This window comes from Miscanthus floridulus, chromosome 12 (assembly GCF_019320115.1).
Source record: "Miscanthus floridulus cultivar M001 chromosome 12, ASM1932011v1, whole genome shotgun sequence".
Lineage (NCBI taxonomy): Eukaryota > Viridiplantae > Streptophyta > Magnoliopsida > Poales > Poaceae > Miscanthus > Miscanthus floridulus.
In genome coordinates this window covers 54544159-54616247 of record NC_089591.1, presented here as the reverse complement: position 1 = coordinate 54616247, position 72089 = coordinate 54544159, and the positions used below count along the sequence as shown (strand labels likewise).

The following is a 72089-nucleotide window of genomic DNA, read 5'->3' as shown; positions in this document are numbered from 1 at the left end:
TGGAAAATTATGATGAAGAGCAAGCCGCAGCTGTTCGGACAGAGGACATTGACAGGGCCAAGGAAGAATGCCTCATCACTTGTGTCCACATAGCCAAGTATCTAGAAGGCTTGTGGAGGTACTACAACCGCAACATCAAAGGTCATTCATTTGCTAGTCGATGACCTCAGTTCTTCGTAGGAAATAAAAAACCAAAGGGATGCACAAGCTCTCCTCCCCTTGGAAGGCCCCTACATCGTCAAAGAGGTAACCCGACTAGGGTCTAATCGCCTATGTGACTTAGACAGAATCGATGTTCCCAACTCTTGGCACATCGAGCACCTCATATGTTTCTATCCTTGAAACACCCCAGATATGTACTCTCCACTTTATGATGAATAAAGTTTTAGTCTCCATAATTTGTCTCCATTTTTTTCTCCATTACAGTTTAAATCTCCACTTACGATCGCCAAGCTCTATGCCACTCCATGACGAACTCCAAAACTGAAATCACCATAACTACGCTGACCTAGTTTTCTCCGAATCGCCAATGTATTTTGCCACAAGTTTCTCCAAACCGCCAAACACGTTTTCTCTAAATCGTCGAGCATGTTTTCTCCAAACTGCCGAACATGTTTTCTCCAAATTGCCGCGTATGTTTTCTCCTAATCGCCAATGTATTTCACCATATTTCTCTCCAAAAACACTGAAGATTTTTCTGTAAATCTCCAAGATATTTCATCGATCAGCAAGCAGCATATGTTCAGTTCTGTTCTCTATGGAAATGACCTAGTCTCCGATCTCTCCCTACACGTGCTACAGGCTCCTGCGCTCTATGTTATGGGTGGTCGGCTATGGTTCCTTGGTCATGCCTGTTCCTCCTACACGTGCATAGGTTCTGTGCTCGACGTTATGGACTATGGGCTAGCCAAGTCCGAGAACCTAGTAAAGAACTAACTGCTCGGACGCCACTTATACTACGTCTATTTCCAAGTTATTTCAGCTAGCCGCTGAGCAGCACAAGTTCTGCACTATGCTCTATGGAGAAGACCCAGTCTCTGAATCTCTCCCTACACGCGCTACGGGCTCCGCACTCTACGTTATGGGTAGTCGGCTATGGTTCCTTGATCACTGCCTGTTCCACCTACACGTCCACGGGCTCTATTCTCGACATTATGGACTATGGGCTGGCCAAGGCCATATGGCTTAGTAACGAACTAACCGCTTGGATGTTACTTATGTTACATATAATTTCATTAGGGCTATTACTACAATGATTTTTTGACACAAATACAGTCAAGCTGCATCACATGCACTTTATAACATTTATACACATACATAAATGTTTTTTGCGCTCTCGCACATCCTAACTACCTTCTAAAGATGTTATAGACAATACTCTCTAAGCAGATCATTGTGCTTCGCCATCACTGTCCGTCTCACCAAAGAAGTCTATATCGCCGGCCTAGCTTCTTCGCTGCGTCCTCCACCTCATCCTCTAGCTACTGGGTTTCCACTTTGCTTAGTCCTTCGGCTAATCTGCCCCCTATCGCATGAAGGTCGATGGCTAGGTAGTGGGACAGAACCACCGCAAGGACATGAGTAGCGATGGTCACAATGGCAGTCATGGTTGAAGATCTTGAAGTTCTCCCATGCTACCTTGCACCTCTAAAAGATGGTGTCCGAACGTTGTCGCCTACCGTCGGGCTGAGGAGCTGGTTTTAGGTCAACTGTAGTCGAGCACTAGTTTAATTATGATGACTATAGCACTAAAGTTATCCCTTTGGGTCCTAGCCTCCTGCACCAGCACATCGAACTGTGCCTTGGCTTTATGACGGTAGCCTACAAGCGTCACAATGTTCCATCATACAAGGAAATTACTTCAACAGTAACTCCGACCAGGAGGTATTCACCTTTCAGCTCCTTGGCTAGCTTGTCTGCTCGTTCTGAACACCTTTGCCTTCTCCTGACGGAGTTGTTCAATGCCCCGATGTAGTTGGCCAAGCTCCACATCTTGCTCTACAAGCACAACAGTTGTCACAAAAAATATGGTTGTTCAGCAATACAAAGTACATTCGCCGATATACCATACCTGCTTTTTGCTCGGATACACTTCTGAGCTATTTGGATTTCTTTTCCAACTGCTCGAAGGTGCCCCTTAGTTGTTCAGGAGACAGTGACCAGCTATTTGGATTTGCTCCATAGCTGCTCGAACGTAGCCACCAGCTGCTTGGATAGGACCACCCTCTGATATTCCAGGTCCCTGCATGTTGGACTCTACAAGGTCTTGCTCGCACCGGGCCCACTGACTGTTTCTCTCCAAGAGGTTCATCGCCTAAAAGGTCCTAATGGCTAGAGGGGGCTGAATAGCCTAATAAAATTTATACAACAATACTTAACAAAATAGTTAGACAATTATGAGGCGAAGCAAGAGTTGCGCTAGCCTACTCAAAATGCAAGTCACCTACCACAATTCTAGTTTAGATAGTGTCAATTCACACAAGAGCTATGACACTACCCTATGTTAGTGTGCTCTCAAAGGCTAACTAAAGAGCCACACCAACCAAGCAAGCAAGCTCTCACAACTAGCTACACTAAAGAGCTTGTCAACTAGTTTGCGATAAAGTAAAGAGAGTGATCAAGAGGGTTATACCACCATGTAGATAAAAGAACCAATCAATCACAAGGATGAACAACAATGAAGACCAATCACCTTGGAATCAATGATGAACACAATGATTTTTACCGAGGTTTACTTGCTTGCTGGCAAGCTAGTCCTCGTTGTAGCGATTCACTCACTTGGAGGTTCACACACTAATTGGCTTCACACTGCCAAACCCTCAATAGGGTGCCGCACAACCAACACAAGATGAGGAATCACACAAGCCACGAGCAATCCACTAGAGTATCTTTTGGCTCTCCACCTGAGAAAAGGTCAAGAACCCCTCACAATCACCACGATCGGAGCCAGAGACAATCACCACCCTCCGTTCAATGATCCTCAGCTGCTCCAAGCCATCTAGGTGGCGGCAACCACCAAGAGTAACAAGCGAAATTCCATAGTGAAAACACGAACACCAAGTGCCTCTAGATGCAAACACTCAAGCAATACACTTGGATTCACTCCCAATCTCACAAAGATGATGGATCAATGATGGAGATGAGTGGGAGGGCTTTGGCTAAGCTCACAAGGTTGCTATGTCAATATAAATGGCCAAGAGAGAGAGCTTGAGCCAGCCATAGGGCTTAAATAGAAGCCCCCATGAAATAGAGCCGTTGTACCCCTTCACTGAGTACTGATCGGGGTGACTGGACGCTCCGGTCCTACTGACCGAATGCTGCTCCTCAGCAGTTCGGTCACCCGATGGTGGCCACATGTCTCCTACGTTCAACAGTGATCGTTTGATCTCAACGGTCGAAATGTTGACCGGACGCTCCAACAGAGCTGATCGGACGCTGGACCCTCAGCGTCCGATCGTTTACAGTAAGGGTCCAAAACGTGTTTTTTGTCGATCAGACGCGTTTGGTCATGCTTGACCAGACCCTGCTAGCATCCGGTCACACTGTGACTTCTTACAGTGCTAACCTACAACACGATCGGACGTAGCCCATCAGCGTCCGGTCACTGAGCGACCCAGCGTCCGATCTTTTAACCGACGCCAGCATCTTTGTGACCAACTCCATTTCACCTCTAACTTCTTCACCCTTGCTCAAATGTGCCAACCACCAAGTGTATCACCTTGCGCACATGTGTTAGCATATTTTTCACAAACATTTTCAAGGGAGTTAGTTCTCCACTAGATCCTAAATGCATATGCAATGAGTTAGAGCATCTAGTGGCACTTTGACAACCGCATTCCGATATGAGTTTCACCCCTCTTAATAGTACGGCTATCAATCCTAAATATGATCACACTCTCTAAGTGTCTTGATCACCAAAACAAAATAGCTCCTATGGTTTATACCTTTGCCTTGAGCTTTTTGTTTTTCTCTTTCTTCTTTCCAAGTCCAAGCACTTGATCATCACCATAGCATCATCTTCATCATGCTATGATCTTTGTTTGCTTCGCAACTTGGAGTGTGCTACCTATATCATGATTACTTGATAAACTAGGTTAGCACTTAGGGTTTCATCAATTCACCAAAACCAAACTAGAGCTTTCAATCTCCTCCTTTTGGTAATTAATGACAACCCTTATACAAAGATATGAATTAAAATTCAATTGAATCCATGTTGCTTGTCCAAGCACCAAATGGTAGCAATTGCTCCCCCTACATATGTGCTAAGAGTTTGGATTGTAGCTTGCACATATGCTTAGATAGGAAATATAGGAGTCAATGTCTACCACATGATGCTAAGGTATAAAAGATGGACCTTTGAAGCATGATACCAATTGGAGTGCACCATTATACCTTCCTTAGCACCATGATTAGCTTGATACCACTTGGAAACAACACTTTGAAAATGAAATCACTATATAACCTATGCATGCTAGTTTTTCATTTCATCATTCAATCCTATAACTATCATACACCACACAAGCATGGATATCGAAATTTAAAACTTGTGCTATGCAAGCAAAACATATGAAATGCACAATACAAGTTCATGAGCTTTCTCCCCCTACTTGTGTGCTCAAAATTTTAGTTGATCCCTTTCCTTTGTCATATCTCTCCCCCTATGTCATATATCAAGATATCTTTATGTCTCTCTCCCTTTATGATATTTCTCCCCTTTTTCACTATTTTTTACTACTATCTTTGTTTCTCTCCCCCTTTGTCATCAATGACCATAAAGGTTCAAAATATAGATAGTATTACATGTAGGGTTGAGATTATCAATGTCAATTAATGGGGTGAGGATTAAAGTTCCAAATTTGGTTCAAACTAGAATATATGCCAAAGATATTTAACTCGGTTTGATCCAAGGATAAGCTTCTTCACACCTCCAAATAAGGGTTATCTTGTACCATGTTGAGTTAAACACTTATAGCTCATTTTCTAGATTAAACACTAGGTTTATAAGCCCACAAACATGTCATATGCTACCACTAGATCAAGTCAAGCATAGAAGCAATAGTGATACCATATAAACATCAAATTAATTTGATTTTCATGAATGAGCCTAATAAAGTAGAACCACTTGAAAGGTCCTAATAAAATTGAAAATGTGACTAGATGCACTAATCATGTCCTTAGCAAAGATATATGTCATGCCAATCAACTTTTACCTTGGATTGCTTGAAGGAGAGGCATATCATATAAGTGAGGGGTGCATCAACACATATTTGAGAAATTCAATATGTTCAACTCATTCCTTAGCTTGCAAAACCTTTTCTCATCCAATGGCTTGGTGAATATATCGGCAAGTTGATCTTCGGTGCCTACACTCTCAATGTAAATGTCCCCTTTTTGTTGGTGATCTCTTATGAAATGGTATCGGACATCAATGTGCTTTGTTCTTGCATATTGAACCAGATTGTTGATCAACTTGATTGCACTCTCATTGTCACATAGCAATGGCACTTTCTTGAACTTGATTCCAAAGTCACTCAAAGTGGCCTTCATCCAAAGTATTTGTGCACAACAACTACCGGAGGATATGTATTTGGCTTTGGCGGTTGATAATGCAGTACTATTTTGCTTCTTTGATGACTATGAAACAAGTGATCTTCCCAACAATTGACATGTGCCTGAGGTGCTCTTCCTTTCAAGTTTGCATCCCGCATAATACGAGTCGGAGTAACCAACTAGCTCAAACTTTGCTCCTTTGGGATACCACAAACCAACATTTGGTGTATGCTTTAAGTACCTCAATATTCTCTTTGTAGCCTTCAAATGACTTTCTCTTGGTGAGAATTGAAATCTTGCACACATGCATACACTAAACATGACATCCGGCCTTGATGCGGTCACATAGAGTAGGCTTCCAATCATAGATCGATAAAACTTTTGATCCACCATATTTTCCACTTGCATCACTATCCAAGTTCCCATTTATTTCCATTGGTGTGCTAATGACTTTGCTATCACTCATGCCAAACTTCTTGACCATGTCCTTGATGTACTTGTCTTGACTTACAAATGTATCATTCTTCAATTACTTGATTTGAAGACCAAGGAAGTAACTCAACTCTGCCAATCATGGACATCTCAAACTCATTAGCCATCATCTTTCCAAATTCATTACAAAAGTCTTGATTGGTTGATCCAAATATGATATCATCAACATAGATTTGTAATACAAATAGATCTTTTTCAATCTTCTTGATGAAAACAGTGGTGTCAACCTTGCCCATTGTGAACCCTTTAGAGAGTCGGAAATCCCTCAATCTCTCATACCATGCTCTAGGTGCTTGCTTTAAGCCATACAATGCTTTCCTCAACTTGTACACATGGTTGGGCTTCTTGTCATCTTCAAAACTAGGGAGGTTGCTCAACATATACTTCTTCATTGATGTAGCCATTGAGAAATACACTCTTAATATCTATTTGATAGAGCTTGATGTTGTGGGACACAAGCATAGGCTAGCAAGATTCTTATTGCTTCCAATCTAGCAACCAGGGCATATGTTTCTCCAAAGTCAAGACCTTCAACTTGTGTATAGCCTTGTGCTACTAATCTTGCTTTGTTCCTTACTACTATCCCATCTTGATCTTGCCTGTTTCTAAAGATCCATTTGGTTCTAATCACATTGTGTCCCTTTGGTCTCTCTACTAATTCCCATACTTGATTTCTTGTGAAGTTATTCAATTCTTCATGCATAGCATTCACCCAATCAACATCATTCAATGCTTCATCTTTCTTCTTTGGTTCAATGGATGACACAAATGAGAAGTGTTCACAAAATGATGCCAATCTTGATCTAGTTTGCGCACCTCTTGAAATATCACCAATGATAGTGTCCAATGGATGATCTCTTGAAATATTGGTTAGTTGGAGGATTGGAACTTGATTGCTTGCACTTGCTTGATCATTGGGTTGAGATGATGTACTAGTCACTTGATCCTATTCATTATCATCAGGGCCACTTGCATTAACTTGATTTGTATCATCTTGCACATTTGAGTTGGAGAGCACTTGTACTTGATCATCTTCATCATCATTCACTTGCTTAGGCCTCAATTCACCAATATCCATGTTCTTCATTGCATTTGAAAGTTGAATGCCTCTAACATCTTCCAAGTTCTCATTCTCTACTTGTGAACCCTTGGTTTCATCAAATTCTACATCATGAACTTCCTCAAGAGTACCACTATCCAAATTCCAAACTCTATATGCTTTGCTTGTAGTGGAATAACCAAGTAGGAATCCTTCATCACATTTCTTATCAAACTTGCCCAATCTTGTGCCTTTCTTCAAGATATAACATTTGCAACCAAAGACCCGAAAATATGCAATGTTGGGCTTTCTACCATTCAAGAGCTCATATGGTGTCTTCTCTTTCAATCAGTGATAATAGAGGCGGTTGCTACAATAGCAAGCCGTGTTGATAGCTTCAGCCCAAAAAGATTGACTCACATTGTACTCACTAAGCATAGACCTTGCTATATCAATGAGTGTTCTATTCTTTCTCTCAACAAGGCCATTTGATTGAGATGTGTACTTGGTCGAGAATTGATGTCTAATTCCAAATTCATCACATAACTCATCAATTCTAGTGTTCTTGAACTCACTACCATTATCACTTCTAACTCTCTTGATGGTTGTTTCAAACTCATTGTGAATGCCCTTGACAAATGATTTGAATGTTGCAAATACATCACTTTTGTCCACTAGAAAGAATACCCATGTGTATCTTGTGTAGTCATCCACTATTACAAAGCTATATTTGTTACCACCAATGCTAGTGTATTATGTTGGCCCAAACAAGTCCATGTGCAATAACTCAAATGCTTTACTAGTGCTCATCATGCTTTTCTTAGGATGGGTGTTTCCAACTTGTTTGCCGGCTTGACAAGAGCTACAAAGTTTATCCTTCTCAAACACAACATCTTTCAAGCATCTAACCAAGTCATGCTTAACCAATCTATTCAATTGTTTCATTCCAACATGACCAAGCCTTCTATGCCATAACCAACCCATGCTAGACTTAGTGAACAAGCATATAGATAATCTAGCTTCACTAGCATTGAAATCAACCAAGTACAGATTCTCATATCAAAAGCCTTTGAAGATCAAGTTAGAGCCATCTACACTTATGATCTCTACATCATCTACCCCAAATATGCATTTGAATCCAAGATCACACAATTGAGCCACGGATAGCAAGTTGAAATTCAAGCTCTCTACTAGCAACACATTAGATATGCTCATGTCATTGGATATTGCAATCTTACCAAGCCCTTTGACCTTGCCTTTGCCGTTATCACCAAATGTGATACTATCATAACCATCATTGTCATTGGTGTTGATTGAGTTGAACATTCTTACATCACTGGTCATGTGTTGAGTGCACCCACTATCAAGAACCCAATACCTTCCTCTGGCTTTGTAATTGACCTACAAAAGAAGATCAATTCTTTTTAGGTACCCAAACTTGCTTGGGTCCTTGAAGGTTAGTCACTAAGCTCTTTGGTACCCAAATGACTTTCTTTTTTGAGCCCATCCATGGTTTACCAATGAACTTAGCCTTCACACCATTTGTGCCCTTAGTAAGCATATAGCATGAATCAAGCTTAATGAAGGATACATTAGCATTTTTGCTCTTGTTTTTGCATTCTTGCTCTTTGTGACCCACTTGCTTGCAACTAGTGCAAAACCGACCGTTATTTTTCATAAAACTAGTCTTATGAGGAGCAAAGGCCACTTTGCCTTTCTTGGGGGTATAGCCCAATCCCTCTTTGTAGAGAGAAGCTCTTTGGCTATCCAAACACATAAGCAAGCGGTCCTCACCACCATAAGCTTTAGCTAAGGTGTGAGTGAGCTTATTGACCTCCTTCTTGAGGTTCTCATTCTCAACCACTTGTGAGGTGTCACAAGTGAGACCATCACTACTAGATGAGGAGGAAGTGAAAAGTACTACAAGAAGGGTTAGTAGGAGCAACAATGATAGGCATAGATAGTGATTCGTCAATTATATCACAAGTTAAACCTATATTGCAAGTTTCAACATGCTTCTTTTTATTTTGCTCTTTAAGCGAAGAAGAATGAGCTTTTTCAAGCTTTTTGTGAGCTTTGCCAAGCTTCTCATGGGCTTCCTCTAGCTTCTCATGAGTTGCTTTGAGCTCATCAAGGGCTTGCTTAAGGACTTTTATCTCCTTATTCAAGCTCTTGCATTCCCTTCTCTTAATGTCAAAGTGTTCTTTAGCATCTTCTAGCATGTCAAATAATTTGTCCTTAGTAGGTTCATCATCATCACTATCACTATCATTTTCATTTTCATGTTCATTATCATCAACATGTTCTTCATCACTTTCATCATCACAAGATTGTACCTTAGTGGCCTTAGCCATGAAGCATGATGAAGATTCGAAGAGAGAAGGCTTCTCATTGATAGCAATGCTTGCAAGAACCTTCTTCTTGGTGGTCTTGTTATCATCACTATCATCATCATCATCACTTGATGAAGCATCACTATCCCAAGTGACTACATATGAACCACCCTTCTTCTTCTTGAATGCCATCTTGTCCTTCTTCTCTTTCTTTTCCTTCTTGTCCTTCTTCTTGTTCTTCTTATTGTCATCATCATTGTCGCTATTGTATGGGCATTGAGCAACAAGATGATCTTTGCTTCCACACTTGAAGCACCTTCTTGACTCTTCTTTGTTCTTGAATGAAGATTTCTTTCTTCTTACACGGTAGCCCTTCTTCACCATGAATTTGCCAAATCTTTTGACAAAGAGAGCCATCTTCTCATCATCATCATCATCATCATCCCAAGATTCATCTTCTTCACTTGATGTCTCTTGCTTAGCTTTGCCCTTTGATGATGTAGCTTTGAATGCCATGCTCTTCTTCTTGTCATCCTTCTTGTCATCTTTCTTCTCCTTCTTTTTCTTCCTTCTCATCATCATCTCTATAAGTGTCATCGGTCATGATATCTCCCAAAATTTGGTTTGGTGTCATTGTGTTCAAACCGGTCATCACTAGTAAGGTGACCAACATGCCAAATCTTGCGGGCAAACATCTCAAGAACTTATTGGAGAAGTCCTTGTCCTCTATCTTTTCACCAAGTGCTTTGAGATCATTGACAATCACTTCCATCCGATGGAACATGTCCGGCACACTCTCATCTTCCTTCATCTTGAAGCATGCAAACTTCTCTTTGAGAATATATGCCTTTGCACCCTTCACGGCTTGAGTACCCTTAAATGATTCTTCCAATTTCTTCCAAGCTTCATGAGCCATCTCAATATTCTTGATTTGCTCAAATGTTCTCACATCAATTGCATCATGAATGGTACTTAGAGCAATGTCATTATTTTGTAGAAGCACTTCTTTAGCCACGGTGGGATTTTCCAGATCATCAATCTCAATTTTGGTTTCTACCACCTTCCACACCTTTCTATTGATTGACTTGATATGTGTGGTCATCTTTGTCTTCCAATAAGAATAATTTGAGCCATCAAATTGAGGTGGCTTCTTGGTGTTGTTGATTTGAGCCATTTTAACACTGAAGGTTGTTAAGCCTCAAATAACGGTGACCTCAGCTTTGATACCACTTGAAAGGTCCTAATGGCTAGAGGGGGGTGAATAGCCTAATAAAATTTCTACAACAACACTTAACAAAATAGTTAGACAATTATGAGGCGAAGCAAGAGTTATGCTAGCCTACTCAAAATGCAAGCCACCTACCACAATTCTAGTTTAGATAGTGTTGATTCACACAAGAGCTATGACACTACCCTATGTTAGTGTGCTCTCAAAGGCTAACTAAAGAGACACACCAACCAAGCAAGCAAGCTCTCACAACTAGCTACACTAAAGAGCTTGTCAACTAGTTTGCTGGTAAAGTAAAGAGAGTGATCAAGAGGGTTATACCACCATGTAGATGAAAGAACCAATCAATCACAAGGATGAATAACAATGAAGACCAATCACCTCAGAATCAATGATGAACACAATGATTTTTACCGAGGTTCACTTGCTTGCCAGGCAAGCTAGTCCTCGTTGTGGCGATTCACTCACTTGGAGGTTCACGCGCTAATTGGCTTCACATGCCAAACCCTCAATAGGGTGCCACACAACCAACACAAGATGAGGATCACACAAGCCACGAGCAATCCACTAGAGTACCTTTTGGCTCTCCGCCGAGGAAAGATCAAGAACCCCTCACAATCACCACAATTGGAGCCGAAGATAATCACCACCCTCCGCTCAACGATCCTCACTGCTCCAAGCCATCTAGGTGGTGGCAACCACCAAGAGTAACAAGCAAAATTCGCAGTGAAACACGAACACCAAGTGCCTCTAGATGCAAACACTCAAGCAATACACTTGGATTCACTCTCAATCTCACAAAGATGATGGATCAATGATGGAGATGAGTGGGAGGGCTTTGGCTAAGCTCACAAGGTTGCTATGTCAATGTAAATGGCCAAGAGAGAGAGCTTGAGCCGGCCATAGGGCTTAAATAGAAGCCCCCATAAAATAGAGCCGTTGTACCCCTTCACTGAGTACTGATCGGGGTGACTGGATGCTCCGGTCCTATTGACCGGACGCTGCTCCTCAGCGTTCGGTCACCCAATGGTGGCCACATGTCTCCTACGTTCAACAGTGATCGTTTGATCTCAATGGTCGAAATGTTGACCGGACGCTCCAACAGAGCTGACCGGACGCTGGACCCTCAGCGTCCGATCGTTTACAGCAAGGGTCCAAAATGTGTTTTTGTCGATCGGACGTGTCTGGTCATGCTTGACCGGACCCTGCCAGCGTCCGGTCACACTGTGACTTCTTACAGTGCTGACCGACAACACGATCGGACATAGCCCATCAGCGTCCGGTCACTGAGCGACCCAGCGTCCGGTCTTTTAACCGACGCCAGCATCTTTGTGACCAACTCCATTTCACCTCTAACTTCTTCACCCGTGCTCAAATGTGCCAACCACCAAGTGTATCACCTTGCACACATGTGTTAGCATATTTTTCACAAACATTTTCAAGGGAGTTAGTTCTCCACTAGATCCTAAATGCATATGCAATGAGTTAGAGCATCTAGTGGCACTTTGACAACTGCATTCCGATATGAGTTTCACCCCTCTTAATAGTACGGCTATCAATCCTAAATGTGATCATACTCTCTAAGTGTCTTGATCACCAAAACAAAATAGCTCCTATGGTTTATACCTTTGCCTTGAGCTTTTTGTTTTTCTCTTTCTTCTTTCCAAGTCCAAGCACTTGATCATCACCATGGCATCATCTTCATCATGCTATGATCTTTGTTTGCTTCGCAACTTGGAGTGTGCTACCTATATCATGATTACTTGATAAACTAGGTTAGCACTTAGGGTTTCATCAATTCACCAAAACCAAACTAGAGCTTTCATCGCCTCCCTGAGTTTCTCGTTCTCCTTAGCGAGGGGTTCCATCCTCTTTATCAGCTGGTGTCGTTGCTCGGTAGTCCGAGTTATCCCCTACAAATGTACAATGCTAATGATGAACTCCGGTCTCCAACAACATAGTTGTGCATTCCAAAGATTAGTATTGACCTTGATTTGTTTCATTACTCTAGAGATGGTGGATTTCAGTCCCTTCATCTCCCTGGTGGTGTCTTCCTCCTTGATAACCACCACCTCGTCGCCATGCTTGTGAAGGATTCAGACGGATTGGAGTGGAGGTTCAGCATGCTCGATCCCTTCCACCTCATCCTCTTCCATCATAGCTTGAGGAACCATTGGGGGGTTCTATGCCAGGACAGTGGGTCCGACCATCCCCGGCGATGCCTCAGGGGGTGCCATTTGCTCCTCGGCTGCCACCGGCTTCGTTGCCCCAGACTCCGACGCATCACTAGTAACTCTAGCTTCTGCTCCTAAAGACCTGACGGTTCCACCATTGCCTTGGGTATAGTCACTGACTCGTTTGTTGCTGGCACCAATTGTTCGCCGCCTCCAAGTTCACCAGCGGCAGCGGTTGACTCCTCCGCCGGCATTGTTTTCCACCCTAGGATCAGCCCTCGGCTGTTCGATAGTCCAGACTGGTGGGGTCAGATCCTCCGTATGCTTTGCACTGCATCAGATCGGCTCGTTAGTCGCTAGAAAAATTAAGAAACTATAGCAAAGTAACTCCAAGACAAGGGTACTTATGGTTTGGTCTGTCGGTTCAACTTCTTAAACCGGTGGTGCCTGCCCGAGCCCCTAGGCGCAACTGTGGGGTTGACTCCTATGCTTTGGGGGGGAGGTCCTGCCTCCTCCATAATTGATCTCTGCTCTACATGCCACTCTGAGTTTACCTCTGCCTGTTGCTTAGGGACTCCCATCGTATGTTGTGCGGGGGCTTCCCTCACCCGCTGCTCGGGGACTTCCCTCGTTTGCTGCTTGGGGACTTCTTTGCCTCCCCTTGATTGATCCTCTATGTGTGTGCTGTGTGGAGGCTCCTTCGTGCTCGATGGAGGAGCCATCGAAACTTCGTCGTCATCAGACCAATCGAACAGCGCGGTCCTTCACATTCGAGTGGTCTACTCATCGCCAAGTGAGATGTCACCTAGTTTGAGGGGAGCAGTAGCCGCCGTCTTCCTTTTATTCTGGGCTAGCTCGTTTGTCGCTGCCCTCTTCCCCTGGGTTTTCTCTGATACCAGGGGGAGGACTCTCTGTTCGACCAGCATCCATACCTCTAGCCTCCGAAGAAACGCCTGATGGAACTTTCTTCAGGTTGAGCCGATGGTCGTGCATCTACTGCTGGTGGCCAATCACCTCTTGGCACACTAGAAAAGTACACCGCCCTATCCTATGAGTGGATTTTCGCATAACTAAATCAGTCCACTGCTCAGCAATGACAAAGGATAAATAGCATCAGGAATACACAACTGATATATTTACCTAAGGAGGTAGATTTTTGCAATTAAAGGGTTTCATATACCCTGACATGTTGAATGAGGCAAATGGAGCGAATAGCTCTAGTAGACCACTCTTCAACAATGTCCCTCGACAGCATCTCTGGCCTCTCCTGCGGTCTCCCCCTTGAACTCGAAGGCTAGGTGAGCCCTCTCCTTATAGGGCTGCACACGGCGTACTATAAAGCTTGCTGCTACCAATCTGTTGTTGGTCCTCACGCTCTTTATTAAGGCAAGGAGCTCCCTTGCTTGCTCCATGTCAGCGTAGCTCGACATCTCCGACCAGCTCCTTTGGCTCTTCGAGATGTGGTCAGCATCGCAGTAGATGGCTGGGTGGCTCTGTTTCATGTAGAACCACCTGGTGTTCCACCCCTTCACTAATGTGTTCAGCGGCACAGTAAGGTACTCGCTCGCCATCCCATCACACAGCTGAAGGTACACCCCACCGACCACCTTGGAACCACTGTCGCCTCTCTTCTTCAGCCTAGAACAGGTGACAGAAGAGGTTGAAGTGGGGTAGGATTTCGAGATATGCCTCATAGAAATGGATGAAGATTCAGATGTGCAAAATAGTATTAGGATGGAGGTTGCATAGACTAACCACCTAGAGCTCCAACAGATCCCTCAGGGAATGAATGAATAAGAAATCCTAACCCATGCCAGAAATAATCCTCGAATACCACCACTTCATCGGTATGAGGTGTTGGGAATGGCTCACCAAGGGCCGGCCGCCATCTAGCAGTAGCGCGGTCAGGAAGAATGCTAGCCTCCACCAATCTACTAAGCTCCGCCTCTCCCATTCGTGACGACACCCACTCTTCATCACGCTGGGCACCGCCGCTCGCCTTCTTGGGGTTTGTTTTCTTCGATTTGGTAGCTCCCTTCTTCAGACGCCATCTCTCAGATGTGATTAGGGTTTGGTGGCGGAAGCAAATGTGGATGCGAATCTAGAAGCGTGAGGACTGAGGATGAAGACAGGAATGGCAAAGTGGCAAAGGTGGGAACACAGGATGCGGTAGGCAGAGTTATAAAGCACTTTTCCCACCCTTTCACATTCGAGGGTTTTAGGGGAACCAGTTCCCACAATTTGTGCCCCTCCACATCCTTCGACAGTGGCTAAATGGACCATAACCTGGGGTTTCACATAACCGCAGCCCATGTCGCTCATTTATCGCCGTCGTTGGTTATCACTCACCGAATAATCGCTGACTTCTCTGCCATTTATTGGGGCTTAGTAATAGTTACTGTATAGCCATTACTCTAGTTTTTTCTCCATGGTTAGGTTTTTTCTAGATAACTCCGTTAACGGCTCGGTGACTAGCCGCCTGCTCAGCTAGGTCTTTTTACTATTTTTCTGACTTTGACCCTGCTACAAGATTCATTCTTCATCTTCTAGCAGGCTCGGGGACTAAGTGGGCACACTTCACCTTGCTGATGAATGTGCTCTTTCTCATTTCGGGGCTACGCCTGGGGACTGGCTTCCTGCTCAGCTTGGTCTTTCACTATTCTTCTACTTTGGACCCTGGCACCATATGACTGCGTCATCTACTATCAGACTCAGGGACTAAGTGGGCACACTTCACCTCACGGTGAATGTGCTTGCTTCATTTAGGAAGACTCCACGCCTCATGAAGCCGAAGAAGACTATCTCCTTTTCTCATGATCGGACTCTAAGTGGGCACACTTGGTCTACTACAAAGAAATTTTTGATTCTGAACTTGAGCTCCTTACACCCTTATGGCAAGCCATGCTTGGGTTATGCTGCTTGGCTATGGTTCATGCTACTTGGTGATAGTACATGCTGCTCAGGCAACTGCTCACAACTGCTCAGCAAGCTCATCATGGTGTTTGGACCTTGAGTTTGGTTGCTCGGCTTCAGTTCGCACCTGCTCGGATAAACTCAAGACTGATGTTGCACAACAGGTACAAGGCGCTCGAGGACTAGCTATGGGGGGCATGACCCCGGTTACCCATGGCAGACCACATGGGTTGTGCCCCTAGGGGTGGCCTAGCCCACAAGACGAAGCCTTACGGGGCACGACTCTGCTCGGCGCCTCCCGCAAGACATCTAGAAGATATTCTGAAGATACTATGAGATCTATTAGGATATGTATGATTCCAAGATTCCTAGTAATCAGTTATTACTTTTCGGTTATCTCTCAGATCTAACTGACTTGTAACTCTACTCCCCAGGACTATATAAAGCGGGCAAGGACCCACTCCAAACTCACGCAATATCATACGATAGCTAATACAAATCAACAAACCACTAGAGTAGGATATTACGTCATACTGATGGCCTGAACCTATCTAACTCAGTGTGTCTCTGTTGCCTTCTTATTCTTGATTTCACGCTCCTCTGCCGATCAATCCACCTTCATGGGATACCCCTTGGAGGACTGTCGATGATATTCTATCGACATTGCCACTATGGTCGAAAGCCCCCACCTCAATGAGCTCTCCGATCAAATGTGTGCTCCATGTTGGGCTGCCACACCATATTTGCTTCGCTCTCATGCATGAGGTGGTCGATAGAATGATGCGGGATGATGGCATGCACCCCGACTACCACAGCTCTCGAGCGTTGGTCCTCAAGTGCTGCTAGGAGGGGTGGTTTCAAGAGGTCGATACCCTCCTCAGCCGAGTCATAGTGCCACAACATCTTCCTAGCCATGGATGGTTGGTGGCCAAGCTCAAGATGTGCCCGCTCAACAACCTCAGTGGACACCATCTGGAGCACGCTCATGGCTAGGCTCTGCAAGCGTAGCGAGCACCTACAAACCCATGTGCCCACATGCAGGTAGATGCTACCTTGACTTTGGGGAGGGGCGTGCTAATGCCATCATGCATTGGTGTCCTTAGGAGGCGTTCAATGAAGGCTATTGTGCGCCGCCAAGGCAAAGGTCCTAGAGTGGTAGATTCGAGTGCTCATCCACAACCTTCCTTGGTGGCATGCCCCACTGCTGTGGTAGAACCACCTAATCTAATGCCTCCTAGGAGTTCTTGTCTTCCATTAGACACTAAGCACTCAGGGGAAAACACTAAATTACTCGGTTCCGTCGGGCACACCCCAAGGGAGAACCCGAAAATCCACATTTTTGCCATCAGGATCACAAATGAGAGAATAAAGCTTACATCATTCTTAACCATTTCTTACATCACTTTTAATACAACATCAGAGTATAATATTTATTACTATAACAATAGAATGTACTCATATTATCAGAGTTATGAACAATTTAATTTAACAGCGGAATATAAATATGTGATCAGAATTACAGTGGAAATAATTATCTATTCATGGCATGATGAAGCATTGATATGTAAACTATAACAACAGATTATACAACTTTCATTTATAAAAACATTTGGTGAGAGTTATAAATAAAAACTATGATCAGCAGCGTAAAGGAAATCCTCTCTAAGTCCACCAGGAGGAATCCACACCCATGGTCAGCTTTAGCATCCACCTGTCACCTACAACAGGGGGAATAAAACCCTGAGTACTCAATTGTACTCAGCAAGACTTACCCGATAGGAGGAAAGAAAAGACTCCAAGGATATGCAAGGCTATCTAGCTTGTGGGTTTATTGCATTTGCAGTAAGCATTATTAAGCGTGTGTCCTTATATTCGATTTTTATTAATAGCTGCATTGGTTCATTAACTGACCATTCTATGTAAGCACTTGTGCTACTTTCAAGCAGGTGGTAAGCAATCAGATTTCCTTTTCCTATTCCATCTTTCATCTTTCAGTTCTTACTACGATTCTAGAGTTAAGACAAGTCATACTGACTCGGTGGCAATTCGTAAACCAATGTCTCCAGCTGGGTAGCCCCGAAAACACACGCCCCGCTTATACCCCTGGGCACAAGTAGGACTAACCCATCACCCTCTTGTCCTAGGGTCCTAGGTCCCCATCCAAACTAGGGACCCCAAGCCTCCGCCCCTGAGTCCCAGACTCAGGGCGGTGCAAGGACCTCCTCCGCCAAAATAAAACCCTGACAGTCGGTCCGGAAGGAGCCAGAACCCACGACAAGAGAGCAACAAGTCTTCCAAGCAGCCCATACATAAGTATGTGCTCAGGATAATAAATCTGTGACTTGTCTAGCGTCTTATGCAATGACCGGTCCTTAACCGACACAGACAGGGAAAGCAGTGTAACCAAGCCATGTCCCGCGTCCACGGTGACACAAACTCTTACACCCACCAATACCCAAACCATATCCCTGCCCGGTCACTATTTTTCTTTCCACCATTTATATTTTCCAAGTGATAATAATACAATAATATATTTCCTATCTCTCGTGAGTGACAGGCAATCACTCTACTTCTACCAGAGTCCTGTAGCATAGCATTCTACATGATCATGTCATACTAGTAAGACTCATGGGATATATATATATATATATATATATATATATATATATATATATATATATATATATATATATATATATATATATATATGCAAGTGTGTTTCATTCAACTCCTTAAAACTTAATGCACAAATATAATTTAAACTATAGAAAAGTAGGGGTTATGCACCGGGGCTTGCCTGGTTAAGATATATATTAAAGAGTTAGTATTTGCATCGTCAAATCATCCACCATCAACTGGATAGAAAGCCTATTGCATCATCTTCTGGAGAGAATACCATCTTTGGATTTCCAATCATCCATCAATTGATTTGTTGATCCATCATCGTACCTATATGATATGCATTGATAGCAAATACATAGATGTAAATAATCAACGACAGCCGAAATGCTTAGAAATCCGATCATGCCTCACAAGCTAACGAGATAGCTCTAACACTGGTCTATGTATCCATGTTGTTGAATAAGGCATTACTTCCCAACCAATGTTTTAGTTATATAAAACCCAAGATGTTTCTTTATTTCATTCTATCCATTTAATCTTTATTCGAAATAGGTCATCATTATCTATTTAGCAAACTAATTATTCTGGAGCTACAAAAATTACAGTGAGTACCTAATTTCTCGGAGCCTACTGTACAAATTTCAGGTTCAACCATATTACCAATTTATCACAACAATTCCTATAAGTTTATATTCTTACAATATTAAGTACCTTAAATTAATTATATAGCTTCCAAGAATACTATCAAACTATGTGAGCAAAATATACTAACAGGTAGATCATGATTTTAGGAGACTAACAAAATTGGTTTCATAATTTTTGGAAACTACACAATTTTATATTGATTTTATAAGTTAACTAGAAACCTATATTAGAAAACATTTAGATAACAGAAAGGGCCGGCAACTCATTTTGGCCCAGCAACTCCCACGGCCCACGTGGAGACAGCTGAGCGCGTAGCTGCTGGCCCAGCGAGACGCGGCGGCCCCAGCGGCTCCCACGGCCCACGCGGAATGAACACACGCGTAGCAGGCCAGACCAATGAGCGGACCGTGATGTGGAGCCCGTGTGAGCGCTGGCAATTTTTGCATAAAAGTCCCCGTACTACGTGGTTATTATGAGATGACTCCGTGCACTGTTATACAAGGGACCCATTTTTCATTGCGCACCCTCCTGATCCTCACCTTCTCACAAGGTCAGCCCTTAACGCTCTGCGCGTGGCAGCACGGCTCCAGCCGGCACAGCGCACCCACGCCGGTCAGCAGAGCGAAACACCGGCTACCCGAATAGGCCGACGCACGCCGCAGGGCCAAGACAAGCCCCAAGACGGCGGCTAGGAGCTAAACAACAGTCCCGGCGCCCTATCCGTGTTGTCGGCCATCCGCCATGGTGGCGCGAGCACGCCGACATCCTAAGCTGCTAACGGAGAGATAGAGGTGGTGGGAAAGCAGCAGGGACTCACTGTGGTCCACGCTGAGAAGACGGTTGAAGCGAAGGACCTTTGAGTAGGCTCGGCCACGTGCGAGCGACTAGAGCAGCGGCGCTCCAAGGTGGACATGGACGCGCCACCGCGTCACCGGCGAGAAACCTAGTCAAAGAAGGGTGAGCACCCTGATAGAGGGGATCAAATTACGACTACCGGTGCCATCAATCGAACCATTACCAACGGTTAAGACCTTGCCCCCAACCGTGCTCTGTTCCAGCGGCAAGCTGACTGGCGGCGACGGCGACGCTACATGCACGCCCTCTAGTGGACGATTCCCACCACGGTTGAATGCAGTGGCAAGCTATGGACCTTGGGCACCGATGAGTGCAAGGAATTGGAGGGAGGCACTTCGTACACGATGAATTTGGAGGAGAGGGAGGGGCGGTCATGGTGGCTAGCGACGACGAAACGATTTAAAAGCTCTGAGCAGGGTGGGTTGGCGAGCTGACTGATCGAGTGATCAGGGCGTGGGGGTAAGGGCGCACGTGGCACAACGTGGCCGGCAAGGTGCGTCGGTTAGCACAGATAGCACCAAAAAGCTGTGCATGCACGCGGTCAAGTGCAATAGCGCCGCGGCAGGCAACACGACGACGTCGAGAACAGGGCGAGGTAGGTGGTTCGTGTAGCAAGGACGAGCTCTATAGCAGCCGAGGTGACAAGAGGGCAAGGGCGCAGACCTATGCCGATGCGAGTGAGCAGCACCCCAGTCGGCTACCGCTTGCGCACAGCAGGGAGCGACCGTGACACTGTCAGGCCCGGCGTGCAGCCGATGGCCACAAGGCCAGCCAGCGGGGCAAGGCACTGGCAGGAGGGCGACCAGTCGATTGGTGACGGCAGCGTGATGATGGTGGCTAGGCTCGGCCAGGTGCCGAGCCAGAAGCCAGGCCACGGCGTGGCCAGACACGGCAGAAGACGCTGAGACTCATGGTAATCGCAGCCAAAGGCCAAACGGCCAAAACCAGTGTCGTGCACGCTTTTTAAAGCGATGCCAAAGGCTGCCAACCAGAACGGTTAAGGTTCGACCAACCTCACTAATCCAAAGTCTACGCCACCAGCTAGCTAGGAAAGCACTCGGCGCGACCTAAGAGCGAATAGGGAAAAAGATACGAGAAGGCCAAGATGAGTTCGTCGCGTAGCATGCCGGTTCACGAACAGAACACCGAACGTGGTTCTTCGCATGTTCTAACGAGTTCAGAAAAATTCTTGGGATAACCCCGCTACATCAGACCATTCTACGAACCACTCCACGCCAAAGTACTCACCATGATGCAACTAGCGATGCAAGAATATAAAGTTAGCGTTCAAGAAAATTAGCTAGAATTTAAATACTAATATGTCATTGCCTATCGTTTCTGACTTAGAAAATTATAACTTTTAGTTTTGAACTACATCCAAGAACTACTCAACTAGTTAGTTCAATATAACTCGCCACGAGTGGTACTTTTAAACCTAAGTTAAAATTTTATAATCCGAGAAACTCGTTTCGGTAAATCCTGTTAGGTCTAAATCTCGATGCTAAATAAGCTCGTAACACTAGGGGTGTTACAACTGCTCTGCTAGCCCGGTCAAGGGCTCGAGCAATGGCGATGTCGTCCCCATGCCCACCACACCACAATGTTGTGTCTTGACTTCGCCTGATTTGAGAAGGTGTTCCTATAGACTATAGTCTAGGGGTTTGGGGATCATCGTTAGGCGAAAAGTGTGTCTAACCTATCATTGTAGTTGATGATGATGCAGGCGCAGTTATCAAATTTATATAATAAAATAATAACATTTATAATACCAAATATCATTAGATTCTTTATTAATTATATTTTTATAGCATAGCTATTTGATGTTATAAATCTTTGTAATTTTTTCTATAATTTTGGTCAAACTTGATATGTTTTGACTCTCCAAGCAAGTTGGAATGACTTATAACTTGGAATGGATGGAGTAATATTATTTACATAGACCGACTCAAACTTGAGCTCATTTGACTGGCATGGATCCTATATTTGCATTCTTTTATGGAAGGAAGGAGTATACTCCCTCCATACTGGAAATTAACGCCGTTTTAGGGGATTGAAGTTTTTGCACAAATGAAGTCATTTTAGCTCATGTAACCATCCTTTGGACGTGAATGCCCCTTGACTCCTTTTCCTGTGCGCGCGACCCTTCGGTAGGGGTCCCCTCCGCTTCCCCTTCCATGGAAGAGGGGCGCCAATCCTGTACGAGCACCAACGCGGTCCCCTCCGCTATGCAAAATTCATGGATCCAACAAAAATACCCCGCTAACGCTAGCAAGGGATCGAAGCTTGATCCTCTTGCCTCGGGTCTCGCCGTGCTAACCACTCCAGCTATGAACATTGAAGATACCCGTAACCCTATTTAATAAGGGCAGAGAGGAAAAAATGCACCTTAATTAATCACTTCTTAGTATGCTAAATCATGTCCAAAACCTTAATTACCAATAGGGGGTATGTGGTGGTTTTTTTTAATTCGACATGTCTAACTGATTGGTAGCCTTTGTTTAGCTGTCGGACATGCTTTTAGCACAACATTATCTCTCACATATATGTACGGTTTCTGGTGCGGTTTTCCCTTAAATGCTAGACCAATCTCTTTTAACGTTGTTAATAAAATCAAAAGGATATGAAGAACTTTTTTTTTTAGTTTTTGTCCCGTCAAAAACTTAAAACTAATAAATTTGAAACGGTTTCAAATAAAATTAGAAAAGTATATCTAATAACATTTTTATAGATATATCTGGATCCGAGCTTGTTTCGTTTGGCTCGACTCACATATTATGCCCCCAATGCAACCAAGATCAGCTGATCAGGCGATGGGTAGCTTTGACTTCAACGCGTGTTGGTTCGGCTCCCGCTGCCCGCCTGCCCCATCCCCCATTCCCCCTCCTGCCGGTGCCGGGTGCCGGGTGCCGGACTGCCGGCTTTCCCCATCCAACTTCTGCCGCAACCACCTCGAACTCCGTGAGCGTGTTGGCCTCCCACGCATGGCCGAGTGGCAGCGGCTCTGCCAACCTGCTCGCCGCCTCCCTCACCCCCTTCGTTGCGGTTCCGCGCGAGCGCCGGAGCGCCCTCGATGCGGGGACAGGGCGGCGGAGCGCGGGTGGCGGGTCGAGTCCGGCCATCTGCAGACTGCTGCAGTCCGGCATGGTCGAGCAGCCGCATCAGCATCTGTAGGAGCCGACCCACCCCCGCCGCCTCTTCAACTGCTGGAGCCTCATCAAGGTGTGCCGGTGTGGAGCAGGCAGCAGTCTAGGGAGTAGGGAGAGGTGCTGTTCCCGCTCGCTGGCTAAGAGGCGAAGCTGGAGGTCAATGGCTGAATCGTTGACTACCTCGCTGGGGTGGTGCCGGGGTGTCGTCCTCACGCTCTGCCTCAAGGTGCAGAAATGCAGATTGCAACAGCCAACAGGGGTCCTGATCCTGAACTCTCTGATGCCTCTTTTACTTGCTAGTGGTACGTGTTTTGTTGATTAATGAGAAATTTGAGGATGCCGAATATGTACAACATGACTTAGCAAGCTTGGATTATTATGAATTCACCACTTATTAACAAAGTTATTATAGTAAGTAGTAATGAAGCATTCCTTGCGAAAAAAAAAAGTAATGAACCATTCGGCAAATAGCCTGTAAAATCGTTTCTTGAAATAAGAAACTTGAGTCATGACCCTCCTGTAATGAAAAATAATACATGCTTAAGCTCGGTCACTAAAAAAAGAAACATGTGTCATGATCATGCCTTTTTCATTAGGTCTTCTTTAAACTAGTTATTAAGCATGGATTGCCTTTGTGAAATAAGAATTTTTTTTGCAACTTGCCAACTTGTTGCCTCGTCCTTCAACTGTGCTTGGACTCAGGGGTCTTTCTTAATTTGTGGAAACTAAAGTGGAGAACATAACAGTGTATTACATTATGACTATTGTGTTTTGCAAAGCTTTTGTTAGTTCTGTACTTATGAAATTGATCACTGTGAGAGAAAAATAATTGATCATTGTATTGTGTTTATTTGCAGTATTGCAAATAATGATGGTGCTTACGATAGTGGGGGCAGGAGACAGGAGGATGAGGCATAATCTTCAGGGTCCATGATGACTTTCATCGTTGCTAGAGAGGGTGAAGGCATGTATGTGGGCGTTGCCTGCTCAGTTGAGTTGCACGCACAAAATCTTGCTCTAGACCTGGGAATTGGCATCTTGAACCCAGACAGATGTCCAGCTACTTGCCCATGCACTGAAGTGGAGAGATCCTAACACCTCGCTGCAAGCAGTTGGTCTATAGGATGCAAAATTCCTGATGATAACATGTTTTCAGAATTGTATGATACAACTTTGTAGTCGTCTTTTGTAATTGTCTGACATAGACGGTACAATCTTGTACCATCATATATTGCTGAAATAGTTGCAGGTGAAAACCCTGTACATGTGCAGTATTAAAGTCCCCATCATGAGAAAATTGTTTGGCAATTAGAAACTCTGATTTTAGTTGTAATTCTAGCACAAGTTGTCACTACCCAGTTTGCTTGGTTCTCTATGGGCATGATGTGATGTTGCCTAGTTCATTATATTATTGTTGTCCAAGAATGGATGTGCTACGAACATAACTCCTGCTGATTTCTTCTTGGGTCGTCTTCTTTTGTTTGTGCATAAAAGTGCCTTATTCCTTCTCATCTCTGTACTTAGAAGTGTGCAATTAATGTGTAAATATTCTGGAGCCCCCCCCCCCCCCCCCCCCCCCCCTTTTTTTTTTTGAAATTGCCTTCCTGCTCTATGATGGGAAAGGCAAAATGGCATCTACCAGTGTCAGATTTGCAACAAAAAAATCTCTCTTAAAAAGTACAATAGGCTCATTAGCCACAGGCCTGAACAGCAAGAACATGTCTAGGATGCATAATCACACTATTGAGCCACAACACAACTATCATTAGCTGCCAACTCCATGTTTTCGTCCTACATGAAAGATAAATTCAGGAATTGAAATAAATTATTGAATGCAGCGCTTGAGGGCTACATGTACAAGCCACATGTTGCCCAGAAAAGACAAAACTATATGAAAAGAGCAAAAAAGATAAGTCTCGATGATAATTCAAAAGCCTCAATCTATAAGCATGTTCAGAGTTCAGACTATAAGCATGAATCAAAGCTTTCTTTTATGGAGGAGCCCAAATCAACTATTGCACTTGCCATTAACCGGACCTGGGTAAATTGCTAAAATCCAACAGACAGGTTTTGCGGTAGACAAACTTTTTCAGTCTTGAGTCTTGACAAACTTCACCATCTACCTACAGCTACAGTTTTTTGGCTCAACAAAACAACCAGTAGACGAAGCAACTCATGTCAAACACAATCGCAAGAAATTAGCAAACAATGCTGCGAACAGATACTAAGAATCATTTTCACATTGAGGCACTAAGCAATTGAACAGAGTACCAGAGCAATGAACCAAGGATCTATTTGCTTCAGTCAGAACATTGTAACTGGTCCAAGAACTAACAAATCATCGTTTCTTGGCATCAAGAAATTCTGTTCAGTCACAGCTGAACACAAATCTGAACAAAAGAGCAGGAACGCAGAGCTCGATCAGTTTCAAGAAAGTGAATGCCAGAAACAACGAAGGAATCTTTCAGTTTCAAGAACTAATCCAGACCATCAGACAACACGCACCATCAGACTACCCTCGATCAGTTCCAAGAATGCAGAGACAGAAATGACGAAAGAATCCTTCAAAAACCTCTCCAAGAACTGATCCAGTTCCAGACCGCCCCAGAGGAGGCGTCAACACCGTCCTCCTAATCCGGCATCGACGTCCGCGGCAACAGCGGTGGCGCCGACGCTGATGACGACTCCTCCGGTAGTGCTTTCGTCGAACCAGTGCGCCGGAAGCAACGCCTCCTCTAAATCCAACGTCGACGTCGACGCCGATGCTGACGAAGACGGCGGTGGCGACCATGGCGGCGGCCGCTTCCACGGCAGCACGGGATGGGGAACCTCGCGGCAGATAGGGCAGGACGTCCTCGGCTCAGTGCGAAGCCATTGGTCGATGCCATTCTGGCACTTGACGCTGCCGCCGCAGTGGAACGCGTGGTCGCAGGAGAGCGTGCGGACCTTCTCGCCGGCCTCCATGCTGTCTTGGCACAGGCTGCAGGTGTAGTTCAGCTTCCGCCTCTGGGTGGTGACGCCGCCGAGCCTGAAGAGGCGCATCCGTGGCGATTGCCAACATGCCTTGACCATGAGGGTGCACACGTAAACGAAGACGACGCACACGACCACGGCGACGACGGCAAAGAAGAAGACGAACACGGCTATAGCCATCCAATAGCTGAGGTCGGCTGCCATCGGTCCTTCGCCCCCCTGACTCTTTCGTCTTCTTCTTCTCCTCTCGATCGCTCTCTCTTGCTCTTGCTCTTGCTCTGGATTTCTCGCTCGCTCTCGCACGTCGTTCTTGGATTGTGTTATGCTCGTTTGGAAGGCTGGTCAAACGGGGTGGCGGCTATTTGTAGGGAGGATGCTGAACTGCTGATAAGTCGGTTGGCTTGATCAGTTAGTTACAAGGTGGGACCCGTGGCTCGACTCCCGAAGGCAGCAGTTGGAACTGGAAGAGCAGGGAGGGCCGAAGGGCTTGGAATGACAAGGGCAAGGATGGCTGGAGATGGAATGCTGGCAGATTCCCAAGAATGAGGGCCGAGGGGACTTGGCAATGTGCATGGACTACTCCGGACGCAGTACAATGAGCAACTCTGAAAGTGGATTCTGAATTGCATTGTCGTTCTTACACTGAAACCAGGCCTGACCAAACCAAAAACCATCACCAGTGACCCTAACAACTAAAGAGCTGCTTGAAGAGCTGGCCAGGCTAAGGAAGCGTGCGGGGGCCGGGACACACAACTGACAGGGGAAAATGCAAGTTAAATTGGACAAAATTCTACTTGCCTTTTTTTTTAATTCAAATGCTACTTGCCTAAGGAGAACAGAGACCAAAGGACATTGCTCTAAACCATTTTGCAATCTCAATCTCTAAACGCAAAAGGAGAATGGCGATAGATGTAATCGTCAACAACAACTGGATCAGATTCTGTTTCAAAAAAAATGGATGCGAGATTTAAACATGAGTTAAATGTATTGTAGGTCTATTAACTTGTGTACGTGTGTCATTTGGGTCCATTAACTTTCAAAGTACAGTTTTGAGTCCCTGAACCTTTTAACCGGTCACCAAAGGTCCAAGGGCGACGCCGCACTATGTTTGGGTGGTGCATAGGCACCAAGCAAACAAACATGCCCTCTGTATCTTTGGAACAAATCAAAGCCAAAGTGAGATTCTGAATTGTGGCACGAGCAAACAGTTTAGCAGTTTACCATCGAGAGAATTAATCAACTATTTGTTTTAGTTTTCCTGCTGAAACAAGCTGTCTTTTAAACTATTCTACTGATTATGTCACAAACTGACGGAAATTTTGTGAAGAAACGAATAGGCAACCACAGAGAGCTGGTGAGTAACTCAAGCCTGACAAAACTAAGCTTTTTACTAACGAATTCTGCTGCTACTAGTACTGCACAAGGAATTGAAAAGAAGAAAAACATAATGGCAACAGGGAATTTCAAACAATATGCATGGACAGACATTAGCGAAAGATATCACAAGGAGATTCAAAGTTGAACGCAAACAGAGCTCACATCCTCCTAAAATTCGACTAATATCTGAAATCCCGGGGAAACACAAGCATCACTCGATCATGTGTTGCATAGATCCAAGGAGCTGAAGAGTAGATGATTAAACAGTTCAGTTGTCAGCAAAACGAACCTACAGATTAAACAATACAATAATCTTCAGTATGATTAAACACTGTAACATACCGGCACAGATTTTCAGAACTATTAATCATATTTTCATAAACCGAAACTACAGATTTTTATCGATCAGCAAAATGTCAAACAGTTGATTCAGCTGATTTCAAGCACTACTGTAAATTAGCGAACAATGCTATGAACAGTATTACACATTTTCACATTGAGGCACTAAGCAATTGACAGAGTACCCAAGAAATGAACAATGTAACTGATCCAAAAACTAACAAATCATCGTTTCTTGGCATCAACAAATTTAGTTCGTCACAGCTGAACACAAATCTGAACAAAAGAGCAGGAACGCAGCTAAGCTCGATCAGTTTCAAGAAAGCAAATGCCAGAAACAACGAAGGAATCTTTCAAGAACTAATCCAGATCATCAGACAACACGCACCACCAGACTACCCTCGATCAGTTCCAAGAATGCAGAGACAGAAATGACGAAAGAATCCTTCAAGAACCACTCCAAGAACGGATCCAGAACGCCCCACAGGACGCGTCAACACCGTCCCATCCAAGCTCGATCACGCTTGTCTACTGCGATGGCGATCCCTCTGGTAGTGTTTCGTCGAACCAATGCGACGGAAACAGCAACTCCTCCGCCTCAGAGTCCCCCTGCAGTAGTGTTTCGTCGAACCAGTGCGACGGAAACAGCAACTCCTCCGAGACCTCCTCCGAGTCCGAGTCTGACGTCTGCGGTGAAGACGGCGCTGGCGACGATGGCGGTGGCCGCTTCCACGGCAGCACGGGATGGGGAACCTGGCGGCAGATCGGGCAGGACATGTCCTCCGCAGTGAGAAGCCATTCGTCGATGTCGTTCTGGCACTTGACGGTGGCGCCGTAGTGGAAAACGTGGTCGCAGGATAGCGTGCGGACCTTCTCGCCGGCCTCCATACTGTCCTGGCACATGGTGCAGTTGTAGTTCAGCTTCTGCTTCAGGGTGGTGACGCCGCCGAGCCTGAAGAGGAGCACCGGTCGCGAATGCCACCATGCCTTGACCCGGGATGATAATGACGAGAACGAAGACGCAGCTAAGCCCCAGATGATGATGGCGACATTGACGAGAACGATGACGCTCGCGAACAGGATAATGGCGGCAAGGAAGACGGTGATGCTGAAGCGGACGGCCATCGGTCCTTCGCTCCGGCCCCTGACTCTTTCTTGCTTCTTGCGTCTTCTCCTCTCGCTCTCTCTTGCTCCTGCTCTGGCTTTCTCGCTCGCTCTCCCACGTCGTTCTTGGATTGTGTTGTGCTCGTTTGGAAGGCTGGCCAAATTGGGGTGGCGGCTATTTGTAGGGAGGATGTCGAACTGCTGATAAGTCGGTTGGTTTGATCAGTTCGTTACAAGGTGGGACCCGCGGCTCGACTCCCGAAGGCGGCAATTGGAGCTGGAAGAGCAGGGAGGGCCGAGGGGCTTGGAAATGAAAAGGGCAAGGATGGCTGGAGAGATCGAATGCTGGCAGATTCCCAAGTTTGGTTTGCGAAATCTTTAGAAGTTTGATGTTTCAGAGAGAGAGTACATTGACATTGGTGAAGCCAGTAGTAACGCTGTAACGGCAACGCAATGTGCATGGACTACTCTGAACGCGGTACAATGAGCAACTCAGAAAGTTGATTCTGAATTGCATTGTCGTTACTTCTTACACTGAAACACGGCCTAACCCAACCAAGAAACATCACCAGTGACCCTAACAACTAAAGAGCTGCTTGAAGAGCTGGACAGGCTAAGGAAGCGAGCGGGGGACACACAATTGACATGGGAAAAATGCAAGTTAAATTGGACAAAATGCTGCTTGCTTAAGGGGAACAGGAACTGGGGATCTCGACAGAGAAAAATTTACAAGAGCACCAGGCTTAGATGACTTTAGCATGAATGGGTCTCAACTGAAAAGGCCTGGGGAGGCACTTAAACACCATGTGATGAAAGAGATCAACTACTCTTCGTGGCTTGCGCCTCAATCTGCCTGGAGAATTCTGAACTGCTATGTAACTCAAGCCTGACAGAACTAAGCTTTTTTACTAATGAATTCTGCTTCTACTAGTACTGCACAAGGAATTGAAAATAAGAAAAACATAATAGCAACAGGGAATTTCAAACAATATGCATGAACAGACATTAGCGAAAGATATCACAAGGAGATTCAGAGTTGAACGCAAACAGAGCTCACATCCACCTAAAATTCGACTAATATCTGAAATCGACTTTCATAAAAAATATCTGAAATCCACGGAGAAAACACAACATCACTCGATCATGTGTTGCATACATCCAAGTACCTGAAGAGTAGGTGATTAAACAGTTCAGTTATCAGAAAAACGAACCTACAGATCAAACAATACAGCAATCTTCAGTATGATTAAACACTGTAACATACCGGCAGTAGCTGGAATGTAAGAAAAACGATATAAAGCAAACAGAAATTAAATAAGAATAAGAAAATAAGGTCACAGATTTTCAGAACTATTAATCATATTTTCAGAAACCGGACCTACAGATTTTTTTCAGTCAACAAAATGTCTAACAGATGATTCAGCTGATTTCAAGCACTACTGCAAGACATTAGCGAACAATGTTGTGAAAAGTTTACACTAAAAATCATTTTCACATTGAGGCACTAAGCAACTGAACAGAGTTACCAGAGCATTGAACCAAGGATCTATTTGCTTCTGTCAGAACAATGTAACTGATCCAAGAACTAACAAATCATCTTTTCTTGGCATCAACAAATTCAGTTCGTCACAGCTGAACACATATCTGAATAAAAGAGCAGGAACGCAGCTAAGCTCGATCAGTTCCAAGAAAGCGAATGCCAGAAACAACGAAGGAATCTTTCAAGAACTAATCCAGACCATCAGACAGCACGCAGCACCAGACTACCCTCGATCAGTTCCAAGAATGCAGAGACAGAAACGACGAAAGAATCCTTCAAGAACCTCTCCAAGAACTGATCCAGAACGCCCCACAGGACGCGCGTCAATGCAACACCGCCCCATTGCATCCAAGCTCGATCACGCGTGTCTACTGCGATGGCGACGCCTACTCCGGTAGTGTTTCGTCGAACCAGTGCGACGGGAACAGCAACTCCTCCTCCTCCTCCTCCTCCTCCTCCACCGAGTCCGAGTCTGACGTCTGCGGCGAAGACGGCGCTGGCGACGATGGCGGTGGCCGCTTCCACGGCAGCACGGGATGGGGAACCTGGCGGCAGATTGGGCAGGACTGCCAGGACATGGCATTCCCAGCGAGAAGCCATGCGTCGATGCCGAGCCCGCACTTGACGGTGCCGCCGCAGTGGAACACGTGGTCGCATGAGAGCGTGCGGACCTTCTCGCCGGCCTCCATACTGTCGCGGCACATGGTGCAGGGGTAGCCCAGCCTCCGCCTCAGGGTGGTGACGCCGCCGAGCCTGAGGAGCCGCATCCGCGGCGATCGCCACCACGCACTGAGATTGGTGGCGCACACGAAAACGATGAAGGCAACGACGACGATCACGACCAGGATGATGACGGCGAGGACGACGCCGAGCACGACGCGGACGGGGATGGTCACCAGCCAATAGCCGATGTCGGCGGCCATCGGGTCCTTCCTTCGCTCCTCTTCCCCTTCCTTACTTCTTGCCTCTCCTCTTCTCGCTCTCTCGTGCTCTGGCTTCCTTCTTGTTCGCTCGCGGTCGCTCTTGGATTGTGCGCGTGTTTGGAAGGTGGCATGGCATTGCCGTCGTCGTGGGTATTTGTAGACGAAGGGAGGCATTGGGCGGTTAGCTGATTAGTTTGTTAGAGTCGGTTAGTTACCATGTGGGCCCCAGGTCTCGATCCCCGACGATGGCCGTACACCGGGCGCCAGCCGGCAGAGCGAGAGGGGGCGGGCGGAAGGGAATGCTGGACTGCGAGTAACCGGATGCAGGATGCTCATGACGTCATATGGTTAGGGAGACATACTTCATGTTCGCTCAGAAGCTAATGTAGCTTCACCCATCCTGAATTTCTGCACATTTTGTGAGCGCATTTGTTCATGTGGTAGTAGCAAAAGATCCTTTATGTATCTAGTTTTCTCATATAAACCGAACAGGCAACCAAACTAGAAAAAGGCTTGCTTTTAATCTGAAGTCTGAAGATTCTGCGGTCCATTTTCTTTTAAGCTGTAGCCTGAAGAATCTGCGGTCTAAAGTATTTAGAAGTTTAGCAATCTGGATGATTGTCCATAGATTCTCATTTCTAAGTGTGAAATGACATGTATACTCCTGAGGTTGATGATAACTCATTTTTTAACTGAATACAAGCTGAAACAATTATAGTAATATTTTTTTTAGTTTTGTGACACTAATAGGCCTGGCAACCGGAATGGTCTATAAATCGGTTGGAGTTCCCAGCAACAATCACATAGGGCATTTTAAAAACAATCAAACACACTCATAGGAAACAACTCGACTATGCAGTCGGATCATCGGGTGCGGTGCTGAACGCCAAGCTGCTTCTTCCTGGCCGAGATGGAGAAGTAGCCAATCGCTGTGGCAACGAAGACAGAAGCAGCTTCTTCCCGACGAAGGGGGCGACGGAGCATGATGAGGGCGACGGAGGGGAGCAGGAGTATGGCGCCGATGGGGAGAAGACAGAGGAAATAGGGGTTGGGCGCCTGTGCCGAGGGAATGCGAGCGTGGGCTCACGGTACAGAGAACGCAGTAGCACTGAAACCCAGATTTACTGCGTTTGCGTAGAACTTTAGATTGCTTTCATATAGAATCCGATTTACTCTGAACAGCATGATTCTCTGTACATCACATCGTGTTGCATAGCTTGCACATAGCAGATGTTAAAACAGTCACAGCATAACCATCAGGCTGTGCTGTGACGATGTTAAACTCATGAATCCTGTGCCGAAGCTTCACTATTTAGATGATGAAAAGGGAACAAATTGTTCCTTAATGATTTGTTTAGTCTCAAAACTACCTTGACCCTCTGAATGCTACACAATAATCTTATCCTGCAGGATTGTATACACCGTACAGCAAAACAAGATGCCCAAGGGGGTGAAAATCTGCGGCCTGAGGGCAACTCTAGTACAATACAACAGTAAGACCACATTCGAAGATGTCACCAAACTGTTCTCCCCCGGGTTTCAAAATTTTTTTGATATCAACTCCTCAAGTGACACGCTGGCCAAGCGCATGAGATCAGGTCATCAGGAAAGCCATTACATCAGATAATGGGCATTCCTGTAGTATCTGTTGATGTACCTAGCCTGCAGAAAACAATAGGTACAAAGTTAAATCTATTCAGTTATGCTTTAACTGAGGAATGCTTAACAGCAGCGCTGCATACCTTTTCATTGTTTACATCAGGCGTGTCTGGGGTTTTTTACAGGATAAAATTTGTAAAATTTGATATTCTCGAATGCTTCTTTCATTTTAGGATCCATGTCATCGATAGCTTTCTTCCTGGCTTCTTTAGCCTACATAAGTTTGTGGAAACATTGAATACTAATGCAACAAATCTCTTGTGAATAAAATAAATAGTTCCCATGATTGTGAACCTGTTTCAGCTCTCTCTTCCTGTCTCTAACCTTCTCCTTGAGGAACTCCTATCAAATAAATGTGGCAACAAAACTGTAAGTTTAAGACACAAATGTAACCAATTCTTGAAGATTAGCTTAGCCACAGATTAAGCACAAAATAAATGCAGTACCTTGAATTTTTCTTTCTCACCCTCTGGCAGGCTACCTTCTTGAAGTTTCTGATCTGCAAAATCCTGTTAGACAACATTGAAGCCATTCAACACGGATGCACTTTCATGGGTAGCAACTCTAGTATATTGAGCGGAACAAAACACATTTCAACACAAACCTCGTAATCATCCATTTCCCAGTCGAACTCATCTACTATCTGCAGCAAGCAGCACAAAGTAAACACAGTGATGCATGACAACAATCTACAGCTATATGAAATAAAAAACTCAAGCATAAATTAGGAGGCATCAAGTACACTAATGTTGGATGGGCCAACTAATAAAATTGTTAAAGAGGAAACAACAGTGAGGCAGTGAGTAATACTCCTCACTGAAATAAATAAGGAATCTTACCGGGGGTTCTAGAGGATATAAGAAATTGATAACTGTGTCATCCTCGTCTTCAAAAGGTTGCAGGGGCATATAGTCTGCAGAGATGATAGACAAGGTTCATACAGAGATGAGGAGATTACTCAAAAAAAAGAACAAAAAACCAGATAATGCCATACATATTTAAACTAAATGACTTACAGACTTATAATTAATAATTAGTAGAATAGTTCGACGATGTGTGAATATGCAAGAACACATGTAGGGCTTATAAAAGTTCAGCTGGAATGTTAGGTTATTTCAAATGATTGCTTGTGCTGTTTTAGAAGGTGTTGACCTCAGCCACCTAGACGGTTCCTGAGCACCACCGTCCCACCTAGCTTATGATTTCTGCATAGATTTAGGTTGTCATTGAACACTATATGCCACCTCAACGCTTTCCATTTTTATAACAAAACATGCTTGGACACTTTACAACTTAACTACAAAACAAGCACAAAACTCATTACAAAAGCTGATTTCAAGCCATAAACAACACAACAATCAGCCAACTAAGTAGAGACTAAAGGGTTTAGAAGACACTATGTTTCTTTGTGGCCACGTTATTCAACTGTCATTCCAATGAATTAACTGACATAGAGATTAAGCTTACAAGGCATGCAGTAATCAAACTTCTTGACTCTCTCAATTTTGAGATGCTTCAGCGCAGACCTACAAAAGGTGTAAACCAGAGACTTTGTAATTTGAACCAGTGGTAACAACAGCAGTGCTTAAAAAAAGGAAATATAACACAACAATGGATGAGCACAAATATATAAATCCTAAAGCATGAAATTCCAGAACCATAAATTCGTATTACTAACCTTCGCTGCGTGCATCCGAGAGTGAATATTTTTGTTTTCAAACTGTCAATCCTGCTAAGCCTGCAGAGAAAGCAAAGCCAAAGCTAGAAAAATGAGTTGCAATGACCTGGGAGAACAAACAATAAGCAGCAAATATCATTCAACATGATAATACAAAAGTACCGGTCCTCAAGTGGAACATAAGGCACCCATGCCATCTTCATCGCCTTCATTGGCACGATTTCCTCGTTTTCCCTTTGGACTGAGTTTATGCCAATTTTGTCTGATGGAGGGAAAGGGCAGTCTACCTGCAAAATGAAAGAGTTCAAGTGTTAAATGAGACCCACACCACCCAGAGATAGACAGCAAAATATTTGACCCAAAAACAAATTGTTTGATCGAGCCATCATAAACTGCAAATATAAAAAGCAACACTTGTCACTGCATTTTAGAGTCAAAACACTAATGAAAAGGAAAATATCACCAGCCAAAAAATTTTATCTGGACAGCACCAATATTGTTAAAGAACAAAAATGATTTAATGTACTAAATCTGCCTACCAAAATATAGTTCCATTGGTAATATCAATGGACAAGGTAGATTAAGTTTCTTGCCTTTTTTTTACTTTCAAAATGTTTGTTGCAATTTTTAATCTTAAAGGCTGATATATTTTCAATGTTGTGCAGTTGATAGTACTAAAAAATGGAAACAACACCCACCCACCAAAGATGGTATGAATTGTTTGCTAATGCAAAAGTACAAACAGAATTTCTTAATTGTTTAGCTGGCATATCTATGACCTATATGAGTAGATTTTCATGTCCAGCAGTTATGTGGTTTGCTTCTATGGCTAGAGGCTAGCTGGTATCCCCAGCAAGTGTACGGTGAACCTTATTTGCTTTCAATAAAAGCAGAGTTATCCCGTGATAGAGAAAGAGCTAGATGTTCATCATAAGATGGTGTGGAACTACAGGGGGCATTTTCAATAGGCGTGTTTCTAATAGCACGTTTTGGAACTCAAATTGTGGAATAAATACACACAGGATAGCTGTCCAGCAAAGAGGGTAGACAAGAACTTACAACAACTACGACTGGAATAAGCACTATCTTTGATTCTCCATTAACATCCAATAGCTGGGCTGCATGACAACAGGAGCCAATTAGTCTTGTACTCCCTCAGTTTCAAATTATAAGTCGCTTTGACTTTTTTGGTTCATCCATTTTGCTATGTTTCTAGACATATTATTATATCTAGATGCATAGCAAAATGGATGTACCAAAAAAGTCAAAGCGACTTATAATTTGGAACGGAGGGGTAGAACAATATTCAGCAGGCTCATAAAACTAGTAAGCAAATGAAACATATGGCCTATACTAAAATCCAGTTTATAAATCCAGCACATAAATAGTTTTGCGCAGATAGAATTGTCGAATTTACTAAACTAATAGCTCTTCAAGATTAAATTGAGATTAAAATTAGCCAAGATAGCACTGGTGTAAAATATTACAAAGATTAACAAACATACATCAAGGACTAGTGGCAGCAAATTAATTTTAGAAAGTAGCTGAAAGCGAAGTGCACTTACGCTCGGTGCTTCCAAACATATAAACTGTTTTCCCATGAAGCTCTCCCCCTTCTTCTAAGGCTTTCTGTTCACGAACAACAACCACATATCATCATGAAGGGGGAACTAATAAGCACTCAAAAAGCAAAATGGATTAAAAGATTAACTTTGATCACCATACCTCTAAATTTTCGAAGCTCCAATTGAACTCCTTTATCTTATCAATGTTTTCCCACTGCAGATAATATGGCAAGTTATATAAGTTGTTAAGGAAAAGATGTGAGCTATGTCCAAATGTGGATCACTTACATACACACTACTACAAATTAAAGAAGGCAGGGATGGGAGCAAACCTCAGTACCAACTGGGAAAGCAGATAACCAGAGATCCTCCTGAACATAGCAACAAATCATTAGTCAGAATGCACGTAAAGTAAATAGCAACGTCATCATACAGGGCAGTCAAACACAATCTAAATCGTTATGGTAACTTCCAAAAATAAACCTGGGTGAGCCAACAAGCGAGAAAATGCTTCTAAAGCCATCATGTTCTAATTTTTAGTGGTAATCATACATGGTTCTCAAGACTTATATATCAACCGCAACCAATGGACAGAAGAAAATGTTGACCTATCAAACTGCACTTGCATAGCAAAGCACACAGATTTGAAAATTTTCATCAATAACGAATTCCTAACACCACAGTACTGCATTGCGATTTCGCACTCAGATGAGGAGAATCCAATAGTAAAACCCAAGTATAATCCTACATAACCATGGAATGCCACATTTGAGCATCACCAGCGGCAAAATGGAGCCATCATCCCCTGTTTTTTCGACCAATCAAAGCACTGCAAATCTTGCCGCTAGAGCAACAATCGAAAGTGAAGCCGCCCGCAAGCTAATCAGATCAGGACCAAAACACTACTCGGGGATACGAAAAACCTAACCCGAGCCAGGCCATCCTAGAAAACAAACTCACCAGGTTTCTCTTCTCGGGGAAGTAGTCCGTCTCGGGCTTGGGCTTGGGCGGCGCCTTGACGCGCTTCCCCTGCCCCCGAGTTGCCGGCTCCGTCGCCGCCGCCTCTGGCTTGCTCGAAGCACCGGCGGCGGCCTCCGGCTCGACCGAATCAGTGGCGGCCGCCTGGGACGCCGTACGCTTCTTACCCCTCGGGCGTGCCATCACTCGCGGTTGCTAGGGTTAGGGTTGCGGCTCGCGTTTGGATTGAGCGTTGTGAGAGGGCGTCGGTAGTAGATTTGGGTACGGGGGCGTCAGGGCGTGGAATCAACGCTACGCAAATTTGAAGGAGGGAGGAGGCGGCGCGGGCGGGGGCCGGGGCCTCGTGGCTTTGGCCTTGGGTGGATGTGCGTTCGGCGGGCTGCAGTAGCCGTTGAATAAAACACGCGGCCCAGTCTGGGCCGTCCGATGGCAGTCGGTGTGAGGGTGCGGGATGAGGGAGACACGGGACTACCAGAGAGAGAGAGGCGAAGAAAATGCTTTTGGGCACTGCTTCGCTGGAGATCCGCGTCGTTTGGCAGCGAGATTCAAACTAAGTGCGGCTGACACGTGGGCTCCACCTGTTACTGATCTCGGTTCAAACCTTATTTATTTTAAGTTACTGTCAGGCCGGGGCACTCACTGTGTTTGTGTTTGTATGGGCTAACTTTGGGCCGTTCGTTTCCTAATCTCAGGGCCTGTTTAGGAACGAAGGAATCCAAAACTACGGGAATGGGAAAAAACGCAGGAATAAGGTATGATGAAAAGTGAAAAAATACGGGATTTCAAAACATAGGAACAGAAAATTTAGGCTGTTTGGAACACAGGAATTTATAACATAGGAATTGTAATGCACAGCTGCCTTGGACTTCCACATAGGAAGAGAAAACCAGAGGTCTGGACAGATGTTTCTTTTCCTGTGAAAGTTTGAAGATGGTATAGTATTCCAGAGGAAAGGAATTGGAGTTTTTCCTTTGTTCCAAACGTTCCTCTCATCTTCCTTTCCTCTGCTTTTGTTTCCTCCACTTTTCCTACAAAAATCCTTTCATCCAAACACAGCCTCAAACTTGAATGTTTGATGATGCTGGTTTTAAAAACTATAGTATCATAAGACTATGGTTTTATAAACTAAAGAGACATAAAATTGTGGTTTATAAAAAAAAGGTCATAAGTGGAGTTTCGAAACTCCAAAAAGACTACAGTTTTGATAAAACTATAATTTCAGAGACTACGAGATTTATTGCATACAAACACCTAGTAGCTTTTAAAAACCAAGATATTTTGTAAAATCATAGTATTTTTCCAATACTTGTAGGATCTCTGGTCAACCTAGAGGGGGTGAATATGCACGTTAAAACAAAACTTGAGCAAACGTCAAATTCAAACCGCGGCACTGCCGAGCTGTGGCACTGCCGGACTAGAACAGCGGCACTGCCGTACCTGTAGACAACTTCGAGGCACAGTTCAAAATCTATGAATAGAAACTTAGATCAGAGAAATTACTAAACTTTCTGTAGGTGAATAGTTTATAGATCGATAGCTAGAAGTGGTAGCACAAGTGTATGCAAGTAGATCGACCTCGAACCCTATAAATCACCTCAACAACAGTATGAAATGCAATGGAAGTAAATCAAGCATAATGTGACATACAATATTTATCCCGTGGTTCAGCTCGCCACTAAGGCTTGCCTAAGTCCACATTATTGAGTTTAGCCACTAAGGCTTACGGCTTTGTAACCCTTCCTCGATCTCAAGTTAAGAAAGTTAACTCTTGAGATGAGGAGTGAGTTTACTAGCTTTAAGAGATGGTTAACAAACCACCTGGGGCTGCCACACAGTTGGTAAGCTTCACGGGCGACTGTTCTAGCCGGCTAGGAGCAAGCTCCAAGAGTAACAAACACAATCCACCGGCTAAAACGCGAACCAAGTGCTCCTAAGCTTTGGGAATTAGTGGATTTGCTCTCCAATCGAGGTTTGGAGGCTTTTCTCTCAAGGATTAATGGGGAAATTACAAAGGAATGCTTGGAAGCTCAAGGTCACCAATGGAGAAGAGAGAGAATAAGCAAAGAGCTGTTAGCATCGGTCTGAATGACTAGACGAAGAAGAAGAGCCGTTGGAGGGGTGTGTGAGAGATATAAATACCCTCAACCCCCAACGGTCAATCAAGTCGTGGCAATGTTGTGGCTCAACTGCAGCAGTGCCGCACTGCGACAGTGCCTCTCTTCAGACGCGGCACTGCCGCACCAGGCCAGACATCAAAGGTGAAAAACGTTGAAAAACTAGCTATCTTGGCTGAGCAAAATGAAGACGCATGTGTATAAGATTGAGCACTTGGTTGCACATTTTAGCAAGTTTATTATGTTCCATTTATAGTACAACGTTTCTATACTCAAATTCGAAATATAAAAGAATTTAAACCTCCTTTGAATTTCAAGCCGTCATCATTTATAATTGGGGGCTCCTCCATTTCGTATAACATTCTCAATTCTAGATTCCCTGCTTGTCATCTCGATAAATCTCATTAATCCTCTAATTACATAGGTCATTATCACCAAAACACACAATTAGGGCTTGATTGCACTTTCAATACTTCAAAAATACTTTGGTGTTCACAATTATATTCTTCCGGCTAGAGTGTTTTACTGTTTTCTCGCAGGCCGGTCCACTTTTTTATTTGTCTAGTCACTTGCGAGCGTCGGGTTCAATTCAGTATAGCAAAGTTGAAAGGCCAAAGATTTTCTAGATAACAATAAAAATGAATTTGTTCATCTCTTGTGTCCATAAGAATCATCAGATAACTAATTTAAAAATTATATAATACCCACACAAGTGTCCCACCAAAAACTCAATTCTAACATTACAAGACCATCGAAGAACAAAACATTGTCGCTGCCTCTAACACCAAACAGACCTGGAGAATGTGTTGTTTATTCGGATTCACCTCGTTGTAATTGCACCCTTTGGTGTAACCAGTGTTCCTGTTTTTCTTTAATCCACACTTGTTAAAACGAGTAAACGACTTCATTTATTGTAAGCCATATTATCGAGTAAATGGTCGCACGTCCTATTGGTAACCCCCCTTGTTTGTACCACTTGTGAAAAAATATCATGGACGTCTTTGGGGGTGATTCTAGTACAAAGTGATCCGCTCTCTAGAAATTTTAGCATGTAAAAAAACAAAGAATATGTGTTGTATTGTTCCTTTCTTAGAGAAAAAACACACAATTTGCTTTAGTTCCAATTTCTTCTTGCTAAAGTATTTTTGGTTAGCATAACCTAACATTCTTTTTAGTAACAAAAAATAGCAGTATCTTTAGTCACCAAACTTTATGAAAAAAAAACTATGTTTATGTGTTGACAAGATATCTATACATGAAGTTTATTGTAGAAAAAAGCATCTCTTCATGCTTGTAATTAACCTTTCAAAAATCTTGCTACTAGGTGTTGCCACTCTAACAGATTATTACCTACTAATACAATTTTAAAAGAAACATTAAGTAGTATAGTGTCAAAAGTAGTTTAGAAGAAAAGAGTTGCAAGTAAGGGCACTCATCGGGCTGCACCAATTAGAGAGGGTACGTCATTGGTTTTGTTGAAATATACTCCCTCTGTTTTTTTACATGTCACATTAGTTTTGTCCTAAGTCAAACATTATTATTTTTGATGATCTATTTAAAAAATTTCTTATAATTTCGCAACATATGAGTTACATGTTATGAAAGTATTTCTTATAGTGGATCTAAAAAAATAAATCTTATGTCATGAACTTATATTTTTTTCTATCGATGGTCAAAGATACAAATGTTTTACTTAGGACAAACCTCATATGACATGTAAAAAAGAACGGAGGGAGTATTATACAAGTTAATATATTGAGACTTAAGTAGGGCTCTTCCAAGCCAGAAATCCTCCCAGAACCTTGTCACACACACACAAAAGAATCCTCCCAGAACATTATTTTGATTCCCTCTCCCAGCCTAAACTTGTCTAGTTTTAGAAATTAACCTTTCACCCTCATCAAACTCATCGGAACACGAGAAACTCTGAATTTTTTTGACATGCAAAAGGGTTTTGTTTGACATACTTATTTATGAGTAATTGTTGCCACAAACTATCTTCATTGCCTAATGAACAACCACTTATTTAACAATCATTTATTTTGTATGTCAAGGTTTTGTATGGTAGATGGCTTAATCTGCAACTTCACAAAGTGTGGCAAGCAAGAGGCGACCAGTCGTGACTTATGTTTTTAATATACTAGGTGAATACCCCATGCGTTGCCGCAAAAATTGCTGATAATTTGGAATAAAATTACTTATACAAAGGGATCAACAATTATTATAAGTTAATGTTAGTGAATGACGTGGCACGCTGACGTGGACAACTAAATGCATGTTAGTGGATGACGTGTCTTGCTGGCATGTAGATCATAATTGCAAATGTTAGTTGGTCATAAATGCATTAGATAGTGGACTGATTAGGTGGATGTGGCAGAACCGCCCGAAATAACATGTTTACAGAGGTGCTCGTCTTCCATCAGACACTAAGCATCCGAAAGCAAGCTACAGTGGGCGGTATCCATCGGGCACACCCTAAGGGAGAACCCGAAAGATCCACATTTTTTTCAAGAATCCAATAATGAGAACGAGTTATAATACTTGTCCATTTCATACATCAGAGTTTCTTAAAATTACATTATTACAATACCAAATGTCAGAGCGCAGAATGATAAACAACGAAATTTAAAATAAACATCTAGCGATAGGAACGAGGATCCGGCTGAGCCCACCAGAAGAATCCTCCACACAAGGGTATTTCTCATGCATTACCTGCAATAGGGGTAAATAAATCCTGAATACACAATGTACTCACAAGACTTATCCGACTAGTGGGAATAATTTTCCGACTCCAAGGAATATGATAAGCTTTATGGTTTGCTGGTTTTTTTTTGGCAGAAAGCAATACTAATAGTGAATCCTTATTTATGTTATTATTATCAGACGTATTAAGTTATCATCTAACCAGTCTATATAAGCACATGTTCTACTTTCAAGCAAGAGTTGAGCAAGCAATTTCATTTCTTCTCCTTTCAACTTTCAGTTCTTACTACGGTGTTAAACACGAAGCAAGTCAGTACCGACTCGGCGGCGATTCGTGAACCAATATGCCCAGCTGGGTGCCCTGAAAACACACGTCCTGCTTGTACCCCAGGCATAAGTAGGACCAACCCATCACCCTCCTGTCCTGGGTGTCCAAGTCCCCGTCCAAACTTAGACTCCAAGCCTCCACTCCTGAGTCCCGGACTTAGTGCGGTGCAAGGACCTCCACCACCTCCGCCTCCAATCAGTCAGTCCGAAAAGAGCCGGATCCATGACAAGAGAGCAATAAGTCTTCCCTGCGCCCATACCTAAGTATGTGCTCGGGACAATAGATCTTTAACTTGCCCACGATGCCTTATGCAACGACCGGTCCTTAATCAACTCAGATAGAGAAAAAGTGTAACCGAGCTATGCCCTGTTGGCCGTAGGGCACAACCCCTTACATCCACAATACCCAAATCACATCCTTACCCGATCACCATTTTCTTTTCTACCATTTTATCATGAGTGATCATATTTTATCATCTATTTGCGAGTAACGACAGGTTACTCACGCTACCGATATCCTGTGCATAGCAGCTACTCAACCTGTACTAGTATGACTCATGAGTAGATATATTTATGCATGTAGTTTCTATAAAATACCTATAACTTAAATGCACATCACATATATATATTTAGTGATCATTAAAATAGGGGTTATGCACCGGGGCTTGTCTTGGGTAGGCAATGGGTCAGTAAGGTCAGCACCAACAGGTTCCGGGGCTCCCTCCTACATAAGGATCTTCTCCTCATACTCCTCAATCACCTCCTCGTACTCCTGGTCGTCGACGGGCACGAACTCTACTAACTCGTGACCTACATGCATGAAATGATGATGCAATACTTAGTAACATAGCAACAGCAACTCTTAAAATGAAAGTACATCTGTCCAACTACTAAGCTAGTGCTACCGACCACGATACTAAGTTATCTATTGCTACTATTAACAAGCATGAAGTATGGCATTCATTATTATAGCAACTACAGATATCCATACTCCTAATGTTGATTTACACTACATACGATAAAGTAAAAATAATAGCTACTCTACTTATCAACTTATTTTAGGGCTACAAAATTTACAACAAGTACCTAATAATCTAGTGAGCCTACTTTAAATTTTTATAGCTATAGTTAACACCAATTTACCACAAAAATTCCTATAAATGTTAATCTACATAATACTAAGACATCTAGTTTGAATTTATGAACCTACCATTGACATAACTAACTGTAATCTAACTACACTAACAGGTAGATGGTAATTTTGCAAACCTAACAAACTTGGTTTCACTATTTTTGAACATCTACAGAATTTACTATAATTTATCAAAGGTCGGCTCATAACTAAATTGAAGAAACCAATTCCTAACTTGCGGCCCAACTCGCGTGGCTCGGCCCACAACGGCGCGACGGGCGTGCGCGCGTAGCGTGGCCCAAGCGCGGGCGCGGCCTAGCCAGACAACGGCCCGCGGCGGGAAGGATCCGCGCGCGCCGGTAAAAATGCAAAAACGCCTCCGGACTATCCTGTAATCACCCGAGCAATAACCACACTGTTCCGCGTGTCTACTATTTTACAGCTACGCCCTCGAAATTTCCTATCTCCAAGACGGTGATACCCCTGACGCCCACGCGCGCTCCGGCGCGACGGTGCTGGCACCGGCAGCATACGCCGGCCACAGCAGACCTTCCCCTCTCTAACTACCGAGCCGACTCTTACCTAGGAGCGAACGCGACGCGTCGGGCGAAGGAAACGTGAACCGGGACACTACAACGAGGTCGGACCACGTCGACGGTTACCCTGCAGCCACGGCGGGGGTGTTCCAGTGAGTGACAACGAAAACGGCGCAAGCGAGTTAGCTAGTGAGTACAAGTGACTCACCACGGAACCCCTTGAGGCGGTGGTTCGTTCGGAGATGGTCCGAGCCGAGTTGGCCACGTGCGCACGGGCAGTGCGGCGTGGCACGACGATGGCACGACCGCGTCAGGAAATGCTAGGCGGCGGTAAAGCTTCGACCGAGGTGAGCAGGGCGATTAGCAGCTGGAGTAAAGGCTAGCGGTGCAAGGAATTTCCAAGACATGCACAGGATACGTGGATTGCTGACGGCGCATACCCGTCCGGTCTTAAGGACCCGGTGGCGCGGCAATCCCAAATTGGGGCACTATGCAGCGATACAAACAGCAAGGTGGGGTTGGTTGTGTGTCTGGATACACCGTGGAGCTGAGGGCGGGGTTAATTGCACTGTGGTGGCTTCACTACGGCGAAATCGGAGGGGGCGGTTCCGACGACACGGCGACTGCGAAACAGGGAGGTTAGGACGGCTTGGCTCGGCGCTGAGCGTGGCAGCGGATATGGATGTGAGGCGCAGTGAGGCAGCCGTCCCACGCAGTGTGCAGCTACGCTACATCAACGGGAGCAGTGAAGGCCGTGCAGGCGATGCGCGTGAGCGTGCTCGGGCGAGTGGCGATGTCGGTTCGGACGAGCCGAACACGCAAGCAGGCGCGACGTCGGGTAGTGGCGCAGGCAGATGGGATGGAGGAGGCAACATTCAGTCCTGCTGGACCCTAGTGCATGCGTGTGTGCACGCGAGTTGCAAGCCAAGCGCACAACAGCGGTGTGGACTGAGCGGCAGTAATGGCCGGACGGCCAGCGAGCGGCGACGTCGGGCGGGCAGCGCATCAGGGCGTGTACGGCGTGCACGAGCTGTGCCAGAGCGGGGCGGAAAGGCGGCCAGCGCGGCAGCGCAGGGGCCACGCACGTGGCGTGCTGGTCAGGCCAGCGGCGGTGCCAGGGCGAGCCGAAGTGGTGACCGCGCCCGGAGATGAACAATGTGTCGTGCACGCTTTTTAAAGTAGCTCAAAACTCAAACCCGATGCTCCAAATGTCAAACCAGTTGGTCTATGCTCCAGAGGGTATATAGGGCTATCAATCTAAGCTAAAACACCTTGCCATGGCTTAACCCAATCCTCCTCTAAAAATGCCCGAACTTTGCTTCGTGGACACCTCTCCGACTTAAGAAATGACTACGTCATTCGTTCGGATTCGCGTCACTTTCGGTTTCCAAGCTACCCACTAAGCTAGCTAGTGACTCTCGTACCCGACCACGGGTATTCACTGTCACCTACGAAGTTCGCACTACGAACTATATCAAAATCTCGCATAAGCGTTCTATTGCACTTTTGTTCGATAAAAATTTACTTAGAACCCTAAGCGATATAAAGTGACATGAAATGTAGCATTTGTTTCGTGTTTCCGACGAACGTTTCAAGTTATGTACATTACTTTATACCCTATATTACACACTTTCACAGACAAGTATGATGCCCATGCAGTGTTTTTTAGCAAAAACCGTACATGGACAGCTTGCTTATTTAGAGAAATAGCCAGTGGGATTTTGCTTTATAGAGTTTATAGATTTTTGGTAGCATTTCTATTTCAAAGTATTTCATTAACTCACTGATTCACTCCCTGGTTATTTCCTAGTCTTTGAATTGAATATATTTCTAAAACTACTAGAAAACTAGCTACACAGTAATACATTGTTCGGTCTCCACTCTCTGGCTTCGGTTGATCTGACCTTCTAGGCAATTTGGCACCATCGTCCGTGACTCCATGTCAAGCAAGCTTGGAGTTCTCTATCCTAATGTGTAACTGTAATGCAACACCATTCTGTTCATTTCCACCAATTCTCAAAGGTGAGAGTTCCCTGCATTCATAAATGTGTATATATTTTATCATAAATGTGTATATATTTTATCATCCTATCCGAATTGCTTTGTTTTCCAACATCACATGAATTTTTATGATGTGATTTGTTTTCAATCGCCATTCAACATGCCATACCAATCTCTAAAATGTGCGTATGTTTATTTCATGATGTCACTATTCCTTATCGCATAGAACTTTCTCATTTACGACACTCAAAATTCCCGGAGCAACGCGCGGGTATTATCTAGTAATCATAAAACTTTTATAGCTAAACTTTGATGCATCTGTTCAACGATAGCAAATACCACACACGTGTTTCTAGAGTCTACTATAGATGTGATAATTTGATTTAGTGTTTCAGCTCCAAATTATTACTAAGCATTTGGCATCGTTTGGTAGTAATAGATAGTTCCCTCTTTCTACAAATATACCTTTGAAGTACATGTACAATGCAAACTTGCTACATTCAATTCTGCTTGCTGAATAGAAATGACCAATGAAAAGTGCAAGTCCAGTATAAACAAACACTAATCTCTCAAGTTCCGTAAACAGAGTGCAACGTGCGAGTCTCTTGTCAAGTAACATGAATGAGGATGATCTATAAAGAAGAGTTTCCTACACCTTCACATAAGATGCAGGTGAAACAACCTTGATCTTTTATTTTACTAGGTAGTATGTTCTTATGTTGCTACAGAATAACTAAATCTTTTGTACTAAAAACACACGGATCGTATGATAAGATAACAATACTGTTAAATTAAATACCGACGTCAAAGTGACATTTAATTCAAAAAGCAAAGTTTGTGAAATTAACACAGTCATGGAGAGCGCGACGTCGCAGGCTCACAAACTCTACTGTATAGATTTTTTCGTGATATGGCTAAGATAATATTTTATATCAGCAAAAAGAATTCTACGATATCCTTTTCTTTCATGCGCCAATAAATTCATGAATAAGTTTCGCTGTATCTCCATATAATCATGTACACACATGTTCGAGTATATATGCAAATAGGTTCATGCCCGTGCGTTGCTACGGGACAACTAAACTTTTATACTAAAAACACACAGATCGCACGATAAGATAACAATACTGTAAAAGTATATAACCGACGTTAAAGTGATATTTAATCCAAAAAGCTAAGTTTGTGAAATTTACACAGTCATAGAGAGCGTGGTATCGCGGCTCACAAACTCTAATGTGTAGATTTTTTCGTGATGCGGCTAAGATCATTTTTATACCTGGCAGGAAGAGATTTTTGATATCTATTTCTTTCGTGCGCCAACAAATCCATGAATAAGTTCCACTACATCTCCATACCATCCTGTACACGGCGCTGGCAAACGAATTAGCCACAACTTATGTAATTAGTTTTATAATTAGCTCATATTTAGTCCTTCTAATTGATATCTAAAAATTCAATGTGACATAGACTAAAGTTTAGTCCTAGGATCCAAACACCCCTGACTCTCGACTCCTGCTGGCTGCTCACTTGCACCACAATGTCTATGTGTCTACACATATATACTCTAATGCCAGAACGTCTAAGATGGTCTTTATTATCCACTCTTAGAAAATATCGTAACTTTAAGGTTGTCATTTGTGTATGCTATAGGAATGGGATGCTTTGCACTGATCGATGAGAGTGTCCATGAGAGTCGAAATTTTTGATGCCATTATGATGTCTAAGCTTACCAATCAGACAGAGACAAACTTGATTGTTAAAATATTTTCAATACTGCTTCCATATACTCCGTCTGTCCCAAAATAGAATTTATTCTCGCTTCCCGAGAAGTTATTTTTTTTTAACTTCGACCAATTATATATAAAAGAATATTAATATTTATAATACATAATTAGTATCATTACATAGAACATTGAATATATTTTTATAATAAACTTATTTTGTGATATAAATATTGAATGTATTTTTTACCAGCCTAGTTGAAGTTGAGAAAGTTTGACTTGCACGTATCCCATAACGACTTATATTTTGGGGTAGAGGAAGTACATGCTAATGGGAGTAGTCAACTGGAAGTGGTGATGAACACAACAATACTTTCATATTATATGCTAATGGGAGCACGAAGAAACGTAGAGGAATTGACCTATATACTAATTGTGGGAATATTCGTTTAGGAAATTGCAGAAGGTTTACCAGTCTCACCATGTATAATCTGCACATCTTTTATTTAGGACCACTGATGTTTCCTTCCATGCATGATTATTGTTTCATACATGATTATTGTTTTCTTTCATGCATGTGGCCTCAGTTTCTTTTTCTATCGTGCATTTCCTTTTCTCGCTCGCCCGTTGGACAGCGCGGGAGGTGGGATTGATCGCATGGGGTGGCAGACGGACGAACCAAGGCAATTATCGTACCAAAACAGTGTCCACACTTTGTTCTTTTTAGTTGTATAGGAGATATGAAAATAAAAAAATAGCATCACACCTTGTCCATCTCAACCGGCAAAAACAAGATAATCTTCTTGCTTCTGACATCCAAGCAAGACAATGAACATGTGTACTAGTGATGACGATGCCACCGATTTTTTTTAGCCTTTTACCTGTGTGTCATTATAAAAGATTGAAATTACCTATGTACTATTGAAATTTTTAAAAGTTCTTCAGTACCCTTGCACGAAATTTTTTTTCCCTGCGTGCCACTTCCATCTAATTTGCCGGTAACAACAGCTAACGGCCAACCGAAAAGACGATTTTGCTCTTAGTGGTAGAATGCATCAAAATTTTGATTTTTCTCCTGGTGCCACTGTAACCGTCTGTGTTACAAAAAAAACTTCACTTTTTCCTCTATACCGCTATAAAAAAATTCACTGTAATAACTTGTATATGTGCACATAAAAATTCTAATAAATACAGTAAATTTGCGATACATCCAAAAAATTTGACAATTGCGACAGCCAAAATAAGTATTTAAATTAAGTACATTCAGACATAAAAGAGGTCCAAATTTATCATCGATATGCATTTTTCATTTTAGTAAAACTAGATTTCCATTTTTCAACAAAACTGGATTTTCCATTTTAGCATTTTTCTACGCTTTGCTATGGATTTTCTAAATTTCAGCCGATTATTATATGTAATAAATAAAAGAAAAAGAAAAACCAGAAACAAGCACTTTGCACTAGGCACCATGGACCTTTCACTAATCAACCCGTAGTCAACTAGCATTGTTCACACCTGTTCATATGAGTCACGAGTTTTGCATCTGCACCCTAGCTAAAGTTTCTATTTCTTTCCGACTCCCTCTTCTTCTTCCTCTTGACTATCCCAACTACACATAGAAACAGTACTGGCACATACTAGTTCAGATTTCAGTTGCTGTTGGCGCTCCAACAATTTGATCTCCATTTCCTGTGTAAACCAAAAAATCAGTATGTGCATGGATCCAACATTAATTGCAAAAATCACTTAGCTGTCATCAGAAGTTTATTACCCTAACTCGACTTCTTTTTGCTTCCTGGACAGCATCCTCGCTGCAACCTTCAACTTGTGTTGCTGGTTCAGCTAGTATAAAAATTCGATCAAGATAAACCAAAACTGGCTCTTGTCCCAACCTGCTCCATGGAACCTAATAATCATTGACACAAACATCCTTGAACCCATTCCTCCGTATTACAGAAAACAAATTCAGTATATGACTATATTTACTAAAACAAAGAAAGTACTACTCCAAACCTTGAGCTTCACGGAACCAAGAAAACCAGCTTTGACTCTAACAGGTAATCTCTCTCCTCGCTCACGCGGCACGCCGAGCAAGGGGACCGACAGCCGGAGCGCTTCTCAGCCGCTGAGATGTTGCCGGAGCTAAAACGAAAAAGTGAAGTTTTTTTTTTTTTTTTTTTTTTGGCAACACAGACGGTTACAGTGGCACCAAGGGAAAAATCAAAATTTTGATGCATTATACCACTAAGGGCAAAATCGTCTTTTCGGTTGACCGTTAGCTGTTGTTACCGGTAAATTAGACGGAAGTGGCACGCAGGGAAAAGAAATTTCGTGCAAGGGTACTGGAGAACTTTTAAAAATTTCAATGGTACACAGATAATTTCAATCTTTTATAATGACACATAGGTAAAAGGCTCATTTTTTTTTCTATGGTAGTTTCTGTCACCTAGCATGAAAAACACAACCTTGAGCTTCGCAAATTCATTATATAGCCCCCTTGAATAGTGAGCCACATCATTAAAACTAAACTATTTTATAGGGATCGTGACGTTTAAGATGAGGTGGATCAGACAACTTAAAAAACTATTAGCCTCTAAAACCTACTTATCAAAATCTATACAAAATATATATCTAGATATGCACTAAAAATTTTGCTAAGTGTTGCGCTATCTCTAATATAAAAGAGTTTTGCACTGTAGGTTTCGACCCTATCAACTAACCTAGTAAGCTAAAAGGTTAAGCAAAAAACCTAGAGAAAGCAAGTAAATGCGAAAGCTTAAATTGAGGTAGGCAATGTAAATTCCCGATAATAGTATTTTTCCTGATGTACTAAGAAGCTCACGCTCCCACTTTGTCTTCTCCAGCATCTCTTTCACCCAAACTCCTATGGTGTGGTCTCCGGTGACCACCGGGAGGTAAGATGGGTCTTCGTTCTTTTGCCCTCTGTACTGCTGAGCACTAAGCTCCAGTGCTACAAATCTGAAAGGACCGGTGATGCACTCCAGTGCTTTGTTTCTTCGTGTCTCTTTGCCTGATCTTTTTCCATTGATGTCTTACATACTTACATATTTTTTTAGCACAATTTGATGTCTTATGTGCTTCTCTTTTTTTTCTACTTTGAGGAAAATGTCTTATATGCTTCTTGCTTGGTTACAAATGGAAAAAAATCCGATCGTTGGCCCATTATCTCTGAACAACCAGCGGCCCAGTCCAAAGCGTCTTAAAAGCACGTGTTCAATCATTTAACTGACATCCTGGACCCACGCAACCATCCCTACGCGCAGCCCTACCCGTCATCCACTCACGAAACCACAGGTATGCACGGTGCCCGCGGGTTCTCAGAAGGCCCGAAAAGGAAAAAAATGCATGGAGCCGACCCGTAACAACGCGGAGCGGCCGCCCTAGCAGCAGTCGCCTCCGTCCCACTTCCTCTCCTATTCGCTTCGCCGCCCAACCCAGCTTCCACCGCTGCCTTCCCGACCGTTCTCGCCGCCACCGTCTCCGCGCCCGCCACCCCGCGCGGCTGGCGACCGGCGACCGGCGCCCACGCGGCCGCTCAATCCAAGGCCAGATCCGAACCCACCCTGGTCCGCATCACGCCGATATTTTTTCAGGTTTTTGGTACGGATCTAGGGTTTTCCTGTTGCGGAATCGTTCGATTCGCTCATGGCCGCTGGGCGCCATGGGGTTTACAGGGACTACGAGGCGAGGGAGCGGGAGCTCGACGCGGAGGCCTCCAGGAGGAGCAAGGAGCAGCACCACCATCTCGGCGGCCGCCACCGCGACGTGGACCGCCGCCACGATGGCGGGCGCAGCAGGGGTGGTAGAGACTTTGCCAACGACCACGGTCGCCGACGCTCGCCCCCGCCCAGGAGCCGCCTCGCGGGAAGGCTTGGTGACCGTGAGCCTGGCGAGGTGCTGAGCGGTAGCGCATCTGATGACTCCGGTGGGAGGCCGCATAGAGGGAGGGAGAATGCCGTGCCCGGTTCTATCAGGGAGGGCGATGTGGCAGTAGACTCAGGGATCTCGTCGCCGAGCAAGAAGAGGAAATTCTCACCCATAATTTGGGACAGGGATAGCCCAAAGCCACCACATTCTGATGCAACCAGGGACAAGAAAGTGGTAGAACCTGTGCCTTCTGAGCTCCCTCCGCCACCGCCACTGCCTCCGCAAGACCACAGCCCACTGAGGTTGGCTGTGGAGAAGTCACCTATGGATGCAGAGCCTACTGTTGGTACAGAGAGTGCTTTGCAGTTGCCGGAACATGAGGTGAATAAGGTGACAGAGCTGGAAGAGGAGTATCCAACAATGAGGAACATATCGACTTCAAGATGGGCGGGTGCTAATGATGATGAGGAAGATGGGGCAGCTCCAATGAAGAAGAAAAGTGTTTCTCCTGCAGACCCCTCTGTGGCAGGGCAGTGGAAAAGAGCAAGTCCAGAACCTGGTGAAGTCTCCGGAGGAAGGACAATGTCTAGGTCATCTGACTCAGGGAAAATGGGTAATGATGAGAAAGAAGATTTTGAGGTCGTTAAAGATGACTATATGGATGTCGACAGGGAGCATGCTAGTGACAGTGATACAGAAAACCATATGTCAGATACTGACTCAGACAATGAAATACGCAGACCTGAAACCCCTGAACCAGAGAAGCCACCGCACAGGTGTATCAATATGCTTCAAGGTTGCAGAAGTGTTGATGAGTTTGAGAGGCTCAACAAAATTAACGAGGGCACATATGGTGTTGTATACAGAGCAAGGGATAAGAAGACAAGTGAGATTGTTGCATTGAAGAAGGTAAAGATGGAGAAGGAGCGAGAAGGTTTCCCATTAACCTCTCTTAGGGAAATAAATATCCTCTTGTCTTTCCACCATCCTTCAATTGTGGATGTTAAGGAAGTAGTAGTTGGGAGTAGTCTAGATAGTATTTTTATGGTTATGGAGTACATGGAACATGATGTTAAAGGTGTCATGGAGACCATGAAACAACCATATACCCAAAGCGAGGTCAAATGTTTGATGCTTCAGCTGCTAGAGGGTGTAAAATATCTACATGACAATTGGGTACTTCATAGGTAATTATTGTTTACCTTATTTTTTCTGTTCACATATAGTCTTGAATCTGTTATTGTGTTGTTGATACATGACCAGCTTTTTTACAGGGATCTGAAGACCTCAAATCTTTTGCTGAATAACCGTGGTGAGTTAAAAATATGTGATTTTGGACTGTCTCGTCAATATGGGAGCCCATTAAAACCTTATACTCAACTGGTTGTGACTTTGTGGTACAGGTAGGTCATCGGACAACATCAGATTCCTCAGCAGTGTTTTGGTTTTCTTCTAAAGTTATTCAGTTGAGAGTTCTGTTTGGTCAACCAAGGACTCACCTTTCTTGCTCCTTGTGGCTACAGGGCCCCAGAATTGTTGTTAGGAACAAAGGAGTATTCTACCGCTATTGATATGTGGTCGGTGGGCTGTATAATGGCTGAGCTTCTTGCCAAAGAACCATTATTCAATGGAAAAACCGAGTTTGAACAGCTAGATAAGGTATTTAATTTGCTCTGAACTCCTAGTCAGGCAGCTCTTGATATAAACTTTTATCGATGATATCTCATGTTGAAGCTGCTTCTTTGGCAGATATTTAGAACACTTGGCACACCTAATGAAAAGATTTGGACTGGCTATGCTAAATTGCCAGGTGTGAAAGTAAATTTTGTCAAACAACCGTAAGTGTCTCTACATTTATACTTTTGTCGTTCTTTTACTGAGTGTCATTTTTGTATGACAGAACATCTTTTTTTTTTGTTCTTATTGTCAGGTATAATAGGCTAAGGGATAAGTTCCCAGCTGCGTCTTTTTCTGGGCGACCAATCCTGTCTGAAGCTGGTTTTGATCTATTGAACAGACTGCTAACTTATGACCCTGATAAGGTGCAATTTTTACTCTCAAGTTGGCATTTGATCTTGTGATTCTTATTATCATCATGCATACAAGTCTGATCACACTTCTTTCTCTCGTATAGCGTATATCAGCAGACGACGCTCTGAAGCACAAATGGTTCTCTGAAGTTCCTCTGCCTAAATCAAAGGACTTCATGCCAACATTCCCTGCTCTTAATGAACTTGACAGGTAAATTTTTAACCTTCTCTTCCACGTTGGCCCAATGTTACGTGGTTCTATTTCATCCAGCCAAAATTGATTTTCCGTATATAATTTGAAAATACACAGGCGTACCAAACGGTATCTGAAGAGTCCTGATCCTCTGGAAGAGCAACGTTTGAAAGAACTGCAAGGGAACATAGGCAACCCCGGGCTTTTTGGCTGATCTAGAAGCACTTGCTTGGGTTCCTGTGTGTACTAACTGTTATGCTTCACCCTGAATCCCCGAGGTCAGATGTCTTCTGAGGTGAGGTGACATGGACATGAAGTATCACATCTTCTCGGTGTCTAGCAGCGACTGATAGTGTTCTTTAGCAGGCTTGGTGCCGGTTTAAGTGGATAAGGTTTCTCCTTGTGGTCCATCATAGAAATTTTGTTGCAGGATTAACACCATCCAGATTGATCATAAAAGCAAATATTATCTGCCTGCATCGTAAGGTGTGGCGTGTTGGCTTTTATTGGTTACACCAGTTTGACCTTTGGAACTTCTGTATGTAAAATATTCCAGATTGGTACGTTGTAAACAATGTCCAGTGCGTTGGATTTAAATTTAAAATAAAAAATCATCATTATTAGTTTTCTTTATGCTCCTTGTGCCTTTTCTTTTGATCTTTGCATTTTGTTTGCAAGAGACGAAAGAAGCGCAGGAGAAGGATGCCTTTTGCTTTCACCAGGAAATCAATGGCATTAATACAAGAAGGTAATATATCAAAAGCCAATTGCTGCAAGTGATATGTTGCTAACTAAAAACTAATGAGCGCGGGAGTTCTTTACTGAAAGATCAGCTGCACAAAATGCATGATATCTTATCGCTTTTTATGTGAACAGGCTTAGTGTTAATGTGATATGTTGCATTTCTATGTGCCGGCTGTCTTGTGCTCGTGCACACAGCATTTACAGAGCAGTTGCTCCCATATTGGAAATTTGAAAACGAAAATGATTTAAAGGAATGACCTACATGAGATATTTCTTGAATGGACCTTTTCTTGTTGCCATTTCAACTACAAGAAATCAGTGGGACTTCATAGCTACTATTGGAGTGCTTTTCTGAACTTATTTTCACTGTCAATATATATAGGTGAACTAATATGTCCACAAAGCAAATTTGGAACTTGAACTAATGCGTGCATATGACATCTGCTTGGTATTTACCTTATATCTTCATGTTCTTAATTTTGTAATCGAGGAGAGAAACCACTTTGGATTTCTGGTTATTCATTATGCTGTGCATCTTGCTTCTTATATGCACTCTGCTCCTCTGTTGGTTAACACATTGCTCGAGTTAGAAGTAAATAGTAGGTTCTTGTTCTTCACAGTCAAATCAAATCGGTTAGTACTTGTTTGGGAAACAGTTTTAAGAAGTATGTGGAATAGCAGGAGGATAACTGTTATTGAGAGGAGTCTTTCAACACTGAAATCATCATATGTTATTGAGCAGTTGGTCATATAAGTGACCTGATGCTTAGGAACAATAGGTCACATACATGATGACCTGTTGTTTTGGTCTGCTGTTTGTTGTGCACCTGCACGCAGGTTTTGTAGTAGCCGTGACTGGGAGATTGCTTTTCTGCTACTTGTCTTGTTAGGAAGCTTATGATTATTCCATGATTATGTAGTCTTCACTTGGTTATAGTTAGTTACTTCTTTATACCACTCAAGAGCTTAGAGTTTGTGAAACTCACTACCATTGTTGTATGACACGTCTGCAGCTATAAGCTGTGGCTGCTTCAAGATAGGAAGCTTGATGGCCGTCAGCTTGTTGTACCTAAGTGACTAAATTATGTGGAGGGCCTTCAAAAGTGTTCATCTTTTACTAGTGAACCATGGTGGTCAGTGTACTATCCTTCCTTGTACATTAATGTAACCATTCTTCTAAATTTTTTGGAGACTATTTGTCTGTATTTTTGTTTATATAGGTTGTTGCTTATCTTCAGTTGACAGTTCTAACATTGCTTACAGAATAACACGAAGCGAATTGGTTATTGCGATATAGTAAATAACAATGAATCAAGTGAAAGTTAGCATGTAGAGTATTTGCGATATGTACCGTGCCATTTGAAAGTTTTGGTTACTGTTTGTCAGACCTTCATGCTTAGTATGTGTTGCTGTCCCCGCATTAGATTACTGCACAAGCAGCATTCATGTAGACCCATTTTTCCTTTGTTTCCAACCTACACCAACAACGATCGTCACGGGGTTAGGCTCACTGGTCCAACGGCACTAAGATTATTAGCTTCAATGATCGGGAAGGTTACCTGCGAGGATGTTCTTTATGCTTTGCTTCCCATCTATTTTGTTCCAGCCCAACTTTTTAGGATAACATGAAACTTGACTCAATGCCAGCTCCTCGTATATAGAGGACCGAGCAAGGCTCGGTTGGCTAGCTGCCCCGGCGTGTGAGCAGCCCACCCGAGTTCGATCCCTGATCGACTCACGTGCCTCACCGTTGTCTTTGATTTTTTTCAGGATTTCTGCCTCTCGTGCGTGATGCCGGTATTGTGACGTGCCCATTGCCTACGAAATAAGTGGATTTCGGTGATCTCAGGAAGGACGCGGTCTTCAGATCTAGGTGTAGTTATAGGTTTGTTTGTACACGGGGGGTGTGAATAGTGTGCGTGTGTTGAGTGGGCGTGCGTGTGTATGGCTAGATGCTACAGCTGTACCCAGATGAGAAGCAATAAAAAAAAAGCTCCTCGTATATACAATCTGTTTGTTTCGGCTGAAACGATTATGGATTAGAAGTTAGAAGTATTGTTGGCTGGTTTAGTGAGAGAAAAATACTGTTTTAGCTTGTAATCCACGATCGTATAAGCCGAAATGAACAGGCTGATACTTGTGCTAGTAATCCGGTGTAGCTATCCACCCCCTGCCCTGCCTGCAAATAGTCAGTGAAAGTGTCGAACGTTTTTTTAATTACAGTTGTCGAAGCGAAGTGTTACGGATGTCAAAATCGAGCATGTCTCGTTAGTTTGGTGCGGTAACCTGCTGTCAGCTTCTCCCATTAGTGGGACTAGAGGTGTAATGTGGTGCCTGTTTTCCGATTTCCGCTATTGTTCGACAGCGCCACGACGTCTGAATGTCTGATTGTGTTGTATCGGACGTGCGCATCTGATTCTGAGCTCCGTGACATGTGTGCACTTCGTCGTGGTTTGCGCGCTTCATGCTCTGAAATTATAGGGTGTATGGTTCGAGACTTCGAGTAGCTGACTATCAAAAGTCACTGTATCAAATTAAATTTGGCAGAATGAATCCAATATTCATGCTTATATTGATCATTAGCTCGTGGGAATGAGGTGAAAAGGGTTGATTCATTCAGATTAAATTTAGCAGGTTGACTCCAATTCTCATTCTTGTATTAATTAGCTCTAGGAATGAGGAGGAGAGGTGTCAATTAATCACCCCTTTTTATTTTGTTATACAAACCAAACAAAAAAAACGAGAAGATAATACTGCCCCACTTTTTATTCTATAATACAAACCAAACAAAAAAGCAAGACAATACTGCCCCATTCAGGCCGGACCGATTACTTTTGACGTCTCGTGGAGTTCGACGCTCTAGGCGAGAGAAAACGGCGTGGCCAGCGCCTGAACGTCCGGACGCCCTCGCCCTTCGGACGGTTGCTGTCGGGTATCAGTATTAGAGATATTTGGAAGAAGAAAACTGATGCCCGCGAACGCTAACTCGCCTGGATGGTTAAGAGCGTATTTTGGTCTCGCCCGACCCTGAAGGAACGGGCTCCGTGTCGCCCGACCCCAAGGGTGCGGGCTCCGTGTCGCCCGACCCCGAGGGCGCGAGCTCCGTTACGCCCAGCCCCTCGGGCGCGGGCTCCGTCTCGCCAGACCCCTCGGGCGCGGTCTTCGCCTCGCCCAGCCCCGAGGGCGTGGGCTCCGTGTCGCCCGACCCTGAGGGCGCGGGCTCCGTCATGCCTGTCCATGGCGCACCCCGCACGAATGGGTAGGTTGAGCGCGCGAACGGCATGGTCTTGCAAGGCCTTATGCCTAGGATCTTCAACCGGCTAAACAAATTCGGCGGACGATGGGTTGCAGAGCTTCCCGAGGTACTGTGGAGCTTCAGGACGACCCCCAGCCGGGCGACCGACTACACACCTTTCTTCATGGTCTACGGTTTTGAGACGGTCCTCCAACTGACCTCGACTACGGAGCGTCGAGGGTTAGGGCGTACGACGAGCAGCGAGCCGAGGCATCCCTCGAGGACGCCATGGATCAGCTCGATGAAGCGCGCAACGTTGCCCTCCTCCGCTCGGCCAAGTACCAGCAAGCGTTGTGCCAGTACCACGGTAGTCAGGTGCAGGGTCAAGCCTTCAACATCGGGGACTTGGTGCTCCGCCTCGTCCAGAGCAATAAGAACCGCCACAAAGCTCTCTCCGCCATGGGAGGGACCGTACGTCGTTGCAGAGGTGCTCCGACCAGGCACCTATAAGCTCAAGACCATCGACGGCAAAGTCTGCATCAACGCCTAGAACATCGAACAGCTACGTCGCTTTTACCCCTAGCCTATGTGTCGGGTTCATAAACCCAGGGTCCCTCGAGGACCGGCTTCCACGCCAGGGCTCGGCCCAGGAGGAAGGCCTTCTTTTCTTCTGGACCGGCCCGAAAATCTAAATTCAATAGACCGGAGCACTCGCTTCAAGCCCTGGCCGCCCTTGGCCCATCTTTCCGACCGGAACACTAGCTCAGGCTCAGGCCAACTCCGAATGGCCTCTCCGATCGGAGCGCTAGCGTCAGGCCCCGGCTGCCTTCGCACGGCCTCCACTCGGAAAGCCTGACCCGAGGACCGCCTCCGACTCCGACCTCATGTCTCCGACCGGGGGTCATAGGAAACCCTGCCCATCGCTATTCTCCGACTGGCGTGCTAGTACCGACTGGGGACATCCGACCGGGGACGCCCGCTCAGAGAGAACCAGAAGGCGTACTAAGGAAGGCAAGACGGGGCTCGTAAGTCAAACCACGGCACCAGAGACCATACCCTACAGAACAGTATTGTAGGCGCCGACATTTATCTCTACAGTATTGTAGGCGCCGATCAAAACACCCGTATGGTAAGACCCCCACGTATCTCTGGGCATCAACAGTATTGTGGGCGCCGGAATTCACCATACCTGGCGAGCATCGAAAGGCCATGCCTCCAGTCGGCGAGACAACATTTTTGCAGGTACCGATGTCCTCCAATCTTGAAGAAAGCAGCTCAACCTCCCACATGCACCTGACATTCTGCAGTGACATCAACAGTATTGCGGGCGCCCACCATTATCCCATCCCCATCGGTGTGGGCAACAAGGCTTAGAAACGTCCGTACTTACTCTCCCTCTCACTTGTAAAGGCATCCCCTTCTTCTATAAAAGGGGATGTGCTCCCTCTAGAAGGGGGTGAACCCAAGTCGACTTCTTCAAGTTTAGGTTTAGGGTTGGACCCTTCGTTCATAGCATAACTCCTGTCGATCTCGGCCCTTCCGACCGGACCGACCGTACACCCCTCATTTCTCCTTCTCGTTTGTAACCCCACTACAGACTTCAAGCACCTAGGCTCGGGAATAAAGTCACCGACCGACCCACACTGGACGTAGGGCACATTGCCTGAACCAGTCTAAATCCCGTGTCATTGAGTGCTAGGCCACCTCCGATCACAACGTACATCAAAACTATAAATATTTACTAGTTGGTCACTTTCTGCACCGACAGTTGGCGCCGTCCGTGGGGAAGACGCTGTACGTTCAACACTTTTTTGGTAATCGGATGACCCATTTTCCCACACTCTCACCCGCTGGGATGCGGGCTCCCCCAGTCTTCGAGCCATCCCAGGCCTTTTGCTTCGGAAGCCTGGACTTCGTCACTGACCGGCTCGGCGTACTCCACCTCCGTGAGGAGGCACATGTTCCGACACCCATCGAAGGGGTGCCCTCCATCGACCCCGGGACGCATGACTTCAACGACGCGGCATCTGCGCTTCTTTCTGAGCAAACTCTCTGCTCAAACCCCACTGTAAGTAATACGCGTACTGTTATTTGCTCTTTATTTACTATCTCCCACCGATCATCCGAAGGAAATGTATCGCTCACACCACAAACACCGTACGATTGGTTCCCCTATGGCCTTGCATCCTCTGCGGAGGCATACGCTCGGGGGCTCCGAAGGATGCTGGCACCATCCCCCCTCACGTTCGAGTTCGTGGGAATGGCAGGCTGTGTTCCTACCATTTCCCACAAACTCCTGGATGGCGAGGGTGAGAGCGACGGTTCCAACATCGGTGATGTGGTGCCCCGTCACCGTCCATCCCAGGAGTGCGCTACGGCGGACGCTCCGGGACAGCCACCGGTGGTTGCGGCGTCTGAGAAAACTCACACCCCTTCGGACCCGCGTGCAGGGGGCCTCGCGTCTGCGCAAGCACACGTCGAGGAATTACGACACCAACAGCAGAACCGGCCGCTGCTCGCGCTTGCGCCGTCGATACAGCCCGTTGTGCCCCATGTGCATGGCCTGGCGGGCAGCGCCGGGGGTCGCGCCCGTCAGGTCCAACACGACATCATGAATGAGGGGAACGATCTCCCTCAATTTGCTCGGGCTAGCCAGAACATTGCCGCTGCGGTAGTGCTTCTGTGTGGCGTTCCTGAGCCCACCAACCCCTAGGAGCGGGCAGTCTACCGGAACCTCCGGGTTCTAGTAGAAGCCATCGCCGTCCAATAGGCGGAAAGCTCCGTGTTGTGACTCCAACCCGCGCTCTCTCTCCCCACCGGGGGAACGAGGACGCGCCAGACGGATCGCTCCATTCGCTTGCCGCCACAGCCACCAGGCCTGGCTCATGGTGCGGCAATTGCGCCACGATCGGACCTGGCGCCTGCTTCACGCCAATCGCCCATACACGAGCGGCCCGATCCGCACAAGGATGCTCGTAGCATCGTCGGCAACCAGCGTCGGGCCCGACATGATAACAATGTCCACCATACGGCAGCAGGCGACACGCACCCCGCCCAAACCATCGAGGGAAGCGGTGAAATGCGCCCCAGGTGCGGTCGCCAACCGGACAACCGGAGCCCTAGCCCTGAGGGCCTGGGGCCACGGGCCTTCAGCCGGTGCATCCAGAGAGCACCGTTCCCGCAGCAGTTTCGGCCGCCCACCAACATCACCAAATACACTGGGAAGACCAACCCAGGCATTTGGCTCGAAGATTTCCGGCTCGCCTGTCGGGTCGAAGGCGTGGAAGATGACTATTTCATCATTCAATACCTTCCCATTTGTGTGGGGGAGCATGTTTGGACATGGCTTGAATTCCTCCCGCACGACAGTATCCGCGACTAGACGGACCTCAAGAGGGTCTTCGTCGGGAATTTCCTAGGGACCTACGTCCGCCCGGGAAACTCTTGGGATCTCAAGAGCTGTCAGCAGGAGCCCAACAAGTCCCTGTGGGATTACATCTGAAGGTTCTCCCAACGATGCAACTCCCTCCCTGATGTCATCGACACATACGTCATCAGCGCGTTCCTCTCCGGGATGAACTACGTGTCCCTGATCCACAAGCTTAGCTGCTTGAAACCTCGTACCATCCGTGACCTGCTCGACGTCGCCACCAACCATGCCTCTGGCGAGGAGGCGGTCGGAGTGGTCTTTAGCGAAGGCCGAGACAAGCTCAAAGCCAAGCGCACGGACTAGGACGAAGGCCCCTCCACACAGAAGGGCGAGAAAAACAAAAAAGATCGATGCCGATTGGACACCTCTACGCTGGTCGTCGTGGCCGATCACACGGCCAAGTAGCCCCAACAGGGACTGCCTGACCATTTCAACAAACTCATGGATGGTCCATGCACCAACCATGTCTACCCCGTCAAGCACCTCTACAAGGAATGCGAGCTCCTCAAACGCTTCCTCCGACAGGCCGACGGGCCGAAGGAGGGAGATGGCAAGGAGGCGGCAGCCAAGAAAGGGGCACGACGGGCAAGGACGGAGATGGCTTCCTCGAGCCCGAAGAGTGCATCATGATCTTCGGCGAATCTGACACAGCCCGGTCCAAGCGCCAGCACAAGGCCCGCTATAGAGAAGCATGCACCGCCGAGACAGTCGTTCCCTCCTTCCTCAGTTGGTCAGAATCCCCGATCACCTTTGATCAGAGGGACCATCCCTCCCACGTCATGAGACTAGGACACTACCCGCTCGTTGTCGACCCTATCGTCCACAAGAAGTGCCTCACCAAGGTGCTGATGGACAGAGGTAGCGAACTCAACATCCTATACATCGACACCCTTGATGCCATGCACATCCCCCGGTCAGAGCTCCGCCTAACGGGCTCCCCCTTCCATGGGGTAATCTTGGGAGCGCAGGCATACCCCTCGGACAGATCGATCTGCCCGTCACATTCGGCAGCCGAGCCAACTTCCGCTCGAAGGTCCTCACCTTCGAAGTGGTAGACTTTCCAGGGTCCTACCACGCCATCTTGGGGCAGCCATGCTACACAAGATTCATGGCAATTCCCAACTACACCTACCTCAAGCTGAAGATGCCGGGACCAAATGGCATCATCACCGTGAGTAGTGCTTTCTCGCATGCCTTCGCCTTCGACCGCGAGAACTACGAGCTCGCAACCGTGGTCGTCAACTCGTCCGAGCTCCTACGGCTCAGGGAGTTGTCAACCCCAGTAGTCCCGGACTACAACAAACTAACAAACCCTCCACAGGTACCACAAAAGGAAGATAAGGGGAAGGGCCCTATACGGTGATCAAAGTAATTCAACCGGGCACCTACCGACTGAAGGACAACAACGACGACACTCTCTCCGAGCACCTTGGAACAACTATGTCGCTTTTTCTTTCCCTAAGTTCAATCTTACCATTATTTACTTAACATACGGTCCTGTAATAGCACCCCGACTCGAACACCTTTTCGGCTCGGGGCGCTCAGGGGCTCCACTAGGGGGCACTACTATCTCTCTGTTTTGTTTATTGTTGTATGGAGAAATTCCTTCCTACCCTAATGAAAGGGTAGTTGGTTCCTTTGTTTTACTTACATAACTTTGCTTTAGAACATTCCGACTGATCGCACCTTGCCTTTTCCTACGGTTACGACCGACCGAGCCTCGCGGGCCACGCCCCGGGCTCACAAGGTTATGACCTATGGAACAAACGGGCAGGTACAAGATAGAAAGAAATTTAAAATAAAATTATGCTAAGGGAAAACTAAAGGAACGAAAGGGAACAAGCTTCCCCGAACGGAGTGACTCCATCACAGAAAACAAAATACCATTGCAGTCATTAAAACACACATGAACGTTTACACGGGGGCTCCCCCACAAACTTAAACTTTTTACGTTCACTAAACTGCTTATATCTTATGAGCTACAAAACCGACCCAGTGGCGTCTGCTATCGGTGCGACTGATGAGAGCATAGGCTGCTCCCCCCCCCGATGGCACGACGTTCGGCTCAACACGAAATCTCCACCAAGAGACCAACCGGCCTCCTGAGTCGATCGATTCACTCAGGATAAGCACCTGAGATACAGCTAGGAAGCGAAGGGGCACCCCATGCGGGCCATACCAACTCCGTCTCGAATGACGAGCATGGGTCCCGGTCAGACATTTCTAACTAAAGCTCTCTAAACCCCATCTCTCAGGTCACCAAGGTAAGCATGTGTTCATTAAATACAAAACTATTCACATAAGGGCTAACCCACGATTGACGAGCGCAGGTCTCGGTCGGCCATTTCCGACTAGAGCCCAATGAACCCCGTCTCTCCAGTCTTTAAGGTAAAACACTATCAAAGCCCCTCTATTTCAATTTAAATCATTCATACATCCATACGCGCATTCATCTCATACGCCTGAACCCCCCGGACGGTTAGGGCATGAACCGCCCGAGGGCTCGGGAACTAAGCATCGCACGTGCAGCGAAATATACCAAAACGCTTTGTGTTGCGCCATGAAGTGGTGGCTTGCCTCATTCGACATGAGCAACCAAACAGAGTCAGGGGAGAAAATCATAGATGAGCACCGTGCGGCCATCGCCTGGTCTAGCAAACTGGGTCATCTCAACCTTCTCGTTCGATCCTGAACCTCTCAAGCCCACAGAATCTACATTGAGGGAGAGGCCTTCAGGCCACCTGGGTCAGTCTATGGAACGACCTAGGCATTTGCCGGGCTAAAGGAAAAGGAGTAGTGGAATGCCACAAGAGGGCTATGCCGACCCTATCACAAACGACAGACCTGGATTCCACTCGATCACACCCATTAACGAGCTCACCGAGCTAGTCTTCGAGCCTGAGCAATCGGGACAAGCAACGAAACTTAGCCCCTCCGGTTGTGAGGAACCGGATGGGTAGCGCAAAAATGACCCACAGCCCCCATGAAGGCCCGATAAGGCTCGGGGGTTTAAACGCCATGGGACCATGACTCTGAACTCATGTCGATGGGATAGGCGACATCCGGCTACGGCTTGGGACCACGACTCCTTAACTCGCGTCGACGGGATAGGCGACATCCAGCTATGGCTTGGGACCGTGACTCCTTAACTCGCGTCGACGGGATAGGTGACATCTAGCTACGGCTTGAGACCGCGACTCCTTAACTCGTGTCGATGGGATAGGCGACATCCGGCTATGGCTTGGGTCCATGACTCCTTAATTTGCGTCGACTGGATAGGCAACATCCGGCTATGGCTTGGGACCGTGACTCCTTATCTCGTGTAATGGCTTCAGACGGCTTCACTAACTAAAACTAACTCTTTTGATCCACGGCGAGCACCGACGCCTGGGTCTACTCGCGACTCCACCTTACCCGATCCCACAACGCGCATCGACGCCAAAAGATTAGTGAGCTCTGACACAACCAAACCGAACTAGCTCCACCCATGGCACGCATCGACGCTAGGGTTTGTTCATGACTCTGACTCACTTGATCCCACGGCGCGCAATGACGCCGTGGTTTAACAAAATTCTGTCTCAAACTAAAAAACATGCATACACGCCTGCTGAGACAACACCCCCAGTCGGTTTGGCCCAAACCGCCTGGGGCTCGGGGGGCTACACCCGTGGGTGTGCTCGCACGCACCTACCGACAAAACAGAAAAAAAATCCCCGAACGATCCTGCCCGAATCGCCCGAGGGCTCGGGGGCTCCTGTCGGGTGCATAAACCCAGGGTCCCTCGAGGACCGACTTCCACGCTAGGGCTTGACCCAGGAGGAAGGCCTTCTTTTCTTCTAGACTGGCCCGAAAATCTAAATTCAACAGACTGGAGCACTCGCTTCAGGCCCTGGCCGCCCTCAGCCCATCTTTCTGACCGGAGCACTAGCTCTGGCTCAGGCCAACTCCAAACGGCCTCTCTGATCGGAGCGCTAGCATCAGGCCTCGGCTGCCTTCGCACGGCCTCCACTCAGAAAGCCTGACCCGAGGACCGTCTCCAACTTCGACCCCGTGTCTCCGATCGGGGGTCATAGGAAACCCTACCCATCGCTATTCTCTGACTGGCGCGCTAGTACCGACTGAGGACATCTAACCGGGGACACCCACTCGGAGAGAACCAGAAGGTATACTAAGGAAGGCAAGACGGGGCTCGCAAGTCAAACCACGGCACCAGGGACCATACCCTACGAAACAGTATTGTAGGCGCTAACATTTACCTCTATAGTATTGTAGGCGCCGGTCAAAACACCCGTATGGTAAGACCCCCCACGTACCTCTGGGCATCAACAGTATTGTGGGCGCCCACCATTATCCCTTCCCCATCGGCGTGGGCAACAAGGCTTAGAAACGTCCGTACTCACTCTCCCCCTCACTTGTAAAGCCATCCCCTTCTTCTATAAAAGGGGATGTGCTCCCTCCAAACAGAAGGGGGTGAACCCAAGTTGACTTCTTCAAGTTTAGGTTTAGGGTTGGACACTTCGCTCATAGCATAACTCCTGTCGATCTCGGCCCTTCTGACCGGACCGACCGTACACCCCTCATTTCTCCTTCTCGTTTGTAACCCCACTACAGACTTCGAGCACCTAGGCTCGAGAATAAAGTCACCGACCGACCCACACTGGACGTAGGGCATGTTGCCTAAACTAGTCTAAATCCCGTGTCATTGAGTGTTAGGCCACCTCCGATCACAATGTATAGCAAAACTACAAATATTTACTAGTTGGTCACTTTCTGCACCGACACTATGCATGTACTTGCAGAAATTAAGAATGATGTTTCTGAAATGCGAACACATTTTTTCTTATCAATTTTGCTGTTTGTCTCCTCAATCATCAGGACACTCGACCCAACAACGGCCAGGGGACGGGCCTCACTCAGGGGCTGATAGGAGTATATCTTCCCAAAAACATTCTCTATGCCCGATCCTCTCTTACGTTAAGATCTAGAAGCAAGGGTTGTGGAAACAAACACTGAGTAAAACTGGTCGGACCGCAAAAAATCTATGCCCCAATGGCTACGACGTTTTTGCTCACCACCGTGATCAGAGTTTTTTCGTCCGCACCCGAGCTTTATAGCCTTAACTACGGAAAGGGTCGGAACGCATTAACCTTTTTATACATAAAAAAGGGAGAAGAACCAAAAGTCTATTTGGCCATAACAAAAGTTAAAAACTTGTCTACTTATTACAAGTTCGCCACCTGGCCTATCTAACTAACTAACCCATCGGGGGATGACCTCATCTTCGATCTTGATAGATAGGTCCTATGCCAAGCGGGCCACTGACTCCTCGATCTCCTCTAGCTCAGCCTTAGAGTAACCAGGCATGAAGCCCTGACTCATCGTCGCTAGATCGATGTTCTCATAGTGAGAACGAGCGATCGCAAACGACTGATGAACGCCAAAGTGAAGCGCATCCCTCACGATCTCATGCGCCCAATCTGTAATTCGGACGGCGCGGACCATGAACGAGCTCGTCTCCTGCTCCGAGGCTAGCTCGAGGTCATCGCAGACCAGTTGGACGACGACATGCAAGGTATCATGCTCTCGCTCTCCTTCAGGAGGGAGGCCTTCACCTCACTAAGCTCCTTCTCCAGGCCATGGCTCTTCGTCACCTCTGCCCCAAGCTTGTCGTCAAGACCTGTCCAAGTCACATACTGACCATGTCAAAACGCCTACCATGGATTCCAGGGGCAAGAGAACAAGGGTAACCGGAGGCTTACCGTCCACGTTTGCCCGAAGCTTGCACACCCCATCGTGCTATCGGGTCACCTCAACATCTAGGCATCGGACCTCTTCCTGGCGCTAACCAACCTCCATGGTGAGCCTAGTGGACACGCCTTGGGCCACAACCTTTAGGTCCCTCTCCCCCTCAAGCTCACCCTTGAGGAGGTCGATCCACTGCTGGACGTCGGTGCGCTCCTGGTGAGCCAAGTCACACTCCATGCGGAGCCCCTCTACGGCCCAGAGCAAATCGTCCTATTCCTTTTGTAGCCGCTCGGCCTCTGCGGCGTCCGTGCACACCCTCTCGATCGGGGCCATGAGCTTCTTCCCGGCGTCACGGGCATTATTGCGAGCATGCTTCTCCTAGACTCAGAGGTCGGCCAGCTCCCAGGTGGTGGGGGCAAGCTTAGCCACCTCCTGATGGGTGGCAGTGAGTTGTGCGGCCAGCCCCTCACTTTGCCACGTCTCTTTGGCAAGGCGGTCCCAAACGTCCTTCTCGCGACGAACGAATTGGGACTTCTCTCGGTTGCAGACCATAAGGGACTACGGAGAGGACAAGACTTAGAGGCACGGAAAGAGAAAATGAGAGTCAGAAACAAGGTCATATCATACCTAGACAATCGGGGCGACGACATCACGCAACGAGCTTAGCGCGGTGGACCAGGCGTGAACCGTGGTCCCAACCTCTATGTGGACGCTCCCCTATTCCCTCTCCTCTGTGGCATCGTCAAGGGCAAAAAGCGTTGCCCCTAGGTCCCGTTGGTCTATCCACCGGATCTAGGATCCTTCCCACACATACTCCCCTTCTTGCCCCTAGGCATGCCACAGGAAAAGGCCTCGCCTACGGCTAAGACGAGTCCTCATCCCATTGGACGGGTGACCCAGAGCCGTCTCCTCCTCCTCCTCCTCCTCCTTCTTCCTCCTCCTTCGAGCCTTGCCGCCGCCTTCCTTGGTTTAGCTTTGCCCGCTCCTTCGCCCACCGCTTCGCCTTCTTATTGTCCTTCTCCTTCTTCCTCTTCTCATCTACAACGTGGTTCGCTGCCCTCATGGCCACGTGCTTTGGCAGCGGCACGACAGAGGCCCGAAAGCCCAATCCCACTGGCAGCTCGATGAAGCCCGAGTCCGACCACATCGCGGGATGTCCCGGGATCAAGAACGCAACGTCAGACTCCTCCATCGCCTCCTAGATGCACCGTGTGACCTCGCTATCATAGAGCGGCCCCTAGGCAAGCACCGTCCCATCGAGCTACGCACCGGGCATCATCAGCGGCGCCACCCTCCTTGCGTGATACGCCCCGATGACACCGGCCCCATGAAGGCCGTGGCTCTTTAGGAATGCAATGGCGTTAATGATATCACGCATCCTCTTCTTTTCCTTCTCGAGAGGTTCCCATGACCATACATGCAGTGCCTCTTCGATGAGGCATCCAATGAAGTCCGACAAGGGGGCGGCGGCGTCGTTCTTCATGTAGAACCACTGTGCATGCCACCCCTTGTTGGACCTCGATAGCTGGCAGGGCATGTACTCGGTGGATCGCTGCCCCTAGAGGTGGATGCCCACGCATCCCATCGGCACCGGTAGGTCCCCAGCTCTATCCCTCTTCTTGAGCAGGGAGACGGAGAAGAAGTACCCCCATAGCTCAAAGTGGGGCTCGATCCCCAGATATCCCTCGCACAACACGATGAAGGACGCGGTGTGCTGGATCCCGTTGGGATTCTGGTGCTGCAACTCGATCTGGTAATGGTGCAGCAACCCCTAGAAGAACGGGTAGGGAGGAATTGAGAGTCCGCGCTCGTGGAAGGGCACGAAGGACACAACGTAGCCATTGGGCGGCGCCGACACCTCCTCACGACTGGGCACGAGACACTCCGCCGCGTCGGTCCTCCCGCGGAGAAGGCCACACTTGACAAGGCCCTCCATGCGCGCGTGGGTGACGTCGGAGCGATACCACGACTCCATGGAAAGCAAGGGCAGAGGAACGAAAGCTTCGCTAATGGCGGAAGAGCAAGGGCGGAGGAACAAGGATTTCGCTGGCGGTGCAAAAGCGAGGGCAAGAAATCTAAAGCGTTGGCGGCGGAGAAGCGGAGAAGGCGAGGCTGCGGTTAGGCGTACCAAAAGGCGAAGGGAAAGGCCACTATTTATAAGAGAAGGTGGAGTGAGGGGCGAACCATCTGCCTAGATTAACGCACCTGCCCCGCGTCACATCACCTCTCTAAGAATCATGCACACGCCACCCCCAACCGCTCCTCGAAGGGCGCGTTGGACAACGGTTCACGCTCTCGATGGGCCGAAAACTGCCGCAGGTGAGAAGGGATACGGGGTTGAAAAGGCTCCCACAACCCATTAAGGCCTAGGAGTTCGAAGGTTGGCCCACCGACGGGTTTACAACTGCTCCAAGGCACCTTTAGAGTGAGGGGTGGTAAGGGATGGGCCTGCTAGCGGCTGGTACCCAGGCGCATGAGCACCACGGGCATCCTGACCCATGTTCGGGTCTTGGTCGGAGCAAGGTCCATGGTTTTTCTTTGAAGAAAGGCAACGAGCCCTTAGGACCGGTCAAATGGACCTAAGAACTTTATGGATTGGTCGTGAGGAATCTAGAGTCGGTCACCAGCTGACCCATGCTGGACCCCCACGAACGGAAAGTCAGGGCGCTACTCGAACTTGCCCGTTAACAGCTCACCGAGCACCATGATTCATCCATCGAGGAAAACATGGCATGACTTAGCCCCTCTGTTTTATCAAAAAAACGCTTAAGGGAGGATGACAACAAGACAAGCTGACCCCTCGACTGGATCCTTGCTACGCGCGGGGCTCGAGGGAAGTTGGACTCGCAAGGAGACCAAATACGTGATCGCATGACAATGGCGGATCGATCGGATCCTAGAAAGGGATCAGAATCAAGAGAGATATTTTTCGACCCCTCGAATCCTGCAGTTGCATGCTCCCGAAGAGTCCGAACACGATGGAAAGGAATCGCGACCCTACCAAGACAGCCCACGGCCCGTAAAGGGAGATCAATACCCTCAGAATCCTTCTGTCTAAAAAAGCCTTCGAAGGAGTATACTACTACTCCGCAGGCTCGTGGGCTACTACCGGGTATCAGTATTAGGGATACCTGCAAGAAGGAAGCTGATGGCTGTGAATGCTAACTCGCCCGAATGGTCAATGGCGTATTTTGGTCTTGCCTGACCCCGAGGGCGCGTGCTTCGTGTCGCTTGACCCCAAGGGCGTGAGCTTCGTCTCGCCCAATCTCGAGGGCACGGGCTCCATCTCACCAGACCCCTCGGGCGTGGGCTCTGTCTCGCCAGACCCCGAGGGCGCAGGCTCCATCTCGCCAGACCCCTCGGGTGCGGTGTTCGCCTCGCCCAGCCCCGAGGGTGTGGGCTCCATGTCGCCCGACCCTGAGGGCGCGGGCTCCGTCATGCCTGACCCCGAGGGTGCGGGCTCCGTCTTGCCCGACCCCTCGGGCGCGGACTTCGCCTCGCCAGACCCCTCGAAGGGGGATTCCGCCTCGCCCAACGGGGGTCCGTACTGTCTCCAACCACTATGGGTCTAAGAGTACGAACCCAGGGTTAAACTTCTGACACCAGAAAGGGAGTAGATGTGTCTTGACGTAATCCGCGGCCATGACGGGCCATACCTGAGGACTCACGTCGCCAACGGTGTCGGGCGTGCCGGCGCTATGCTACCTAATCCCCGTATGACTTCCGACGAGGGTATCTGCTGACCATGCCGTCCTCCAGGACGGAATAGAGCACCACGACCGGCTGACGACGCCCGCGTATAGCGCCAGTGATGAACAGGGTCGCGACGTGGAGCCATCCCAGTCATCATCTACAGGACTGACGGGACCCGCGTAAAGGAGATGAAGGGCGCCGCGACCCCGGAGGCCTTTTTTCCTCCTCGCTTTTCTCTCTCTCTCTCTCTCGTGTAACCTACGCCTTCCCCTTCATCTATAAAAGGAGAAGCAGGACGCTCCACGAAGGGCATGACTCAACGAGCTTAACGAGACTCAACTCCGTTCGACCTTTTCACCAGAGACTTGGGACCTGCTCCCTCCATCATCTGTTTGTAACCCCTACTACAAACTAGTGCCGGTAACACGAGCAGCAGTAGACTGGACGTAGGGACATTCCGCCCGAACCAGTATAAATTCTTGTGTCCTTCGAGCACACCATCCGGATCAGACGCGCAAATCACAAATTTACTAGTCTGTGATTCGAAACACCGACAGTCGCACCCGCCCCGCCTGCTACGCCTATCACGCATGCTGATAAGTCTGCCCCCGCATGCACGTCCGTCCCCGCATGCAACTGCTACGCCTACACACCCGTCCCCGCATGCTGGTGCGCCTACGCATGCAGTTGCGTGCCTCGTGCCTGCTGATGCGCATGCAGGTAGGGACCACCCATGCCTGCTTCGCTTATTGCGCACGTGGGGACCGCCTCCGCATGCGTCCGCTTCCTGCGCCTGCTAATGTTAAAACCTGAAACACTTCTGCAATATACGTCTAAAATAGGTGAATGTCTGAAATAGATAAAATATTTTGAATAAACGCTTGCAATATAGCTAGTGGCGAAGACACGCCACTCTATTTTTTTCAACTTATAGCACCTAATATTGGGCCCTATAGCACCACCCAAAGCCCAATAAGCTGCACCACAGCACCTCCCCACAGCCCAGTAAGCAGCACGAGCAGTCCAGTCAGCCGATCAAAGAAGCTTAGCAGAAAGGCCAATCGACGAATTGTGTCTCGACTCCGTGCCGCTCCGCTTCCATCGATCAGAGTTCCCGACACAGCGACCTTTCGTATTTCGCAGTTGTCCGCTGTGCTCTCGCCTCTTGTAGTCTGGCTTCCCTCTCAGCTCTCGCCCTTTCGCTCACCGGTCACCTACAGGCTAAGCTGCAGGCTGCCTGGTGCCCTGGTCACAGCCGCACGGCCGGCAGGCTGGGTTGCCGATTCTAATAGATGCAGGCTGGAGGCAATTCAGTGATTAGCCCATCACCCACAGCCAACAGGAATCAAGGATTTAAGGTAAATATTAGATGCTCCGTGCTTCTTTTTTCCTTTCTGAATTAATCTGAATTACAGTTTAGGCTATTTGGGTTGCAGTGCATATTTATGTTCCTTTGTTATGTGC

General features: G+C 46.2%; 2 protein-coding genes, 1 long non-coding RNA gene and 1 pseudogene across 5 annotated transcripts; 1 reads left to right on the top strand and 3 right to left on the bottom strand.

The window, feature by feature from the left end:
• Window positions 1–30716: 30716 nt before the first annotated feature.
• LOC136495903 (uncharacterized) lies at window positions 30717–31288 on the bottom strand. Its single transcript, XM_066491694.1, has one exon. It carries the CDS (start codon window positions 31251–31253, stop codon window positions 30717–30719), a length of 537 nt encoding a protein of 178 aa, XP_066347791.1. The 5' UTR covers window positions 31254–31288.
• A 1258-nt stretch (window positions 31289–32546) lies between these two features.
• LOC136497434 (protein HEAT INTOLERANT 4-like) lies at window positions 32547–37465 on the bottom strand (annotated as a pseudogene).
• Window positions 37466–49260: 11795 nt separating this feature from the next.
• On the bottom strand, window positions 49261–49805 carry LOC136497050 (uncharacterized). Its single transcript, XR_010769181.1, has 3 exons — window positions 49681–49805; window positions 49439–49573; window positions 49261–49356 (listed from the first exon to the last, which is right to left on the bottom strand). It is a non-coding gene; the product is annotated as an uncharacterized lncRNA (long non-coding RNA).
• A 1340-nt stretch (window positions 49806–51145) lies between these two features.
• Window positions 51146–54405, top strand: LOC136496384 (cyclin-dependent kinase G-2-like). Of its 3 annotated transcripts, none has more exons than XR_010769039.1 (8): window positions 51146–52742; window positions 52830–52958; window positions 53079–53214; window positions 53305–53393; window positions 53486–53597; window positions 53690–53796; window positions 53896–54073; window positions 54209–54405. XR_010769039.1 is itself a non-coding variant. In XM_066492044.1 (7 exons), exons 1-7 carry the CDS (start codon window positions 51334–51336, stop codon window positions 53990–53992), a joined length of 2079 nt encoding a protein of 692 aa, XP_066348141.1. In that variant the 5' UTR covers window positions 51146–51333; the 3' UTR covers window positions 53993–54405. The 3 variants fall into 3 exon arrangements, 1 of the variants encoding a protein (XP_066348141.1); XR_010769038.1 differs by having other exon boundaries at window positions 54145–54405; XM_066492044.1 differs by having other exon boundaries at window positions 53896–54405.
• Window positions 54406–72089: the final 17684 nt, after the last annotated feature.

What these genes read in the sequence shown, in the direction of transcription:
- LOC136496384 (XM_066492044.1), top strand. Translation starts at nt 51,334, where the DNA reads ATGGCCGCTGGGCGCCATGGGGTTTACAGGGACTACGAGGCGAGGGAG. An exon ending in GTAAATTTTGTCAAACAACC is followed by an intron (nt 53,394 to 53,485) that starts GTAAGTGTCTCT and finishes TCTTATTGTCAG; the next exon opens with GTATAATAGGCTAAGGGATA. An exon ending in GCTCTTAATGAACTTGACAG is followed by an intron (nt 53,797 to 53,895) that starts GTAAATTTTTAA and finishes GAAAATACACAG; the next exon opens with GCGTACCAAACGGTATCTGA.
- LOC136495903 (XM_066491694.1), bottom strand. Translation starts at nt 31,253, where the DNA reads ATGGCCGCCGACATCGGCTATTGGCTGGTGACCATCCCCGTCCGCGTC.